The sequence below is a fragment of the Caloenas nicobarica genome, chromosome 34 (genome assembly GCF_036013445.1).
Source record: "Caloenas nicobarica isolate bCalNic1 chromosome 34, bCalNic1.hap1, whole genome shotgun sequence".
NCBI classification, from domain to species: Eukaryota; Metazoa; Chordata; class Aves; order Columbiformes; family Columbidae; genus Caloenas; species Caloenas nicobarica.
In genome coordinates, this window is record NC_088278.1 from 688,188 (window position 1) to 758,302 (window position 70,115).

Below are 70,115 nucleotides of genomic sequence, written 5' to 3' on the forward strand. Positions count from 1 at the left end.
AGCCAATGGGATCAGCTGAGCTCAACAAATCAATGTCTGAGCATCAGTAGGTTCCAGAGTGAACACGCACAATAAACAGCCAATGGCATCAGCTGGAGCAGACAAATCAATGTCTGACCATCAGTAGGTTCCAGAGTGAACGCGCACAGTAAACAGCCAATGGCATCAGCTGGAGCGAACAAATCGATGTCGGAGCATCAGTAGGTTCCAGAGTGAACGCGCACAATAAACGGCCCCATCTCATCCTTTGGCTACGTAAGACATTGCTCAGTCATCATTAGGGCCCAGAGTGAACAGACACAACAAACGGCCAAATTGTGCTTCTTGGAAGGACCGAGATCAACGGTCGACCATCAGTAGGGACCAGAGTGAACAGGCGCAATAAACAGATTAATTTAGAAATCAGGGTGAGGAAAATCACCAGTCAGGAATCAGTAGGGACCAGAGTGAACGCAGCAGAAATGGCCCAATGTCATTTGTTGGACTTGACGAGATCAACTGGATACCGGTACTGGGGGTCCATACTGGTACTGGGGGTCCGTACTGGTACTGGGGGTCCGTACTGGTACTGGGGGGTCTATACTGGTACTGGGGGTCCATACTGGTACTGGGGGTCCATACTGGTACTGGGGGTCCGTACTGGTACTGGGGGGTCTATACTGGTACTGGGGGTCCATACTGGTACTGGGGGTCTATACCGGTACTGGGGGTCCATACTGGTACTGGGGGTCTATACTGGTATTGGGGGTCCATACTGGTACTGGGGGGTCCATACTGGTACTGGGGGGTCTATACTGGTACTGGGGGTTCTATACCGGTACTGGGGGTCCATACTGGTACTGGGGGGTCCATACTGGTACTGGGTGTCCATACTGGTGCTGGGGGTCTATACTGGTACTGGGGGTCTATACTGGTACTGGGGGGTCCATACTGGTACTGGGGGTCCATACTGGTAATGGGGGTCCATACTGGTAATGGGGGGTCCGTACTGGTACTGGGGGTCTATACTGGTAATGGGGGGTCCATACTGGTACTGGGGGTCCATACTGGTACTGGGGGGTCCATACTGGTACTGGGGGGTCCATACTGGTATTGATGGGTCCATACTGGTACTGGGGGTCTATACTGGTTCTGGGGGTCCATACTGGTACTGGGGGTCCGTACTGGTACTGGGGGTCCATACTGGTACTGGGGGTCCATACTGGTACTGGGGGGTCTATACTGGTACTGGGGGGTCTATACTGGTACTGGGGGTCTATACTGGTACTGGGGGTCCATACTGGTACTGGGGGGTCCATACTGGTACTGGGGGTCCATACTGGTACTGGGGGGTCCATACTGGTACTGGGGGGTCCATACTGGTACTGGGGGTCTATACTGGTACTGGGGGGTCTATACTGGTACTGGGGGTCCATACTGGTACTGGGGGGTCTATACTGGTACTGGGGGTCCATACTGGTACTGGGGGCCCATACTGGTACTGGGGGTCTATACTGGTACTGGGGGGTCCATACTGGTACTGGGGGTCCATACTGGTACTGGGGGGTCCATACTGGTACTGGGACCCCCACACCCGCAAGGGCTAATTAACCCCCCCAGACACTAATTAACCACCTGCAAAGGCTAATTAAGCCCCTCAGGGTGTCTAATTAACCCCCTCAAGGGCTAACTATGCCCCCCCCCCCCCAAGAGTTAATTAAGCCCCCCGGGGTTAATTAATGCCCTGCTAATTGCCCCCAAAGGACGGAGCCGCCTTTTGTTCTCCTTGTTTTTAATTAAAAACCCTCATTTCAGTCCCACCCCCCCCCCCAAAAAAAACCCAAAACCGCCTGAAATTGCCCCAAAACGCGCCAGGGATGATGATGATGGCACGGATGATGTCATCGGTGACGTCACTTCTGCTTGGGAGGGGGGCTGGGGAGGAGGGGCAGATCAGTCACGTGACCCCCCCCCCCCCAGTCCCTCCCAGTAATTCCCAGTAACTCCCAGTTCCCCCCATTCTCCTCCCAGTTCCCTCCCAGTCTGTCCCAGTTCCCCCCAGTTCCTCCCAGTCCCTCCCAGTAACTGCCAGTCCCTCCCAGTCTCTCCCAGTTCCCTCCCAGTCTCTCCCAGTTCCCTCCCAGTCTATCCCAGTTCCCCCAGTTTGTTACCAGTACACCTCCACCACCAGGGTGTGGTCTCTCCCAGTCCCTCCCACTCTATCCCAGTCCCCTCCCAGTCCCTTCCCAGTCCCCTCCCAGTCTATGCCGGTCCCTCCCAGTCCCCTCCCAGTGCTCCCAGTTACCGGTACACCCCCGACAACCTGTGCGTGGTCCCTCCCAGTCTATCCCAGTCCCTCCCAATCCCCTCCCAGTTCCCCCCAGTCCCCTCCCATTCTATCCCAGTCCCTCCCAGTAGCTCCCAATCCCTCCCAGTCTATCCCAGTTCCCTCCAGTCCCTCCCAGTTCCCCCCATCCCCTCCCAGTGCTCCCAGTTACCGGTACACCCCGACCACCAGCGCGTGGTCCCTCCCAGTTCCCCCCAATCCCCTCCCAGTCTCTCCCAGTGCTCCCATCCCCTCCCAGTTCCCCCCGGTCCCTTCCAGTTCCCTCCCAGTGCCCCCCAATCCCCTATCCCCTCCCAGTCCCTCCCAGTTCCCCCCAATCCCCTCCCAGTCCCCTCCTAGTCCCTCCCAGTCCCCTCCCAGTTCCCCCCAGACCCCTCCCAGTCTATCCCAGTCCCCCCCAATCCCCTCCCAGTCCATCCCAGTTCCCTCCCAGTTTCCCCCAGTCCCCTCCCAGTCCCTCCCAGTTCCCCCCAGTCCCCTCCCAGTGCCCCCCAATCCCCTCCCAGTTTCCCCCAATCCCCTCCCAGTCCATCCCAGTTCCCTCCCAGTTTCCCCCAGTCCCCTCCCAGTCTATCCCAGTCCCTCCCATCCCCTCCCAGTTCCCCCCAGTCCCCTCCCAGCCTCTCCCATCCCCTCCCAGTCTATCCCAATCCCTCCCAGTTCCCCCCAATCCCCTCCCAGTCCCTCCCAGTGGCTCCCAGTTCCCCCCAGTCCCCTCCCAGTGCCCCCCAATCCCCTCCCAGTTCCCCCCAGTCCCTCCCAGTGTTCCCAGTGCTCCCAGTTACCGGTACACCCCGACCACCAGCGCGTGGTCCCTCTCGTAGGGCTCCAGCGTGAGCTGCTCCTGCGGCCGCATCCGCTCCGAGGCCATTTTCCGAACCTCCCCCGCGAACACCGACTCGGCGGGGGCGGTCGAGTCGATGCAGTTGGCCTGGGAAACGGGGACGGGTCACGGGAGGGACTGGGAGGGACTGGGAGGGGACTGGGATAGACTGGGATGGACTGGGAGGGAATGGGAGGGACTGGGAGGGGATTGGGATCGACTGGGAGGGACTGGGAGGGGACTGGGAGGGGACTGGGATAGACTGGGAGGGGACTGGGAGGGGACTGGGGGAAACTGGGAGGGAACTGGGATGGACTGGGAGGGGATTGGGGGGAACTGGGAGGGGACTGGGAGGGACTGGGAGGGGACTGGGGGGAACTGGGAGGGGACTGGGAGGGGATTGGGAGGGACTGGGAAAGACTAGGAGGGGACTGGGATAGACTGGGAGGGGACTGGGAGGGGACTGGGATAGACTGGGAGGGACTGGGAGGGACTGGGAGGGGATTGGGACACACTGGGAAAGACTAGGAGGGGACTGGGATAGACTGGGAGGGGACTGGGAGGGGACTGGGAGGGACTGGGAGGGGATTGGGAGGGGATTGGGAGGGGATTGGGAGGGGATTGGGAAAGACTAGGAGGGGACTGGGATAGACTGGGAGGGGACTGGGATAGACTAGGAGGGACTGGGAGGGGACTGGGAGGGACTGGGAGGGGACTGGGAGGGGACTGGGAGGGGACTGGGATAGACTGGGAGGGGACTGGGATAGACTGGGAGGGACTGGGAGGGGATTGGGACACACTGGGAAAGACTAGGAGGGGACTGGGATAGACTGGGAGGGGACTGGGATAGACTGGGAGGGACTGGGAGGGGACTGGGAGGGGACTGGGAGGGGACTGGGACGGACTGGGAGGGGACTGGGACAGACTGGGAGGGGACTGGGAGGGGACTGGGACACACTGAGAGGGGACTGGGATAGACTGGGATAGACTGGGAGGGGATTGGGATAGACTGGGACGGACTGGGAGGGGACTGGGACAGACTGGGATAGACTGGGAGGGGATTGGGAGGGGACTGGGACGGGACTGGGACAGACTGGGACAGACTGGGAGGGGACTGGGACGGGACTGGGAGGGGATCGGGAGGGGACTGGGAAAGACTGGGAGGGGACTGGGAGGCGGACTGCTCATCTGTACTGGTGTGTACTGATCTGTACTGGTATGTGTTGGTCTGTACTGGTCTTTACTGGTCCATACTGGTGTGTACTGGTCTGTATTCATCTGTACTGGTCCGTCCTGGTCTGTACTGGTTCGTGCTGCTGTGTATTGATCTGTACTGGTCTGTACTGGTCTGCATTAATCTGTACTGGTCTGTACTGGTCCGTCCTGGTCTGTAGTGATCTGTACTGGTCTGTATTGATCTGTACTGGTCTGTATTGATCTGTACTGGTCTGTACTGGTCCGTCCTGGTCCGTATTGATCTGTACTGGTCTGTCCTGGTCTATATTGATCTGTACTGGTCTATATTGATCTATACTGGTGTGTATTGATCTATACTGGTCTGTATTGATCTGTACTTACTGATCTGTACTGGTCTGTACTGGTCTGTACTGGTCTGTCCCGCTGTGCATTGATCTGTACTGGTCCGTACTGGTCTGTATTGATCTGTACTGGTCTGTACTGATCTGTCCCGCTGTGCATTGATCTGTACTGGTCCGTACTGGTCTGTATTGATCTGTACTGGTCCGTCCTGGTCTGTAGTGATCTGTACTGGTCTGTATTGATCTGTACTGGTCTGTATTGGTCTGCATTGATCTGTACTGGTCTGTACTGGTCCGCACTGGTCTGTATTGATCTGTACTGGTCTGTACTGATCTGTCCCGCTGTGCATTGATCTGTACTGGTCCGTACTGGTCTGTATTGATCTGTACTGGTCCGTACTGGTCTGTATTGATCTGTACTGGTCTGTCCCGCTGTGCATTGATCTGTACTGGTCCGTACTGGTCTGTATTGGTCTGTACTGGTCCATACTGGTCTGTACTGGTCTGTATTGATCTGTACTGGTCTGTCCCGCTGTGCATTGATCTGTACTGGTCCGTACTGGTCTGTATTGATCTGTACTGGTCTGTCCCGCTGTGCATTGATCTGTACTGGTCCGTACTGGTCTGTATTGATCTGTACTGGTCCGTACTGGTCTGTACTGGTCCGTACTGGTCCGCACTGGTCCGTCCTGCTGTGTATTGATCTGTACTGGTCTGTACTGGTCTGTATTGATCTGTACTGGTCTGTCTCGCTATGCATTGATCTGTACTGGTCCGTACTGGTCTGTATTGATCTGTACTGGTCTATACTGGTCCGCACTGGTGTGTATTGATCTGTACTGGTCTGTATTGATCTGTACTGGTCTGTCCTGCTGTGCATTGATCTGTATTGGTCTGTATTGATCTGTACTGGTCTGTACTGGTCCATGCTGCTGTGTATTGATCTGTACTGGTCTGTACTGGTTCATGCTGCTGTGTATTGATCTGTACTGGTCCGCACTGGTCTGCATTGATCTGTATTGGTCCGTACTGGTCTGTACTGGTCTGCACTGGTCTGCACTGGTGTGTATTGATCTGTACTGGTCTGTCCCACTGTGCATTGATCTGTATTGGTCTGCATTGATCTGTACTGGTCTGTACTGGTCTGCACTGGTCTGTATTGATCTGTACTGGTCTGTACTGGTCTGTCCCGCTGTGCATTGATCTGTACTGGTCCGTACTGGTCTGTGTTGGTCTGTACTGGTCCGTACTGGTCTATACTGGTCTGTATTGATCTGTACTGGTCTGTCCCGCTGTGCATTGATCTGTACTGGTCTGTACTGGTCCGCACTGGTCTGTATTGATCTGTACTGGTCTGTATTGATCTGTACTGGTCTGTATTGATCTGTACTGGTCCGCACTGGTCTCTATTGATCTGTATTGGTCTGCATTGATCTGTATTGGTCTGCATTGATCTGTACTGGTCTGTACTGGTCCGTACTGGTCCGCACTGGTGCGCCCCGGCGCGCTACCTTGATGGAGATGACGAAGTGCCCGCCGTTGCGCAGGAAGTTGTGGGCGTTGAGGGCGACGATGCGCGTCTGGTCGGGCTGGGCCACGTCCGCGAAGATCACGTCGACCATCCCTGCGCAGAACCGGCCCCACGGCCCCGAGTCCGGCAGCCGCCGCCGGCACGCGGGAGCCGCCCCGGATGCCGAAAAACACCCCAAAAACCCCAACCGGGAGCCCGAAAATGCCAAAAAACGCCCCAAAAACCCCACCGGGGAGCCCAAAAACGCCCAAAAACGCCCCAAAAACCCCACCGGGGAGCCCAAAAACGCCCAAAAATGCCCCAAAAACCCAACGGGGAGCCCGAAAACGCCCAAAAAACACCTCAAAAACCCCAACGGGGAGCCCAAAAACGCCAAAAAACGCCCCAAAAACCCCAACGGGGAGCCCAAAAACGCCAAAAAACGCCCCAAAAACGCCACCGGGGAGCCCGAAAATGCCCAAGAAACGCCCCAAAAACCCCAACGGGGAGCCCGAAAACGCCAAAAAACGCCACAAAAACCCCAACGGGGAGCCCAAAAATGCCCAAAAAACGCCCCAAAAACCCCACCGGAGAGCCCAAAAACGCCAAAAAACGCCCCAAAAACCCCAACGGGGAGCCCAAAACCGCCCCAAAAACCCCAACGGAGAGTCCAAAAACGCCAAAAAATGCCCCAAAAACCCCAACGGAGAGTCCAAAAACGCCAAAAAATGCCCCAAAAACGCCACCAGGGAACCCAAAACCACCTCAAAACGCCCCAAAACCTCTTGGAGATGCCTCAGGAGCTTCTCAGCAACATCCAAAGAACCTTGAGGAACCTCAAAACCTTCTCCCGGATCCTCCTGAGTCCCCAAAATTCATCTCTGGGACCCCAAAACTCAACTCCGGGACCCCAAAACTCAACTCCGGGACCCCAAATTTCTCCATCGGGTCCCTCAAAACCCCCCTGAGATCCCCCAAAACCCCCCTGAGATGCCTCCAAAGCTCAAAACCCCCTTGAAGAGCCTCAAAACCTTCTCCAGGACCTTCCTGAGACCCCAAAACTCATCTCTGGGACCCCAAAACTCAACTCTGGGACCCCAAAACTCAACTCTGGGACCCCAAAATTCTCCATCGGGTCCCTCAAAACCCCCCTGAGATGCCTCCAAACCTCAAAACCCCCTTGAAGAACCTCAAAACCTTCTCCAGGACCTTCCTGAGACCCCAAAAATTCATCTCTGGACCCCAAAACTCAACTCCGGGACCCCAAATTTCTCCATCGGGTCCCTCAAAACCCCCCTGAGATCCCCCAAAACCCCCCTGAGATGCCTCCAAACCTTAAAACCCCCTTGAAGAGCCTCAAAACCTTCTCCAGGACTTTCCTGAGACCCCAAAAATTCATCTCTGGGACCCCAAAACTCATCTCCGGGACCCCAAAATTCTCCATCGGGTCCCTCAAAACCCCCCTGAGATGCCTCCAAACCTCAAAACCCCCTTGAAGAGCCTCAAAACCTTCTCCAGGACCTTCCTGAGACCCCAAAAATTCATCTCTGGGACCCCAAAACTCAACTCTGGGACCCCAAAACTCATCTCCAGGACCCCAAAATTCTCCATCGGGTCCCTCAAAACCTCCCTGAGATGCCTCCAAACCTTAAAACCCCCTTGAAGAGCCTCAAAACCTTCTCCAGGACCTTCCTGAGACACCAAAAATTCATCTCTGGGACCCCAAAACTCAACTCCGGGACCCCAAAACTCAACTCTGGGACCCCAAAATTCTCCATCGGGTCCCTCAAAACCCCCCTGAGATCCCCCAAAACCCCCCTGAGATGCCTCCAAACCTCAAAACCCCCTTGAAGAGCCTCAAAACCTTCTCCAGGACCTTCCTGAGACCCCAAAAATTCATCTCTGGGACCCCAAAACTCAACTCCGGGACCCCAAAACTCATCTCCGGGACCCCAAAATTCTCCATCGGGTCCCCCAAAACCCCCCTGAGATGCCTCCAAACCTCAAAACCCCCTTGAAGAGCCTCAAAACCTTCTCCAGGACCTTCCTGAGACCCCAAAACTCAACTCTGGGACCCCAAAACTCATCTCCGGGACCCCAAATTTCTCCATCAGGCCCCTCAAAACCCCCTTGAGATCCCCAAAAACGCCCCCAAAACCCCCCTGAGATGCCTCCAAACCTCAAAACCCCCTTGAGAAGCCCCAAGGTCGGTGTCCCCAGTGTCCCCATTGTCCCCCAGTGTCCCCAGTGTCCCCTCACCGACGAGCATCCGGTACTTGTGGGGGTGCCGCGCGTCCTCGATCACGGGGATCACGTTGGTTCGTTTCTTGGCCACGTTGATGAGGTCGCGCCCCGAGCGGTGGGAAAACTCCACAGCGTAGACCAGGCCCTCCTGGGGACGGCGGGGACGTCACCGCGGGGTCCCCAAACCCCATGGGGACGTCCCCAAGGGGCTCCCGGTGTCACCCCCGTGTCCCCAAACCCGATGTGATGTCCCCAAAGAACCTCGAAGACCTTCTCAAGAACATGAAGGTGCCACCTCCCAGTTGTCCCCAAGCTCTTGGTGACCCCATCCCTGTGTCCCCAAACCCCAAAGCCCCACAGGAATGTCCCCAAGGGACTCCCAGTGTCACCCCCATGTCCCCAAACCCCATGGGGACGTCCCCAAGGGGCTCCCGGTGTCACCCCCGTGTCCCCAAACCCGATGTGATGTCTCCAAAGAACCTCAAGGACCTTCTCAAGAACATGAAGGTGTCACCTCCAAGGTGTCCCCAAGCTCTTGGTGACCCCATCCCCATATCCCCAAACCCCATGGGGACGTCCCCAAGGGGCTCCCGGTGTCACCCCCGGGTCCCCAAACCCGATGTGATGTCCCCAAAGAACCTCGAGGACCTTCTCAAGAACATGAAGGTGCCACCTCCAAGGTGTCCCCAAGCTCTTAGTGACCCCATCCCTGTGTCCCCAAACCCCAAAGCCCCACAGGGATGTCCCCAAGGGACTCCCAGTGTCACCCCCATGTCCCCAAACCCCATGGGGACGTCCCCAAGGGGCTCCCGGTGTCACCCCCGAGTCCCCAAACCCGATGTGATGTCCCCAAACAACCTCAAGGACCTTCTCAAGAACATGAAGGTGTCACTTCCAAGGTGTCCCCAAGGGCTCGGTGACCCCAGCCCCATGTCCCCAAACCCCATGGGGACGTTCCCAAGGGGCTCCCGGTGTCACCCCCGTGTCCCCAAACCCCATGGGGACGTCCCCAAGGGGCTCCCGGTGTCACCCCCGGGTCCCCAAACCCGATGTGATGTCCCCAAAGAACCTCGAGGACCTTCTCAAGAACATGAAGGTGCCACCTCCAAGGTGTCCCCAAGCTCTTGGTGACCCCATCCCCATGTCCCCAAACCCCATGGGGACGTCCCTAAGGGCTCCCGGTGTCACCCCCGTGTCCCCAAACCCTACGGAATTGTCCCCAAACCCCCCGCGACACCCTCAAGAGCATGGAGGTGCCACCTCCCCATCGTCCCCGAGGGGGCGGTGACCCCGTTGTCCCCACTCACCGGCCCCACGATGTCGGCCACGTGTGACACCGTTGTCCCCGAGGCCGCCCCCAGGTACAGGACTTTGGACCCGGGTCCCATGTGGATCTGGTCGATCCCGCCCAGGATGGCGGCGGCGAGTTTGGACCTGAACGGGTTCCAGGCGCGATACTCGACCTTGGTGTCACCTTCCTGGGGACGGGGACATCGGGGACACGTCACTCGACGTCACATGGGCTCCCAGGACCTCCCAGTGTCACCCAGTGCCACCAGTCCCATATCCCAGTGCTCCCAGTATGGGATCCGAGAAGGTTTTCACGGGGCCTTCAAGGTTGGTGACACCTCCTGGGGACATTTCGGTGTCCCGGGGACACTTACGGACATGTCACCAACTAACAGGAACAGCCTATGGACTCTCTGAACCTCCCAGTGCCACCAGTCCCGTATCCCAGTGCTCCCAGTATGACATCTGAGAAGGTTTTCATGGGGCCTTCAAGGTTGGTGACACCTCCTGGGGACATCTCAGTGCCCTGGGGACACCTGGGGACATGTCACCAACCAACAGGAACACCCTATGGACTCTCTGAACCTCCCAGTGCCACCCAGTGGCACCAGTCCCGTATCCCAGTGCTCCCAGTATGAAATCTGAGAAGGTTTTCGTGGGGCCTTCAAGGTTGGTGACACCTCCTGGGGACATTTCGGTGCCCTGGGGACACTTGGGGACATGTCACCAACCATCTTTGACATCCCATGGATGCCCTGAACCTCCCAGTGTCACCCAGTGGCACCCGTCCCGTATCCCAGTGCTCCCAGTATGAAATCTGAGAAGGTTTTCGTGGGGACTTCAAGGTTGGTGACACCTCCTGGGGACATCTCGGTGTCCCGGGGACACTTGGGGACACGTCACCAACCAACAGGAACACCTTATGGGCTCCCTGAACCTCCCAGTGCCACCCAGCGGCACCAGTTCTACAGCCCAGTGCTCCCAGTATGTGACCTGAGAAGGTCCCACTGGTGTCCCCAACCCCGGTGGCCCCTCCTGGGGACACTCCCACCCTCCCAGTGCCACCAGTGCCGCCTCCCAGTGCTCCCAGTTAGCCCCGAGCTGCTCTCCCAGTCCGCACCAGTCACCCCCAGTGCCCTCCCAGTCCCTTCCCAGTGACTCCCAGTTGCATCTTAACCTTTCCCAGTTCTTCCCAGTCACTCCCAGTTGCCCCCAGTTACTTCCAGTTGCCCGTTAACCTCCTCCACCCCCCTCCCAGCTTCTCCAGTCCCTCCCAGTTCCCCACCAGTCCCTCCCAGTGACTCCCAGTCCCTCCCAGTTCCCCACCAGTCCCTCCCAGTGACTCCCAGTTCCCCCCAGTCACCTCTCAGTCCCTCCCAGTTCCCCCCCAGTCCCCTCCCAGTGACTCCCAGTCCCTCCCAGTTCCCCCCCAGTCCCTCCCAGTTCCCTCCCAGTGACTCCCAGTCCCTCCCAGTTCCCCCCCAGTCCCTCCCAGTGACTCCCAGTTCCCCCCCAGTCCCCTCCCAGTGACTCCCAGTCCCTCCCAGTTCTCCCCCAGTCCCCTCCCAGTGACTCCCAGTCCCTCCCAGTTCCCCACCAGTCCCTCCCAGTGACTCCCAGTTCCCCCCCAGTCCCCTCCCAGTGACTCCCAGTCCCTCCCAGTTCCCCACCAGACCCTCCCAGTGACTCCCAGTTCCCCCCAGTCCCCTCCCAGTGACTCCCAGTCCCTCCCAGTTCCCCACCAGTCCCTCCTGCTACAAACCAGTATAAACCAGTATAAACCAGTACCTCCACGCTGATCCTCTTCTCCCCGTACACCGACTCCCCGGGCACCAGGTTCCGCGTCACGAGCGCGTCCTCGCGGCCCCGCACGATGAACACGCCTGACCAGTACGGACCAGTTCAAACCAATTACCTCCCAACCACCTCCCAGTCAGCCCCCAGTTGTCCACCTCCCACCCCAGTTCAATCCCAGTGCCTCCCAGTTAAAGCCCTGACCCCTCCCAGTGCCTCCCAGTTAAAGCCCTGACCCCTCCCAGTGCCTGCCACTTACCCCCAGTTCATCCCAGTTCCCTCCTGGATACCCCAGTTCCCACCCCAGTTCAATCCCAGTTACCCCCAGTGCCTCCCAGTTCATCCCAGTTACCCCAGTTCCCACCCCACTTCAATCCCACCTCCTCCCAGTGCTTCCCAGTTACCCCAATTCCCAACCCAGTCCAATCCCAGTTACACCCAGTGCCTCCCAGTTACCCCTAGTGCCTCCCACTTGATCCCAGTTCCCCCCCAGTTCATCCCAGTTATCCCCAGTGCCTCCCAGTTCATCCCAGTTACCCCCAGTGCCTCCCGTTTACCTCCCAGTTCATCCCAGTTCCTCCCAGCTCCCCCCCAGTTCCCTTCCCAGTGCCTCCCAGTTTCCTTCAGCTCATCCCAGTTACCCCAGTGCCTCCCAGTTCCCCCCAGTTCCCTTTCCAGTGCCTCCCAGTTCCCCCTGTCTCTCCCAGTTCCCCCCCAGTCCCTCCCAGCTCCCCCAGTTTCCTTCCCAGTGCCTTCCAGTTCCCCCCCAGTGCCTCCCAGTTCCCTTCCCAGTGCCTCCCAGTTCCCCCCAGTTCCCTTCCCAGTGCCTCCCAGTTCCCCCCAGTTCCCTTCCCAGTGCCTCCCAGTTCCCTTCCCAGTTCCCTTCCCAGTGCCTCCCAGTTCCCCCCAGTACCTCCCAGTTCCCTTCCCAATGCCTCCCAGTTCCCCCCCAATGCCTCCCAGTCCCTTCCAGTTCCCTTCCCAGTGCCTCCCAGTTCCCCCCAGTTCCCTTCCCAGTGCCTCCCAGTTCCCCCCAGTTCCCCCCCAGTTTCCCTCCTAGCACCTCCCAGTTCCCCCCCAGTGCCTCCCAGTCATTGCTGAGTATATCCCAGTGCCCCCCCAGTGCCCCCCAGTTTCCTTCCCAGTGCCTTCCAGTTCCCCCCAGTGCCTCCCAATTCCCTCCCAGTCCATCCCAGTTCCCTTCCCAGTGCCTCCCAGTTTCCTTCCCAGTCCCTCCCAGTTCCCCGTCTCTCCCAGTTCCCCCCCAAGTCCCTCCCAGCTCCCCCAGTTTCCTTCCCAGTGCCTTCCAGTTCCCCCCAGTTCCCCCCCAGTGCCTTCCAGTTCTCCCCCAGTCCATCCCAGTTCCCCCCCAGTGCTTCCCAGTGCCTTCCAGTTCCCCCCAGTTTCCTTCCCAGTCCCTTCCAGTACCCCCTGTCTCTCCCAGTTTGCCCCCAGTCCCTCCCAGTTCCCCCCCAGTTCTCCCCAGTTTCCTTCCCAGTGCCTCCCAGTTCCCCCCCAGTTCTCCCCAGTTTCCTTCCCAGTGCCTCCCAGTTCCGCCCCCAGTTCCCTTCCCAGTGCCTCCCAGTTCCCTTCCCAGTGCCTCCCAGTTACCTTCCCAGTCCCTCCCAGTTCCCTTCCCAGTCCCTCCCAGTTCCCTTCCCAGTCCCTCCCAGTACATCTCAGTTCCCCCCCAGTCACTCCCAATTCCCTTCCCAGTCCCACCCAGTTCCCTTCCCGGTCCCTCCCAGTTCCCCCCCAGTCCCTCCCAGTTCCCCCCCAGTCCCTCCCAGTTCCCTTCCCAGTCCCTCCCAGTTCTCTCCGCAGTCACTCCCAGTTCATCTTAGTTCCCCCCCAGTCCCTCCCAGTTCCCTTCCCAGTCCCTCCCAGTTCCCTTCCCAGTCCCTCCCAGTTCATCTTAGTTCCCCCCCAGTCCCTCCCAGTTCCCTTCCCAGTCCCTCCCAGTTCCCTTCCCAGTCCCTCCCAGTTCTCTCCCCAGTCACTCCCAGTTCCCTTCCCAGTCCCTCCCAGTTCCCTTCCCAGTCCCTCCCAGTTCTCTCCGCAGTCACTCCCAGTTCATCTTAGTTCCCCCCCAGTCCCTCCCCGTTCCCTTCCCAGTCCCTCCCAGTTCCCTTCCCAGTCCCTCCCAGTTCCCTTCCCAGTCCCTCCCAGTTCATCTTAGTTCCCCCCCAGTCCCTCCCCGTTCCCTTCCCAGTCCCACCCAGTTCCCTTCCCAGTCCCTCCCAGTTCTCTCCCCAGTCACTCCCAGTTCCCTTCCCAGTCCCTCCCCGTTCTCTCCCCAGTCCCTCCCAGTTCTCTCCCCAGTCCCTCCCAGTTCTCTCCCCAGTCCCTCCCAGTTCTCTCCCCAGTCCCTCCCAGTTCTCTCCCCAGTCACTCCCAGTTCATCTTAGTTCCCACCCAGTCCCTCCCAGTTCCCTTCCCAGTCCCTCCAAGTTCTCTCCCAGTCCCTCCCAGTCCCTCCCAGTTCTCTCCCAGTTCTCTCCCAGTCCCTCCCAGATCCCCCCCAGTCCCTCCCAGATCCCTTCCTGGTCCCTCCCAGTTCCCCCCCAGTCCCTCCCAGTTCCCCCCCAGTCCCTCCCAGTTCCCCCCCAGTCCCTCCCAGATCCCTTGCCAGTCCCACCCAGTTCCCTTGCCAGTCCCTCCAAGTTCTCTCCCAGTCCCTCCCAGTTCCCTTCCCAATCCCTCCCAGTCCCTCCCAGTCCCCACCCCAGTCCCTCCCAGTTCTCTCCCCAGTCCCTCCCAGTTCTCTCCCCAGTCCCTCCCAGTTCTCTCCCCAGTCCCTCCCAGTCCCCATCCCAGTCCCTCCCAGTCCCCATCCCAGTTCCCCCCCAGTCCCCCCCCAGTTCTCTCCCAGTCCCTCCCAGTTCCCTTCCCAGTCCCTCCCAGTCCCCACCCCAGTCCCTCCCAGTTCTCTCCCCAGTCCCTCCCAGTCCCCATCCCAGTCCCTCCCAGTCCCCATCCCAGTTCCCCCCCAGTCCCCCCCCAGTTCCCTCCCAGTCCCTCCCAGTCCAACCAGTGCTCCCAGTACCCTGGTGCCGATGCGGCTCCACCGTCACTTTCCGTCCCCCCTTGAAGCCGCCGCGACCCCCCCGGCCCCGGGGGGCGGAGCCTCGGTGGGCGGGGCCTCCGCGGGCGGGGCCTCCTCGGCCACGCCCCCCGGCCACGCCCCCCCGGCCCCGGGAGCCACCTGGGGGGGAACTGGGGTTACTGGGAGGGACTGGGAAGGGACCGGGGTGGGAACTGGGGGGGGACTTGGGGGGGACTGGGATTACTGGGAGGGACTGGGGGGGAACTGGGGTTACTGGGAGGGACTGGGAAGAGACTGGGAAGGGACTGGGAAGGGACTGGGGGGGGAACTGGGGTTACTGGGAGGGACTGGGAAGGGACTGGGAGGGGACTGGGGGCAGAACAGGGGTTACTGGGGGGACTGGGAGGGATTGGGAGAGACTGGGAGGGGAGAGTGCGGTTACTGGGAGGGACTGGGGGAGGGACTGGGGTTACTGGGAGGGGACTGGGAGGGAACTGGGGTTACTGGGAGGGACTGGGAAGGGACTGGGGGGGGAACTGGGGTTACTGGGAGGGACTGGGAAGGGACTGGGGGGGGACTGGGGGCAGAACTGGGGTTACTGGGAGGGACTGGGAGGGATTGGGAGAGACTGGGAGGGGAGAGTGCGGTTACTGGGAGGGACTGGGGGAGGGACTGGGGTTACTGGGAGGGGACTGGGAGGGAACTGGGGTTACTGGGAGGGGACTGGGAAGGGACTGGGAAGGGACTGGGAAGGGACTGGGAAGGGACTGGGGGGGAACTAGGGTTACTGGGACGGACTGGGAGGGGACTGGGAAGGGACCGGGGTGGGAACTGGGGGGGGACTGGGATTACTGGGAGGGACTGGGGGGGAACTGGGAGGGACTGGGAGGGGACTGGGAGGGGACCGGGGTGGGAACTGGGGGGGGACTGGGATTACTGGGAGGGACTGGGGGGGAACTGGGAGGGACTGGGGGGGAACTGGGAGGGGACTGGGGTTACTGGGAGGGACTGGGAGGGACGAGGCGGGGGGACTGCAGTTACTGGGAGGGACTGGGGGAGGGACTGGGGTTACTGGAAGGGGACTGGGAGGGACTGGGGGGGAACTGGGGTTACTGGGAGGGGACTGGGAGGGACTGGGGGGGAACTGGGGTTACTGGGAGGGACTGGGAGGGAAATGGGGGGGACTGGGGTTACTGGGAGGGACTGGGGGGGAACTGGGGTTACTGGGAGGGACTGGGAGGGAAATGGGGGGGACTGGGGTTACTGGGAGGGGACTGGGAGGGACTGGGGGGAACTCGGAGGGACTGGGAGGGTGACTGGCAGGGAAATGGGGGGGAACTGGGTTTACTGGGAGGGACTGGGGGGGGACGGGGGTTACTGGGAGGGACTGGGAGGGACTGGGGGGGAAATGAGGGGGAACTGGGGTTACTGGGGGGGAACTGGGAGGGAACTGGGGGGGGACTGGGGGGGGACTGGGGGGGGACTGGGGGGGGGAACTGGGGTTACTGGGACGGACTGGGAGGGGACTGGGAAGGGACCGGGGTGGGAACTGGGGGGGGACTAGGGGGGGACTGGGATTACTGGGAGGGACTAGGGGGGAACTGGGAGGACTGGGAGGGGACTGGGAGGGGACCGGGGTGGGAACTGGGCGGGGACTGGGGGGGGACTGGGATTACTGGGAGGGACTGGGGGGGAACTGGGAGGGACTGGGGGGGAACTGGGAGGGACTGGGGGGGAACTGGGAGGGGGGACTGCAGTTACTGGGAGGGACTGGGGGAGGGACTGGGGTTACTGGAAGGGGACTGGGAGGGACTGGGGGGGAACTGGGGTTACTGGGAGGGGACTGGGAGGGACTGGGGGGGAACTGGGGTTACTGGGAGGGACTGGGAGGGAAATGGGGGGGACTGGGGTTACTGGGAGGGAACTGCGAGGGAAATTGGGGGGACTGGGGTTACTGGGAGGGACTGGGGGGGACTGGGGTTACTGGGAGGGACTGGGAAGGGGAATGGGAGTAACTGGTCATACTGGGAGGGGTTGCTGGTCATACTGGGAGGGGCTACTGGTCATACTGGGAGGGGCTACTGGTCATACTGGGAGCCCACTCACCTCGGCCGCCCCGGAAGCCGCCGCGTCCCCCACGCGGGCTGAACCCTGTGAACTGGTGTGAACTGGGAGCACTGGGGCAAACTGGGACAGGCCCAGTAACCCCAGTAACCCCCTCCCCGCCTCCCAGTAACCCCAGTAACCCCCCCCCGCCTCCCAGTAACTCCCAGTTCCCTCCCAGTACACCCCCAATAGACCACGAACTAAACCCCAGTAACCCCCGGTTACCTCCCAGTAACTCCCAGTAGCTGCCCAGTTACAGCCCCTGGGCTCCAAGTTATCCCCCTAACCACCCAGTATATCCCAGTCCCTCCCAGTAAGCCCCAGTTCCCTCCCAGTAACTCCCAGTAAACCCCCAATAAACCACAAACTGAACCCCAGTAAGTCCCAGTGTCCTCCCAGTAACTCCCAGTAACTCCCCAGTTACAGCCTCTGCGCTCCCAGTTACGTCCCAGTATATCCAGTCTCTCCCAGTTACTCCCAGTAACCTCCCACTAGCTTCCCAGTAACCTCCCAGTAACCCCCAGTAACCTCCCAGTAACCTCCCAGTTACCCCCAGTAACCTTCCAGTAACTCCCAGTAACCTTCCAGTTACACCCAGTAACCCCCCAGTTACCCCCAGTAACCTCCCAGTGACCCCCAATAACCTTCCAGTAGCTCCCAGTTACCTCCCAGTTACCCCCAGTAACCTTCCAGTAGCTCCCAGTAACCTTCCAGTAGCTCCCAGTTACCCCCAGTAACCTCCCAGTGACCCCCAGTAACCCCCAGTAGCTCCCAGTTACCTCCCAGTTACCCCCAGTAACCTTCCAGTAGCTCCCAGTAACCTTCCAGTTACCCCCAGTAACCCCCCAGTTCCACCCAGTAGCTCCCAGTGACCCCCGGTAACCTTCCAGTAGCTCCCAGTTACCACCCAGTAACACCCAGTTACCCCCAGTAGCTCCCAGTTACCCCCAGTAGCTCCCAGTAACCTCCCAGTTACCCCCAGTAACCTTCCAGTAGCTCCCAGTAACCTCCCAGTTACCCCCAGTAACCTTCCAGTAGCTCCCAGTAACCTTCCAGTTACCCCCAGTAACCCCCCAGTAGCTCCCAGTTACCTCCCAGTTACCCCCAGTAACCCCCCAGTTCCACCCAGTAGCTCCCAGTGACCCCCAGTAACCTTCCAGTAACCTTCCAGTAGCTCCCAGTAACCTCCCAGTTACCCCCAGTAACCCCCCAGTAGCTCCCAGTTACCTCCCAGTTACCTTCCAGTAGCTCCCAGTTACCCCCAGTAGCTCCCAGTTACCCCCAGTAACCTCCCAGTACACCCCAAAAACCCCCAGTAACCTTCCAGTAGCTCCCAGTTACCCCCAGTAGCTCCCAGTTACCCCCAGTAACCTCCCAGTAGCTCCCAGTAACCCCCAGTAACCCCCAGTAGCTCCCAGTAACCTCCCAGTAGCTCCCAGTCACCTCCCAGTTACCCCCCAGTCACCTCCCAGTAACCCCCAGCAACCTCCCAGTACACCCCAAAAACCCCCAGTCCCTCCCAATCCCATCCCAGTATCTCCCAGTATCTCCCAGTATAACCCAGTGCCCCCAATCCCACCCCAGTTCCCCTCCCAATCCCTCCCAGTTCCCCTCCCAGTGCCCCCCAGTCCCTCCCAGTGCCTCCCAGTGCCCCCCAGTCCCTCCCAGTGCCTCCCAGTTCACCCAGTTCACCCAGTTCCCACCAGGCCTCATCCCGCCCTTCAGTCCACGCCGCTCCACACGCGTCGCTCTTCACCGGAACCGGAAGCGCCACCTCCTGCCCCCGCCCTTCCCTTGGCACCGCCCCTTTGCCCTCACCGCCCCGCCCCCGACCGGGCGGAAGTGCCCGCGGGAGAGAGGCCGCGGCTCCCGCAGGGTCCTAGAGCCCGCCGGATGAGGGGGGGATTTGGGGTTAGAAATGGGCGTTTTGGGGTTCCTGGGGGGGATTTAGGGACAGAAATAGTGGGTTTGGGGTCCTGAGGAGAGTTTTAGCCCATTTTTGCGGCATTTCAAGGCATTTGGGGGCCATTTCGAGGGGTTTGGGCTCAATTTTGGGGCCATTTCCGTTTATTTTGGGGCCAATTTCCTTTATTTTGGGGCCATTTCACCTCATTTTGGGGCCATTTCCATTTATTTTGGGGCCATTTTCCTTTATTTTGGGGCCATTTTCGTTTATTTTGGGGCCATTTTCATTTATTTTGGGGCCATTTTCGTTTATTTTGGGGCCATTTCACCTCATTTTGGGGTCATTTCCATTTATTTTGGGGCCGTTTTCCTTTATTTTGGGGCCATTTTCGTTTATTTTGGGGCCATTTTCGTTTATTTTGGGACCATTTTCATTTATTTTGGGGCCGTTTCAGCTCATTTTAGGGCGATTTCGGCTTATTTTGGGGCCATTTCAGCTCATTTTGGGCCATTTTCCTTAATTTTGGGGCCATTTCAGCCCATTTTGGGGCCTTTTTCCGTTTATTTTGGGGCCATTTCCGTTTATTTTGGGACCATTTTCATTTATTTTGGGGCCGTTTCAGCTCATTTTGGGGCAATTTCGGCTTATTTTGGGGCCATTTCAGCTCATTTTGGGCCATTTTCGTTTATTTTGGGCTAATTTCCTTTATTTTGGGGCCATTTCCGCTCATTTTGGGGCCATTTCCATTTATTTTGGGGCCATTTCAGCCCATTTTAGGCCATTTTCATTTATTTTGGGGGCATTTCCATTTATTTTGGGGCCATTTTCATTTATTTTGGGCCAATTTCCTTTATTTTGGGGCCATTTCAGCTCATTTTGGGGCCTTTTTCCTTTATTTTGGGGCCATTTTCGTTTATTTTGGGGCCATTTCCGCTCATTTTGGGGCCATTTTCCTTTATTTTGGGGCCATTTTCCTTTATTTTGGGGCCATTTCCATTCATTTTGGGGCCGTTTCCATTTATTTTGGGGCCATTTCAGCCCATTTTAGGCCATTTTCATTTATTTTGGGCCAATTTCCTTTATTTTGGGGGCATTTCAGCTCATTTTTGGGCCATTTCCATTTATTTTGGGGCCATTTCCATTTATTTTGGGGCCATTTTCCTTTTTTGGGGGGGCATTTCCATTTATTTTGGGGCCTTTTTCCTTTATTTTGGGGCCATTTTCGTTTATTTTGGGACCATTTTCATTTATTTTGGGGCCATTTCAGCTCATTTTGGGCCATTTTCGTTTATTTTGGGCTAATTTCCTTTATTTTGGGGCCATTTCCACTCATTTTGGGGCCATTTCCATTTATTTTGGGGCCATTTTCCTTTATTTTGGGGCCATTTCAATTTATTTTGGGGCCATTTCAGCCCATTTTAGGCCATTTTCATTTATTTTGGGGCCATTTTCATTTATTTTGGGCCAATTTCCTTTATTTTGGGGCCATTTCAGCTCATTTTGGGGCCTTTTTCGTTTATTTTGGGGCCATTTCCGTTTATTTTGGGGCCATTTCCATTTATTTTGGGGCCAATTTCCTTTATTTTGGGGCCATTTCAGCTCATTTTGGGGCCTTTTTCGTTTATTTTGGGGCCATTTCCATTTATTTTGGGGCCATTTTCATTTATTTTGGGGCCATTTTGAGGCATTTTGGGGCATTTTTGAGCCACCTCGGTTTATTTCGGGTCCCTTTCCTGTGCATTTCGGGGTATTTCGAGGCGGTTTCAAAACCTTTCGGGGCATTTCAGGGTATTTTGGGGCCAGCCCGGCGCACTTTTAGCCCATTTTACGTGCGCTTCAGCGCGTTTTTTGTTATTTCGGGCCATTTCGGGCCTATTTTGGGGCCCGGTCCTCCCGCCGCCATTTCCCGCCGGGGGCGACGCTCCGTCCTCCCTCCACCGTCTCTATGGCACCTCGCGGTCCTCCGAGCGCGGGCCCCGCCCTCCGCCCGGGCCGCTCTGCCCATCCCATCTCCATGGTTCCCCCCCGTTTGGTTGCCTAGGGCCGTGAGGCGGGGCGGTGGCGTCATTTCCGGCGTCGCGCTTGCGCTTCCGCCGTGTCTCGGTGGTTCTGGCGGTGAAAGTCACTTGGAGGGGAGACGGTGCGGGGGGAACTGGGATGGACTGGGAGGCACTGGGGGGAACTGGGAGGCACTGGGATGGACTGGGAGGCACTGGGGGGAACTGGGAGGGCCTGGGATGGGCTGGGGGGGGCACTGGGAACGTTGTGAGGGCGCTGGGAGGGGGAACTGGGGGTTACTGGGAGCACTGGGAGGGGACTGGGAGCTACTGGGAGGGAACTGGGAGCACTGGGAGTCACTGGGAGGCACTGGGAGCTACTGGGAGGGAACTGGGGGAGTTATTGGGGGTTACTGGGAGGTTACTGGGAGCACTGGGCGGTTACTGGGAGGGAACTGGGAGTTACTGGGGGGTCAATGGGTGAGTGACTGGGGGAACTGGGAGGTCAGTGGGGGAGCTACTGGGGGTTACTGGGAGCACTGGGAGTCACTGGGGGGTCAATGGGGGAGTTACTGGGAGGAGTTACTGGGAGAATAGGGAGGTTACTGGGAGCACTGGGAGGGCACTGGGAGCACTGGGAGGGAACTGGGAGGAGTTACTGGGAGCACTGGGAAGGGGTTACTGGGAGCACTGGGAGGGAACTGGGAGCACTGGGAGGTTACTGGGAGGTTACTGGGAGCACTGGGAGGGAACTGGGAGGAGTTACTGGGAGCACTGGGAGGAGTTACTGGGAGCACGGGGAGCACTGGGAGGAGTTACTGGGAGCACTGGGAGGGAACTGGGAGCACTGGGAGGTTACTGGGAGGAGTTACTGGGAGCACTGGGAGTTACTGGGAGCACTGGGAGTTACTGGGAGCACCGGGGGGTCAATGGGGGAGTTACTGGGAGCACTGGGAGGGCACTGGGGGTTACTGGGAGCACTGGGAGGGAACTGGGAGCACTGGGAGGAGTTACTGGGAGCACTGGGAGGGCACTGGGAGCACTGGGCGTTACTGGGGGGTCAATGGGGGAGTTACTGGGAGCACTGGGAGGGCACTGGGGGTTACTGGGAGCACTGGGAGGGAACTGGGAGCACTGGGAGTTACTGGGAGTCACTGGGGGGTCAATGGGGGAGTTACTGGGAGCACTGGGAGGGCACTGGGAGGAGTTACTGGGAGCACTGGGAGGAGTTACTGGGAGCACTGGGAGGGAACTGGGAGCACTGGGAGGAGTTACTGGGAGCACTGGGAGGAGTTACTGGGAGCACTGGGAGGAGTTACTGGGAGCACTGGGAGGAGTTACTGGGAGCACTGGGAGGGAACTGGGAGCACTGGGAGGTTACTGGGAGGAGTTACTGGGAGCACTGGGAGTTACTGGGAGCACCGGGGGGTCAATGGGGGAGTTACTGGGAGCACTGGGAGGGCACTGGGGGTTACTGGGAGCACTGGGAGGTTACTGGGAGCACTGGGAGTTACTGGGGGGTCAATGGGGGAGTTACTGGGAGCACTGGGAGGAGTTACTGGGAGGAGTTACTGGGAGCACTGGGGGAACTGGGACTTCCTGGGAGGTTCGTTAACCCCGTTAAACCCCCCAACTGTGTCGTTATTATAGAAATTAATTACTATTGGAGCCAACTATTTAATAGGGCGGCATTAATTAGCATTGGGGGCTCTTAATTAGTCAGGGGGGCTTAATTAGCCCCATTAATCAGTGCTTGGGGGGTTCCCCCTGCTAATTATTGGGGAGACTAATTAGTGCCGGCTAATGAGAAGCAATTAATATTAATAGTGCAGCTCTATTTTTAATTAATTAGCTTAATTAACCCCATTAATTAGCGTTTGGGGGTTGTCCTGTTGTTCTTCTGGGTTGTTGCTATTGATCGTTTTAATTAATATTAGGGGCTAATAATTAATGCGGCGCTATTAATTAATATTAGTGATTTTAAATAAGTGCTAAGAGCTTTTAATTAGTCTTGGTGGGGCTTAATTAGCGCCGTTAATTAATATTTTGGGGTCATTGCGATGTTTTTATGGTCGTTATTATTAGTTGTATTTATTAGTATTAGAAATTAATAATTAAGAAGAGGCTACTAATTAATATTAGGGGTTGTAAGTGACTAGGAGGAGCTGTTAATTAGTTGGGAGGCGCTTAATTAGCGCTGTTAATTAGTTTTTGGGGGTTGCCATGTTGGTAGTTGCGTATTGTTATTATTGATCGTATTTATTAATATTAGTAATTAATAATTAACGTGAGAATATTAGCGCTGGAGGCTTTAAATAAGGGAGACTTTTAATTAGTGTCGGGGGGCTAATTAGCTCCATTAATTAGTAGTGTGGGGGCGTGCTGTGCGGTGGTTGTGCTTTATTATATTCGTTAATATTAATGAGTTTTTAATTATTATTAATGATTAATAGAGTGGGGTATTAATTAAGACTGGAGGCTTTAATTAAGTAGGCAAGGCTGTTGATTAGTCTCGGGCTTAATTAGCGCTGTTGGTTAGTCTCGGCAGGCTTAATTAGTGCTGTTGACGAGGCTTAATTAGCGCTTAATTAGCAACTAATTAGCGCTACCCCTCCCTTTACCCACCTCGCTCCCCCCTTTTCCCGTCGTTAAGCGGCCGCTAATTAATCCCTGGGTGCGATTAATTGCGAGCGGGAGGTAACGAAGCGGGGGGGGGGGTTGGGGGTGACCCCCTGGGGGTGCTGGCGGCTTAATTAAGGCGGTGGTTAATTAGCGATGGCGGAGGACGTGCAGGCCAGGCTGGCGCGGTACAAGACGGCGCCGTTCGACAGCCGCTTCCCCAACCAGAACCAGACCCGGAACTGCTGGCAGAACTACCTGGGTGAGCCCGGACGCCTGGGTCCCTCGGGGCATTCCTGGGTCCCTCGGGGCATTCCTGGGTCCCTCCCGGACGCCTGGGTCCCTTGGGGCATTCCTGGGTCCCTCGGGGCATTCCTGGGTCCCTCCCGGACGCCTGGGTCCCTTGGGGCATTCCTGGGTCCCTCCGGGACCCCGGGGTCCCTCCTGAATTCCTGGGTCCCTCCCGGACGCCTGGGTCCCTCGGGGCATTCCTGGGTCCCTCGGGGCATTCCTGGGTCCCTTGGGGCACTCCTGGGTCCCTTCCGGACGCCTGGGTCCCTTGGGGCATTCCTGGGTCCCTTGGGGCATTCCTGGGTCCCTCCCAGACACCGGGGTCCCTTGGGGCACTCCTGAGTCCCTAGGGGCACTCCTGGGTCCCCCCCGGACTTGTGGGTCCCTTGGGGCATTCCTGGGTCCCTCCCGGACTCCTGGGTCCCTCCCGAACTCCTGGGTCCCTTGGGGCACTCCTGGGTCCCTCCCAGACACCTGGGTCCCTCGGGGCACTCCTGGGTCCCTCGGGGCACTCCTGGGTCCCTCCCGAACTCCTGGGTCCCTCGGGGCATTCCTGGGTCCCTCCCGGACACCTGGGTCCCTTGGGGCATTCCTAGGTCCCTCCCGGACGCCTGGCTCCCTTGGGGCATTCCTGGGTCCCTTGGGGTACTCCTGGGTCCCTCCCGGACGCCTGGGTCCCTCCTGAATTCCTGGGGCCTTCCCGGACTCCTGGGTCCCTCGGGGCATTCCTGGGTCCCTCGGGGCATTCCTGGGTCCCTCGGGGCATTCCTGGGTCCCTCCCGGACTTGTGGGTCCCTTGGGGCACTCCTGGGTCCCTCTCAAACTCCTGGGTCCCTTGGGGCACTCCTGGGTCCCTCCCAGACGCCTGGGTCCCTCAGGGCATTCCTGGGTCCCTTGGGGCATTCCTGGGTCCCTCCCGGACGCCTGGGTCCCTTGGGGCATTCCTGGGTCCCTCCCGGACACCCGGCTCCCTTGGGGCATTCCTGGGCCCCTTGGGGCATTCCTGAGTCCTTCCTGGACTCTTGAGTCCCTTGGGGCACTCCTGGGTCCCTTGGGGCATTCCTGGGTCCCTTGGGGCATTCCTGGGTCCCTCCCGAACTCCTGGGTCCCTTGGGGCATTCCTGGGTCCCTCCCGGACTCCTGGGTCCCTTGGGGCACTCCTGGGTCCCTTCCGGATGCCTGGGTCCCTTGGGGCACTCCTGGGTCCCTCCCAAACTCCTGGGTCCCCCCCGGACTTGTGGGTCCCTTGGGGCATTCCTGGGTCCCTTGGGGCACTCCTGGGTCCCTCCCGGACTCCTGGGCCCCTTGGGGCATTCCTGGGTCCTTCCTGGACGCCTGGCTCCCTTGGGGCATTCCTGGGCCCCTTGGGGCATTCCTGGGTCCTTCCTGGACTCCTGGGTCCCTTGGGGCACTCCTGGGTCCCTCCCGAACTCCTGGGTCCCTCGGGGCATTCCTGGGTCCCTCCCGGACTCCTGGGTCCCTCCCGGACGCCTGGGTCTCTTGGGGCACTCCTGGGTCCCTCCCGGACGCCTGGGTCCCTTGGGGCACTCCTGGGTCCTTCCTGGACTCTTGAGTCCCTTGGGGCACTCCTGGGTCCCTCCCGGACTCCTGGGTCCCTTGGGGCATTCCTGGGTCCCTCCCGGACTCCTGGGTCCCTTGGGGCACTCCTGGGTCCCTCCTGAATTCCTGGGGCCCTCCCGAACTCCTAGGTCCCTTGGGGCATTCCTGGGTCCCTCCCGAACTCCTGGGTCCCTTGGGGCACTCCTGGGTCCCTCCCGAACTCCTGGGTCCCTTGGGGCACTCCTGGGTCCCTCCCGGACTCCTGGGTCCCTTGGGGCACTCCTGGGTCCTTCCTGGGTCCCTTGGGGCACTCCTGGGTCCCTCCCAAACTCCTGGGTCCCTTGGGGCACTCCTGGGTCCCTCCCAAACTCCTGGGTCCCTTGGGGCACTCCTGGGTCCCTCCCGAACTCCTGGGTTCCTTGGGGCATTCCTGGGTCCCCCCTGGATGCCTGGGTCTCTTGGGGCACTCCTGGGTCCCCCCCCCGAACTCCTGGTCCCTTGGGGCATTCTTGGGTACTCCCCGGACACCTGCGTCCCTTGGGGCACTCCTGGGTCCCCCCCCCAAACTCCTGGTTCCCTCCCGGACTCCTGGGTCCCTTGGGGCACTCCTGGGTCCCCCTGAACTCCTGGGTCCGTTGGGGCACTCCTGGGTTCCCCCGGGACTCTTGGGTCCCTTGGGGCACTCCTGGTTCCCTCCCGGACTCCTGGGTCCCTTGGGGCACTCCTGGGTCCCCCCCGAACTCCTGGGTCCCTTGGGGCATTCCTGGGTCCCTTGGGGCACTCCTGGGTCCCTCCCAGACACCTGGGTCCCTCGGGGCACTCCTGGGTCCCTCGGGGCACTCCTGGGTCCCTCCCGAACTCCTGGGTCCCTCGGGGCATTCCTGGGTCCCTCCCGGACACCTGGGTCCCTTGGGGCATTCCTAGGTCCCTCCCGGACGCCTGGCTCCCTTGGGGCATTCCTGGGTCCCTTGGGGTACTCCTGGGTCCCTCCCGGACGCCTGGGTCCCTCCTGAATTCCTGGGGCCTTCCCGGACTCCTGGGTCCCTCGGGGCATTCCTGGGTCCCTCGGGGCATTCCTGGGTCCCTTGGGGCATTCCTGGGTCCCTCCCGGACTTGTGGGTCCCTTGGGGCACTCCTGGGTCCCTCCCAGACTCCTGGGTCCCTCTCAAACTCCTGGGTCCCTTGGGGCACTCCTGGGTCCCTCCCAGACGCCTGGGTCCCTCAGGGCATTCCTGGGTCCCTTGGGGCATTCCTGGGTCCCTCCCGGACGCCTGGGTCCCTTGGGGCATTCCTGGGTCCCTCCCGGACACCCGGCTCCCTTGGGGCATTCCTGGGCCCCTTGGGGCATTCCTGAGTCCTTCCTGGACTCTTGAGTCCCTTGGGGCACTCCTGGGTCCCTTGGGGCATTCCTGGGTCCCTTGGGGCATTCCTGGGTCCCTCCCGAACTCCTGGGTCCCTTGGGGCATTCCTGGGTCCCTCCCGGACTCCTGGGTCCCTTGGGGCACTCCTGGGTCCCTTCCGGATGCCTGGGTCCCTTGGGGCACTCCTGGGTCCCTCCCAAACTCCTGGGTCCCCCCCGGACTTGTGGGTCCCTTGGGGCATTCCTGGGTCCCTTGGGGCACTCCTGGGTCCCTCCCGGACTCCTGGGCCCCTTGGGGCATTCCTGGGTCCTTCCTGGACGCCTGGCTCCCTTGGGGCATTCCTGGGCCCCTTGGGGCATTCCTGGGTCCTTCCTGGACTCCTGGGTCCCTTGGGGCACTCCTGGGTCCCTCCCGAACTCCTGGGTCCCTCGGGGCATTCCTGGGTCCCTCCCGGACTCCTGGGTCCCTCCCGGACGCCTGGGTCTCTTGGGGCACTCCTGGGTCCCTCCCGGACGCCTGGGTCCCTTGGGGCACTCCTGGGTCCTTCCTGGACTCTTGAGTCCCTTGGGGCACTCCTGGGTCCCTCCCGGACTCCTGGGTCCCTTGGGGCATTCCTGGGTCCCTCCCGGACTCCTGGGTCCCTTGGGGCACTCCTGGGTCCCTCCTGAATTCCTGGGGCCCTCCCGAACTCCTAGGTCCCTTGGGGCATTCCTGGGTCCCTCCCGAACTCCTGGGTCCCTCCCGAACTCCTGGGTCCCTTGGGGCACTCCTGGGTCCCTTGGGGCACTCCTGGGTCCCTCCCGGACTCCTGGGTCCCTTGGGGCACTCCTGGGTCCTTCCTGGACTCTTGGGGCACTCCTGGGTCCCTCCCAAACTCCTGGGTCCCTTGGGGCACTCCTGGGTCCCTCCCGAACTCCTGGGTTCCTTGGGGCATTCCTGGGTCCCCCCTGGATGCCTGGGTCTCTTGGGGCACTCCTGGGTCCCCCCCCCGAACTCCTGGTCCCTTGGGGCATTCTTGGGTACTCCCCGGACACCTGGGTCCCTTGGGGCACTCCTGGGTCCCCCCCCCAAACTCCTGGTTCCCTCCCGGACTCCTGGGTCCCTTGGGGCACTCCTGGGTCCCCCTGAACTCCTGGGTCCGTTGGGGCACTCCTGGGTTCCCCCGGGACTCTTGGGTCCCTTGGGGCACTCCTGGTTCCCTCCCGGACTCCTGGGTCCCTTGGGGCACTCCTGGGTCCCCCCCGAACTCCTGGGTCCCTTGGGGCATTCCTGGGTCCCTTGGGGCACTCCTGGGTCCCCCTCAAACTCCTGGGTCCCTTGGGGCATTCCTGGGTCCCTCCCGGACTCCTGGGTCCCTCCCATCGCCCATTGGTGCCCCATTGGTGCCCATTGACGTTTGTTGTCCCCCCCTGTCCCCCTATATCCCCCTGTCCCCATATCCCCCCATCCCCTGTCCCCCCGTCCCCCTCTCCCCATGTCCCCGTGTCCCCCCTGTCCCCCTGATCCCCATATCCTCATGTCCCCATGTCCCCCCGTCCCCCCTGTCCCCTGTCCCCCCGTCCCCATATCCCCCCGTCCCCATATCCCCCTGTCCCCCCATCCCCATGTCCCCATATCCTCCTGTCCCCATATTTCCTTGTCCCCCCGTCCCCCCCCATCCCCCTGTCCCCCTGTCCCCATCCCCATGTCCCCTTGTCCCCCCGTCCCCCTGTCCCCCCTGTCCCCTGTCCCCATATCCCCCTGTCCTCCCTGTCCCCCGTCCCCCATCCCCACATCCCCCTGTCCCCATATCCTCATGTCCCCCTGTCCCCATATCCCCCCTGTCCCTGTCCCCCCCTGTCCCCATATCCTCCTGTCCCCATATTTCCTTGTCCCCCCATCCCCATGTCCCCCCGTCCCCCCCTGTCCCCATCCCCATGTCCCCCCGTCCCCTGTCCCCGTCCCGCCCTGTCCCCGTCCCCATATCCCCCTGTCCTCCCTGTCCCCCGTCCCCCATCCCCACATCCCCCTGTCCCCATATCCTCATGTCCCCCCTGTCCCCATATCCCCCCTGTCCCTGTTCCCCCGTCCCCATATTCTCCTGTCCCCATATTTCCTTGTCCCCGTGTCCCCATGTCCCCCTGTCCCCATGTCCCCCCGTCCCCTGTCCCCTGTCCCTGTCCCCATGTCCCCCCGTCCCCTGTCCCTGTCCCCGTCCCCATGTCCCCCCGTCCCCTGTCCCCATCCCCGTCCCCATGTCCTCCCCTGTCCCCGTCCCCTGTCCCCTCTCCCCATCTCCCCCCGTCCCCCTGTCCCCCCGTCCCCCTGTCCCCCCGTCCCCATGTCCCCCCGTCCCCGTCCCCCCGTCCCCGTCCCCGTCCCCATGTCCCCCCGTCCCCGTCCCCCCGTCCCCCTGTCCCCATCCCCCTGTCCCCGTCCCCGTCCCCCCCTGTCCCCGCCCCATCCCCATGTCCCCATATCCCCCTGTCCCCATCCCCATATCCCCCTGTCCCCATCCCCATGTCCCCCCGTCCCCGTCCCCATGTCCCCCCGTCCCCATCCCCATGTCCCCCCGTCCCCGTCCCCATGTCCCCCCGTCCCCGTCCCCATGTCCCCCTGTCCCCATCCCCATGTCCCCCTGTCCCCATCCCCATGTCCCCCCGTCCCCATGTCCCCCTGTCCCCATCCCCATGTCCCCCTGTCCCCATCCCCATGTCCCCCTGTCCCCGTCCCCATCCCCATGTCCCCCCATCCCCATGTCCCCCTGTCCCCATCCCCCCGTCCCCGTCCCGGTCCCCAGACTTCCACCGCTGCCAGCGCTCCTTGGCCGCCCGCGGGGCCGACTCGTCCCCGTGCCAGTGGTACCTGCGGGTCTACAAGTCCCTGTGTCCGACCTCCTGGGTGAGACCTGGGCCCCACGCGGCCCCACATGTCCCCTCTGTCACCCCTGTGTCCCCACGTCACCCCCTGTGTCCCCTCTGTCCCCCCCGTGTCCCCTCTGTCCCCCCCCTGTGTCCCCTCTGTCCCCCCTGTGTCCCCATGTCACCCCTGTGTCCCCTCTGTCCCCCCCTGTGTCCCCACGTCACCCCCCGTGTCCCCTCTGTCCCCCCCCGTGTCCCCCCATTGTCCCCGTGCCCCCCGTGACGCCCCGACGTCCCCCACAATGTCCCCGTGTCCCCTGTGCTGTCACCATCGCCTGCGACATCCCCTGCTCCCCACATCCCTTTGGTGTCCCCACATTGTCCCCCGCATTGTCCCCACGTCCCCTGTGTGTCCCCCCCATAGTGTCCCCATGTCCCCCTGCAATGTCCCCCCATAGTGTCCCCCCCGTTGTCCCCATGTCCCCCCCATTGTCCCCATGTCCCCCATAGTGTCCCCCCCGTTGTCCCCGTGTCCCCCGCAATGTCCCCATGTCCCCCGCAATGTCCCCCATAGTGTCCCTATGTCCCCCCGCATTGTCCCCATGTCCCCCATAGTGTCCCCCCCATTGTCCCCGTGTCCCCCCGTTGTCCCCGTGTCCCCCACATTGTCCCCATGTCCCCCTGCAATGTCCCCCATAGTGTCCCTGTGTCCCCCATAGTGTCCCCCCATTGTCCCCACGTCCCCCATAGTGTCCCCACGTCCCCTGTGTCCCCCGCAATGTCCCCATGTCCCCCTGCAATGTCCCCCCATAGTGTCCCCATGTCCCCCCATTGTCCCCACGTCCCCTGTGTGTGTCCCCCCCCCACATTGTCCCCACGTCCCCCCTGATTGTCCCCCCGTGTCCCCGCAGGTGACAACATGGGACGAGTCCCGCGCCGAGGGGACGTTCCCCGGCAAGATCTGAACGTCCCCGCGGGGTTGGGGACGCGGGGACGCGCGGTGACACGTGGGGACACGGGGGGGCCGCGGCCGCGGCGCCCGCTGGCACCGGCAATAAAGAGTTAAACTGGACCTGGTGGCACCTGGGGTGACAGTTTGTGAGGGGGACCGGACGCCTGGGTCCCCTATTTGTGTCCCCCCCCGGACGCCTGGGTCCCCTATTTGGGTCCCCCCCCGGACGCCTGGGTCCCCTGTTTGGGTCTCCCCCGCACGACTGGGTCCCCTATATAGATCCCCCCGGACGCCTGGGTCCCCTGTTTGGGTCCCCCCGGACGCCTGGGTCCCCTATTTGGGTCCCCCCCCCGCACGCCTGGGTCCCCTATTTGGGTCCCCCCCCGGACGCCTGGGTCCCCTATTTGGGTCCCCCCTGGACGCCTGGGTCCCCTATATAGATCCCCCCCGGATGCCTGGGTCCCCTGTTTGGGTCCCCCCCCGGACGCCTGGGTCCCCTATTTGGGTCCCCCCCCGGACGCCTGGGTCTCCTCTTTGGGTCCTCCCCGGACGCCTGGGTCCCCTATATAGATTCCCCCCGGACGCCTGGGTCCCCTATTTGGGTTCCCCCCTGGACGCCTGGGTCCCCTATTTGGGTCCCCCCCGGACGCCTGGGTCCCATGATTGGGGTGCCCCCGGACGCCTGGGTCCCCTATTTGGTTCCCCCCCAGACGCCTGGGTCCCCTATTTGGGTCCCCCCCCGGATGCCTGGGTCTCCTATTTGGGTCCTCCCCGGACGCCTGGGTCCCCTATATAGATTCCCCCCGGACGCCTGGGTCCCCTATATAGATCCACCCTGGACGCCTGGGTCCCCTATATAGATCCCCCCTGGACGCCTGGGTCCCTTATTTGCGTTCCCCCCGGACGCCTGGGTCCCCTATTTGGGTCCCCCCCGGACGCCTGGGTCCCCTATATAGATCCCCCCTGGACACCTGGGTCCCCTATTTGCGTTCCCCCCGGACGCCTGGGTCCCCTATTTGGGACCCCCCTGGATGCCTGGGTCCCCTATATAGATTCCCCCCGGACGCCTGGGTCCCCTATATAGATCCACCCCGGACGCCTGGGTCCCCTATTTGGGTCCCCCCCCGGACGCCTGGGTCCCCTATATAGATCCCCCCCGGACGCCTGGGTCCCCTATTTGGGTCCCCCCAGGACGCCTGGGTCCCCTATATAGATCCCCCCCGGACGCCTGGGTCCCCTATTTGGGTCCCCCCCCGGATGCCTGGGTCCCCTCTATAGATCCCCCCCGGACGCCTGGGTCCCCTGTTTGGGTCCCTCTGGGACGACTGGGTCCCCTATATAGATCCCCCCCGGACGCCTGGGTCCCCTATTTGGGTCCCCCCTGGACGCCTGGGTCCCCTATACAGATCCACCCTGAACGCCTGGGTCCCCTATTTGCGTCCCCCCCCGGACGCCTGGGTCCCCTGTTTGGGTCCCCCCTGGACACCTGGGTCCCCTATTTGGTTCCCCCCCCGGACGCCTGGGTCCCCTATTTGGTTCCCCCCCCGGACGCCTGGGTCCCCTATTTGGGTCCCCCCTGGACGCCTGGGTCCCCTATATAGATCCACCCTGGACGCCTGGTCCCCTATTTGGGTCCCCCCCGGACGCCTGGGTCCCCTATATAGATCCCCCCCAGACACCTGGGTCCCCTATTTGGGTCCCCCCCGGACGCCTAGGTCCCCTATATAGATCCCCCCCGGACACCTGGGTCCCCTCTATAGATCCCCCCCGGACGCCTGGGTCCCCTATTTGGGACCCCCCCGGACGCCTGGGTCCCCTATTTGGGTCCCCCCCCGGACGCCTGGGTCCCCTATTTGGGGTCCCCCCGGACACATGCGTCCCCTATTTGGGTCCCCCCCGGACACATGCGTCCCCTATTTGGGTCCCCCCCGGACGCCTGGGTCCCCTATTTGGGTCCCCCCCGGACACCTGGGTCCCCTATTTGGGTCCCCCCCGGACGCCTGGGTCCCCTATATAGATCCCCCCCGGACACCTGGGTCCCCTATTTGGGTCCCCCCCCGGACACCTGGGTCCCCTATTTGGGTCCCCCCCCGGACACCTGGGTCCCCTATTTGGGACCCCCCCGGACACCTGGGTCCCCTATTTGGGTCCCCCCCCGGACGCCTGGGTCCTCTGTTTGGGTCCCCCCCGGACGCCTGGGTCCCCTATTTGGGTCCCCCCCCCCGGACGCCTGGGTCCCCTATTTGGGTTCCCCCCCAGACGCCTGGGTCCACTATATAGATTCCCCCCGGACGCCTGGGTCCCCTATATAGATCCACCCTGGACGCCTGGGTCCCCTATTTGCGTCCCCCCCCGGACGCCTGGGTCTCCTATTTGGGTCCCCCCCGGACGCCTGGATCCCCTATATAGATCCCCCCCGGACGCCTGGGTCCCCTATTTGCGTCCCCCCCCGGACGCCTGGGTCCCCTATTTGGGTCCTCCCCGGACGCCTGGGTCCCCTATTTGCGTCCCCCCCCGGACGCCTGGGTCCCCTATTTGGGTCCTCCCCGGACGCCTGGGTCCCCTATATAGATCCACCCTGGATGCCTGGGTCCCCTATTTGGGTCCCTCCTGGACACCTGGGTCCCATATATAGATCCCTCCCGGACGCCTGGGTCCCCTATTTGGGTCAGCCCCGGATACCTGGGTCCCCTATATAGATCCCCCCCGGACGCCTGGGTCCCCACCCAAACTCCTGGGTTCCCTCCCGAACTCCTGGGTTCCCTCCCGAACTCCTGGGTCCCTCCCGAACTCCTGGGTTCCCCCCGAACTCCTGGGTCCCCTCCCGAACTCCGAATAAGGTCTCCCCGGAGCTTCTCCGGCTCGCGGATCCTTTTTGCGCCGCGACCGAGCGGCCAGACAACGAAAACCGATTTCACAAGAAAATACAAACCCAACCCTCTAGGAGCCGCGTCCCGGCACGTCCCCGCGACGCACGCGGGACGAGGTTATTTCTGCGACGCACGCGGGACGAGGTTATTTCTGCGGCGGCCGCGACGCTGGCGGCAGCGGGAAGGGATCTCGCGGCCCTTATAGAAATGGGGCGGCGGAGTTTCGATGGGTGCGGATGCGGGCGGGGGGGGGTCGTGCCCGGGGGTCGGGGACAGAGGGACCGAGGGCGAGCGGGACAGACGGACGGGGTCGGAGGCGAGGGAAGAACCGGGGGGCCGATCCGGGGGGCGGATTCCAAGCCGAAGAGCCCCGGCTCTGCGCGCTCGGTGGTACCGAGGGGAACGGGCGCCTCAAAAATCAACCCGGGGACCCCAAACAGCCTTGTGTGAGCCACGTGGGGCTGTGGGGAGGGGACCCAGGAGTTTGGGAGGGACCCAGGAGTTCAGGGACCCAGGAGTTCGGGGGGAACCCGGGAGTTCGGGGGGGAACCAGGAGTTCGGGGAACCAGGAGTTCGGGGGGAACTCAGGAGTTCGGGGGGAACCCAAGAGTTCAGGAGGGACCCAGGAGTTCGGGAGGGGACCCAGGAGTTCTGAGGGACCCAGGAGTTCGGGAGGGGACCCAGGAGTTCTGAGGGACCCAGGAGTTCGGGAGGGACCCAGGAGTTCGGGAGGGACCCAGGTGTTTGGGAACCCAGGAGTTCGGGAGGGACCCAGGAGTTCGGGAGGGACCCAGGAGTTCGGGAGGGACCCAGGAGTTCGGGAAGGGACCCAGGAGTTCGGGGAGGGACCCAGGAGTTCAAGAGGGACCCAGGAGTTCGGGGGGAACCCAGGAGTTCGGGAGGGACCCAGGAGTTCGGGAGGGACCCAGGAGTTCGGGGGGAACCCAGGAGTTCGGGGGGAACCCAGGAGTTCGGGAGGGACCCAGGAGTTCGGGAGGGACCCAGGAGTTCGGGAGGGGACTCAGGAGTTCGGGGGGAACCCAGGAGTTCAGGGACCCAGGAGTTCGGGGGGAACCCAGGAGTTCAGGAGGGACCCAGGAGTTCGGGAGAGATGGAGGACTTTGGGTGGGGACCCAGGAGTTCGGGGGGAACCCAGGAGTTCAGGAGGGACCCAGGAGTTCGGGGGGAACCCAGGAGTTCGGGAGGGACCCAGGAGTTCGGGAGGGACCCAGGAGTTCAAGAGGGACCCAGGAGTTCGGGAGGGACCCAGGAGTTCGGGGGGAACTCAGGAGTACAGGAGCGACCCAGGAGTCGGGGGGAACCCAGGAGTTCGGGAGGGACCCAGGAGTTCGGCAGGGGACCCAGGAGTTCTGAGGGACCCAGGAGTTCAGGAGGGACGGAGGACTTTGGGTGGGGACCCAGGAGTTCGGGGACCCAGGAGTTCAGGGGGGGACCAAGGAGTTCAAGAGGGACCCAGGAGCTCAGGAGGGACCCAGGAGTTCGGGAGGGGACCCAGGAGTTTGGGTGGGGACCCAGGCGTCCAGGAGGGACCCAGGAGTTCGGGAGGGACCCAGGAGTTCGGGAGGGACCCAGGAGTTCGGGAGGGACCCAGGAGTCCGGGGCGCTCTCCGGACCGTGCTGTCCCGGGGCCGTTTGTTCATTTGCTCAGTAATTAACGAGCGAGGGACTGACCCGCAGCCGGACTCCTGGGTCCTCTGCGGGGGGGGTGGGGGGCGGCGGGAGAGTCCCCGGACGCCTGGGTCCTTCTTGGGTGATGCCCGGATGCCTGGGTCCCTGGGTGCAGGAGGGGCTTTGGGGCGGGGGTCACTGGGGTGTCACTCGCAGATGCCTGGGTCCCCCCCCGCCCGGACGCCTGGGTCCCTCAGTGCTCCATGGGGCTCTGCCCAGCCCTGCCCCCCCCCCCATCCCCCGGACGCCTGGGTCCATGGGTCCCCCATTGTTCTGCAGAACAAAAGGCTCCACCCGGCGCTGCCCCAATTATCCTGTGCAGGGGAGCAGAGGGACCTGCTGGGCCCGGCCCGGACGCCTGGGTCCTCGCGGGGGGGAGGGGAGAGGGAAGGGGGGTGGAGGAGAACGTGGCTGGAGGAGAACACGGACAATGAAGAACATGGATGGTGGTGAACAAGGATGGTGGACCATGGGCGGGGAGAACATGGATGGATGAAGGATGGACGGAGAAGAATGTGGGTGGATGGGTGATGGATGGATGGATGATGGATGGGTGATGGATGGATGGATGATGGATGGGTGGATGATGGATGGGTGATGGATGGATGGATGATGGATGGATGATGGATGGATGATGGATGGATGGTGGATGGATGGGTGATGGATGGGTGGATGATGGATGGGTGATGGATGGGTGATGGATGGGTGGGTGGATGATGGATGGGTGATGGATGGATGGGTGATGGATGGATGGATGATGGATGGTGGATGGATGGTGGGTGGATGGTGGGTGGATGATGGATGGGTGGATGATGGATGGGTGGATGATGGATGGATGGATGATGGATGGGTGATGGATGGGTGATGGATGGGTGGATGATGGATGGTGGGTGGATGGTGGATGGGTGATGGATGGATGGATGATGGATGGATGGATGATGGATGGATGATGGATGGGTGATGGATGGATGGGTGATGGATGGATGATGGATGGATGGATGATGGATGGGTGATGGATGTGTGGATGATGGATGGGTGATGGATGGAGGATGGATGGATGGATGATGGATGGATGATGGATGGAGGATGGATGGAGGATGGATGGATGGGTGATGGATGGATGGATGATGGATGGGTGATGGATGGAGGATGGATGGATGGATGATGGATGGATGATGGATGGAGGATGGATGGAGGATGGATGGATGGGTGATGGATGGAGGATGGATTGATGGATGGAGGATGGATGGAGGATGGATGGAGGATGGATTGATGGATGGAGGATGGATGGATGGAGGATGGATGGAGGATGGATGGATGATGGATGGATGGATGGAGGATGGATGGAGGATGGATGGCGGATGGATGGATGATGGATGGATGGAGGATGGATGGGTGGATGATGGATGGAGGATGGATGGAGGATGGATGGATGGATGGCGGATGGATGGCGGATGGATGGCGGATGGATGGCGGATGGATGGCGGATGGATGGCGGATGGATGGAGGATGGATGGAGGATGGATGGGTGGATGATGGATGGATGGAGGATGGATGGAGGATGGATGGGTGATGGATGGATGATGGATGGAGGATGGATGGATGGAGGATGGATGGATGGAGGATGGATGGAGGATGGATGGGTGATGGATGGGTGGATGATGGATGGAGGATGGATGGATGGAGGATGGATGGGTGATGGATGGGTGGATGATGGATGGATGATGGATGGATGATGGATGGATGATGGATGGATGAATGATGGATGGATGATGGATGGATGATGGATGGATGATGGATGGGTGGATGATGGATGGGTGGATGATGGATGGATGGAGGATGGATGGAGGATGGATGGGTGATGGATGGGTGGACGATGGATGGAGGATGGATGGATGGAGGATGGATATGTGATGGATGGGTGGATGATGGATGGGTGGATGATGGATGGATGATGGATGGATGGATGATGGGTGGATGGATGATGGATGGGTGGATGGATGGATGGGTGGATGATGGGTGGATGATGGATGGATGGTGGATGGATGATGGATGGATGAATGATGGATGGATGATGGATGGGTGATGGATGGATGATGGATGGATGGAGAAGAACATGGATGGAGATGGATGGAGGAACAATGGAGGACGAGGGGATGGAGGGATCAAGAAATGGGAGAAGAAGGTTGGATGGATGGATGGATGCAGAAGAACATGGGTGAAGAACATGGATGGCTGGAGAAAGATGAGTGGAGAACATGGACAGATGGAGAAGAAGAGGGATGGAGAAGGATGGATGGAGATGGATGAAGGGATGGATGGAGAAGAACATGGACGGGTGGAGAACATGGACAGGGGGAGAAGGATCAACGGATGGAGAAGAACGTGGATGAAACGATGAAGACGGATGGAGAACATTGATGGATGGAGAAGAAGATGGATGGAGAAAGGTGGACGGATGGACGGACAGATGGATGGATGGATGGACGGACGGATGGATGGACGGACAGATGGATGGACGGACGGATGGATGGAGAAGATAGACGGAAGGACGGACGGATGGACGGGCCCACGGATGCAGAGACCGTTGGCTCAACACACAGACGGTGGGAGAGACGGACGGACAGACGGACGGATGGGGGATGGAGACGATGGAGAGACGAGGGGGGATGGATGGACAGAAGGACACAACCCTGCGCAGACACACGGACCCAGATCTTATCTCCACCCCCACCTCGCCCGGGGGGTGGAGCTCGTGCCCCATTGGCCGACGCCGCCCCACGGCCCCTATAAAAACCCGGAGCCCTCGGAGGAGCCAGCGCCCCACGGCCCCGGCAAGGTGAGTCCCGGACGCCTGGGTCCCCTTCGGGGCTGGGGGGTTATGGGGGCTCCCGGACGCCTGGGTTCCCTTCGGGGGTGGGGGGTTATGGGGGCTCCCGGACGCCTGGGTTCCCTTCGGGGCTGGGGGGTTATGGGGGCTCCCGGACGCCTGGGTCCCCTTTCTGGGCTGGGGGGTTTATGGGTCTGAGTGTGGGTCCCGGACGCCTGGGTCCCCTTTGGGGCTGGGGGGTTATGGGGGCTCCCGGACGCCTGGGTCCCCTTAGGGGCTGGGGGGTTATGGGGGCTCCCGGACGCCTGGGTCCCCTTTCTGGGCTGGGGGGTTTATGGGTCTGAGTGTGGGTCCCGGACGCCTGGGTCCCCTTTGGGGCTGGGGGGTTATGGGGGGCCCGGACGCCTGGGTTCCCTTTGGGGCTGGGGGGTTATGGGGGCTCCCGGACGCCTGGGTCCCCTTAGGGGCTGGGGGGCTATGGGGGCTCCCGGACGCCTGGGTTCCCTTCGGGGCTGGGGGGTTATGGGGGCTCCCGGACGCCTGGGTCCCCTTCGGGGCTGGGGGGTTATGGGGGTTCCCGGACGCCTGGGTTCCCTTTGGGGCTGGGGGGTTATGGGGGCTCCCGGACACCTGGGTCCCCTTTGGGGCTGGGGGGTTATGGGGGCTCCCGGACACCTGGGTCCCCTTTGGGGCTGGGGGGTTATGGGGGTTCCCGGACACCTGGGTTCCCTTTTCTGGGCTGGGGGGTTATGGGGGCTCCCGGACGCCTGGGTCCCCTTTGGGGCTGGGGGGTTATGGGGGCTCCCGGACGCCTGGGTCCCCTTTCTGGGCTGGGGGATTTATGGGTCTGAGTGTGGGTCCCGGACGCCTGGGTCCCCTTTGGGGCTGGGGGGTTATGGGGCTCCTGGACGCCTGGGTTCCCTTCGGGGCTGGGGGGTTATGGGGGCTCCCGGACGCCTGGGTTCCCTTTCTGGGCTGCGGGGGTTATGGGGGCTCCCGGACGCCTGGGTCCCCTTTGGGGCTGGGGGGTTATGGGGGCTCCCGGACGCCTGGGTTCCCTTCGGGGCTGGGGGGTTTTGGGGGCTCCCGGACGCCTGGGTTCCCTTTGGGCCTGGGGGGTTATGGGGGCTCCCGGACGCCTGGGTCCCCTTTGGGCCTGGGGGGTTATGGGGGCTCCCGGACGCCTGGGTCCCCTTTCTGGGCTGGGGGGTTTATGGGTCTGAGTGTGGGTCCCGGACGCCTGGGTCCCCTTTGGGGCTGGGGGGTTATGGGGCTCCCGGACGCCTGGGTTCCCTTTGGGGCTAGGGGGTTATGGGGACTCCCGGACGCCTGGGTTCCCTTTGGGGCTGGGGGGTTATGGGGGTTCCCGGACACCTGGGTTCCCTTTGGGGCTGGGGGGTTATGGGGGTTCCCGGACACCTGGGTTCCCTTTGGGGCTAGGGGGTTATGGGGGCTCCCGGACGCCTGGGTTCCCTTTGGGGCTGGGGGGTTATGGGGGCTCCCGGACGCCTGGGTCCCCTTTGGGGCTGGGGGGTTATGGGGGCTCCCGGACGCCTGGGTTCCCTTTGGGGCTGGGGGGTTATGGGGGCTCCCGGACGCCTGGGTTCCCTTTGGTGCTGGGGGATTATGGGGGCTCCCGGACGCCTGGGTCCCCTTTGGGGCTGGGGGGTTATGGGGGCTCCCGGACGCCTGGGTTCCCTTTGGGGCTGGGGGGTTTATGGGTCAGGGTGTGGGTCCCAGACACCTGGGTCATCTTTCTGGTCTGGGCGACTTATGGGTCAGAGTGTGTGGGTCCCGGACGCCTGGGTCCCCTTTCTGGGCTGGGGGGTTATGGGTCTGGGTGTGGTCCCGGACGCCTGGGTCCCCTTTTCTGGGCTGGGGGGTTATGGGGGCTCCCGGACGCCTGGGTTCCCTTTCCAGGCTGGGGGGTTTATGGATCAGGGTGTGGGTCCCGGACGCCTGGGTCCCCTTTTCTGGGCTGGGGGGTTTATGGGTCTGGGTGTGGGTCCCGGACGCCTGGGTCCCCTTTGGGGCTGGGGGGTTATGGGGGCTCCCGGACACCTGGGTCCCCTTTGGGGATGGGGGGTTATGGGGCTCCCGGACGCCTGAGTTCCCTTTGGGGCTGGGGGGTTATGGGGGTTACCGGACACCTGGGTCCCCTTTGGGGCTGGGGGGTTATGGGGGCCCCCAGACACCTGGGTCCCCTTTCTGGGCTGGGGGGTTATGGGTCTGGGTGTGGTCCCGGACGCCTGGGTCCCCTTTTCTGGGCTGGGGGGTTATGGGGGCTCCCGGACGCCTGGGTTCCCTTTCCAGGCTGGGGGGTTTATGGGTCAGGGTGTGGGTCCCGGACGCCTGGGTCCCCTTTTCTGGGCTGGGGGGTTTATGGATCAGGGTGTGGGTCCCGGACGCCTGGGTCCCTTTCTGGTCTGGGGGGTTTATGGGTCTGGGTGTGGGTCCCGGACGCCTGGGTCCCCGTTGGGGCTGGGGGGTTATGGGGGTTCCCGGATGCCTGGGTTCCCTTTCCAAGCTGGGGGGTTTATGGGTCAGGGTGTGGGTCCCGGACGCCTGGGTCCCCTTTGGGGCTGGGGAGTTATGGGGGCTCCCGGACGCCTGGGTTCCCTTTCCAGGCTGGGGGGTTTATGGGTCTGGGTGTGGGTCCCGGACGCCTGGGTCCCTTTCCGGGCTATGGGGTTTATGGGTCTGGGTGTGGGTCCCGGACGCCTGGGTCCCTTTTCTGGTCCGGGGGTCTATGGGCTGGGCGGGTCCCGGATGCCTGGGTCCTTTTTCTGGACTGGGGGATTTATGGGTCAGGGTGTGGGTCCCGGACGCCTGGGTCCCCTTCCTCACCCCCCATGTGTGGGGCAGATGGGGCCCTCACAGACGCTGCTGCTCTGGCTTTGCTTCCTCCTCCCATGCGGTGAGTCTCGTTTTGCCCAAAACCCTCCGTTTTCCACCCAAATCCTGCCCCAGCCCCCGCTCCACCTTCGCCCCCACCCTCCTTGGCCACCGCTGACCCCAAAATCGACGTTTCCAGCCTCAAAACCACCCACGTTTTCCTTCCACCTCTTACTTCCAGTCTCTGGTCCCAGACTGGGAGTTTCTCGCACCAAATCGGGTGTTTCTAGACCCAAATCCACGCGTATTTTCTTTCCCCCACTCCCTTTCCAGCCCCAGATTTCATGGTTCCATCCCCAAAACCTCTCACCTCTTCCTTCCGCTTCTCCACCTCCCGTCCCAAATTGGGCATTTCTAGCCCCAAATCCAACCACCTTTTTGTTCCCCGTCTCCTTTTCCATCTCCAGCCCCAGATCTGGAGTTTCTGGCCCCAAATTTGGTGGTTTCCACTCCCCCCAAAAACCTCCCGTCTTTTCCATCCACCTCTTTCTCATCTCCGACCCCCAAATCTGACTTTTCCAGACCCAAAACCTCCCGGTCTTTTTGTTCCACTTCTCCCTTTCGATCCCCGTCCCCGAATTCGGCGTTTTCAGCCCCAAAAAGCCGTTGCAGCCACCCCCGGGTTTTGCGCCCCAGGTGCCGACCCAGCGGCCAAGAGCTGCCGAGGGGTGGGATGCGGAGACGGGACCACGTGCGGCACGGGGGACGGGTGGCCCAAGTGTGTCCCCAAGCCCTCGTGTGACAACGTCCGTTGTGGACAAGGAACCCAATGCAAGATGATGGACGGGTGGCCCAAGTGTGTCCCCAAACCATCATGTAAGAACTTCCATTGTGGAGAAGGAACCCAATGCAAGATGACGGACGGGTGGCCCAAGTGTGTCCCCAAGCCCTCGTGTGACAACGTCCGTTGTGAGCAAGGAACCCAATGCAAGATGACGGACGGGTGGCCCAAATGTGTCCCCAAACCGTCATGTAAGAACGTCCGTTGTGGACACGGAACCCAATGCAAGATGATGGACGGGTGGCCCAAGTGTGTCCCCAAGCCCTCGTGTGACAACGTCCGTTGTGGACAAGGAACGACGTGCAACATGGTGGACGGGTGGCCCAAGTGTGTCTCCAAACCGTCATGTAAGAACTTCCATTGTGGAGAAGGAACCCAATGCAAGATGATGGACGGGTGGCCCAAGTGTGTCCCCAAGCCCTCGTGTGACAACGTCCGTTGTGGAGAAGGAACCCAATGCAAGATGATGGACGGGTGGCCCAAATGTGTCCCCAAGCCCTCGTGTGACAACGTCCGTTGTGGACACGGAACCCAATGCAAGATGACGGACGGGTGGCCCAAATGTGTCCCCAACCCCTCGTGTGACAACGTCCGTTGTGGACACGGAACCCAATGCAAGATGACGGATGGGTGGCCCAAATGTGTCCCCAACCCCTCGTGTGACAACGTCCGTTGTGGACACGGAACCCAATGCAAGATGACGGATGGGTGGCCCAAATGTGTCCCCAAGCCCTCGTGTGACAACGTCCGTTGTGGAGAAGGAACCCAATGCAAGATGACGGACGGGTGGCCCAAGTGTGTCCCCAAACCATCATGTGACAACGTCCGTTGTGGACAAGGAACGACGTGCAACATGGTGGACGGGTGGCCCAAGTGTGTCCCCAAACCGTCATGTAGGAACTTCCATTGTGAGCAAGGAACCCAATGCAAGATGATGGACGGGTGGCCCAAATGTGTCCCCAAGCCCTCGTGTGACAACGTCCGTTGTGAGCAAGGAACCCAATGCAAGATGATGGACGGGTGGCCCAAATGTGTCCCCAAGCCCTTGTGTGACAACGTCCGTTGTGAGCAAGGAACCCAATGCAAGATGACGGACGGGTGGCCCAAGTGTGTCCCCAAACCATCATGTGACAATGTCCGTTGTGAGCAAGGAACCCAATGCAAGATGACGGACGGGTGGCCCAAGTGTGTCCCCAAACCGTCATGTAAGAACGTCCGTTGTGGACAAGGAACCCAATGCAAGATGGTGGACGGGTGGCCCAAGTGTGTCCCCAAGCCCTCGTGTGACAATGTCCGTTGTGGACAAGGAACGACGTGCAACATGGTGGACGGGTGGCCCAAGTGTGTCCCCAAGCCCTCGTGTGACAACGTCCGTTGTGGACACGGAACCCAATGCAAGATGATGGACGGGTGGCCCAAGTGTGTCCCCAAGCCCTCGTGTGACAACGTCCGTTGTGGAGAAGGAACCCAATGCAAATTGATGGACGGGTGGCCCAAGTGTGTCCCCAAGCCCTCGTGTGACAACGTCCGTTGTGGACACGGAACCCAATGCAAGATGACGGACGGGTGGCCCAAGTGTGTCCCCAAGCCCTCGTGTGACAACGTCCGTTGTGGAGAAGGAACCCAATGCAAGATGATGGACGGGTGGCCCAAGTGTGTCCCCAAGCCCTCGTGTGACAACGTCCGTTGTGGACACGGAACCCAATGCAAGATGACGGACGGGTGGCCCAAGTGTGTCCCCAAGCCCTCGTGTGACAACGTCCGTTGTGGAGAAGGAACCCAATGCAAGATGATGGACGGGTGGCCCAAATGTGTCCCCAAGCCCTCGTGTGACAATGTCCGTTGTGGACAAGGAACCCAATGCAAGATGATGGACGGGTGGCCCAAGTGTGTCCCCAAGCCCTCGTGTGACAACGTCCGTTGTGAGCAAGGAACCCAATGCAGGATGACGGACGGGTGGCCCAAGTGTGTCCCCAACCCCTCGTGTGAGAACGTCCGTTGTGGACACGGAACCCAATGCAAGATGATGGACGGGTGGCCCAAGTGTGTCCCCAAACCATCATGTAAGAACGTCCGTTGTGGAGAAGGAACCCAATGCAAGATGACGGACGGGTGGCCCAAGTGTGTCCCAAAACCGTCATGTAAGAACGTCCGTTGTGGACACGGCACCCAATGCAAGATGGCCGCCGGGGGGCCCAGGTGTGTGGGGCAGCGGCTCCTCCGCAGGGCCGTGTCCCCCTCTCTGTCTCTCCGGGTGTCCCCCCCGTGTGCCCTGCCCTGTCCCCAAGGGGCCACGTGCCAGCTGCTCTCTGGTTGGCCTCGCTGCGTCCCCGCGGTGACGCTCCAGACAGGATCCCCCTGCGGTGCCGCCCGCTGTCCCCAGGGGACCACGTGTCACGTCGTTGACTCTTGGCCACGGTGTCTCCAAGCCAAGACACCCCCAACCCAACGGTGCCGGCACGGCCGGTGTCCCGGGGGAACCACCTGCAAGGTGGTGGACGGGTGGCCCAAATGTGTCCCCAACCCCTCGTGTGACAACGTCCGTTGTGAGCAAGGAACCCAATGCAAGATGACGGACGGGTGGCCCAAGTGTGTCCCCAAGCCCTCGTGTGACAACGTCCGTTGTGGAGAAGGAACTCAATGCAAGATGGCAGCCGGGGGACCCACATGTGTGGGGCCCGTCCCGTCCTGCGGGGACACCCGTTGTCCCCATGGCGCTGTCTGCAGGATGGTCCGTGATTGGCCCAAGTGTGTTCAGGACCCGCCCACCTGCAGCGGGTTCCGCTGCCCCCGTGGCACCGAGTGCGTCCTGGCGCGTGGTTGGCCACGGTGTGTCCAATCCAAGGTGTCCCTGAGGGCACCTTCATGTAGTGACGTCCACTGTCCCAAGGGGACCATGTGCCAGTTGACCAATGGCCAACAACAGTGTGTCCATCATCAACCGTCCTGCAGTGACACCCAGTGCCAGAAGGGAACCACGTGTCAGATCATCGATGGTTGGCCACGGTGTGTCCAATCCAAGATGTCCCCAAGGGCATCTTCATGTAGTGACGTCCACTGTCCCAAGGGGACCACGTGTCAGTTGACCAATGGCCAACCACAGTGTGTCCATCACCAACCGTCCTGCCAGGACATCCAATGTGAGAAGGGAACCACGTGTCAGATCATCGATGGTTGGCCACGGTGTGTCCAATCCAAGATGTCCCCAAGGCCACCATCTTGCAGGGACATCCAGTGTCCCAAAGGGACCACGTGCCAGTTGACCAATGGCCAACCACTGTGTGTCCATCATCAACCGTCCTGCACTGACACCCAGTGCCAGAAGGGAACCACGTGTCAGATCATCGATGGTTGGCCACGGTGTGTCCAAACCAAGATGTCCCCAAGGCCACCATCTTGCAGGGACATCCAGTGTCCCAAAGGAACCACATGCAAGATGCTGGATGGTCAACCACGGTGTGTCCATCACCGACCATCCTGCCTGGGCATCCAATGCGAGAAGGGAACCACGTGTCAGATCATTGATGGTTGGCCACGGTGTGTCCAATCCAAGATGTCCCCAAGGGCACCTTCATGTAGTGACGTCCACTGTCCCAAAGGGACCACGTGCCAGTTGACCAATGGCCAACCACAGTGTGTCCATCACCAACCGTCCTGCACTGACACCCAGTGCCAGAAGGGAACCACGTGTCAGATCATCGATGGTTGGCCACGGTGTGTCCAATCCAAGATGTCCCCAAGGGCATCTTCATGTAGTGACGTCCACTGTCCCAAGGGGACCACGTGTCAGTTGACCAATGGCCAACCACAGTGTGTCCATCACCAACCGTCCTGCCAGGACATCCAATGTGAGAAGGGAACCACGTGTCAGATCATCGATGGTTGGCCACGGTGTGTCCAATCCAAGATGTCCCCAAGGCCACCATCTTGCAGGGACATCCAGTGTCCCAAAGGGACCACGTGCCAGTTGACCAATGGCCAACCACTGTGTGTCCATCATCAACCGTCCTGCACTGACACCCAGTGCCAGAAGGGAACCACGTGTCAGATCATCGATGGTTGGCCACGGTGTGTCCAAACCAAGATGTCCCCAAGGCCACCATCTTGCAGGGACATCCAGTGTCCCAAAGGAACCACATGCAAGATGCTGGATGGTCAACCACGGTGTGTCCATCACCGACCATCCTGCCTGGGCATCCAATGCGAGAAGGGAACCACGTGTCAGATCATTGATGGTTGGCCACGGTGTGTCCAATCCAAGATGTCCCCAAGGGCACCTTCATGTAGTGACGTCCACTGTCCCAAAGGGACCACGTGCCAGTTGACCAATGGCCAACCACAGTGTGTCCATCACCAACCGTCCTGCACTGACACCCAGTGCCAGAAGGGAACCACGTGTCAGATCATCGACGGTTGGCCACGGTGTGTCCAATCCAAGATGTCCCCAAGGGCACCTTCATGTAGTGACGTCCACTGTCCCAAAGGGACCACGTGCCAGTTGACCAATGGCCAACCACAGTGTGTCCATCATCAACCATCCTGCAGTGACACCCAGTGCCAGAAGGGAACCACGTGTCAGATCATCGATGGCTGGCCACGGTGTGTCCAAACCAAGATGTCCACAAGGCCACCATCTTGCAGGGACATCCAGTGTCCCAAAGGAACCACATGCAAGATGCTGGATGGCCAACCACGGTGTGTCCATCACCAACCGTCCTGCCTGGGCATCCAATGCGAGAAGGGAACCACGTGTCAGATCATTGATGGTTGGCCACGGTGTGTCCAATCCAAGATGTCCCTGAGGGCACCTTCATGCAGGGACATCCACTGTCCCAAGGGGACCACGTGCCAGTTGACCAATGGCCAACCACAGTGTGTCCATCACCAGCCATTCTGCCAGGACATCCAATGCGAGAAGGGAACCATGTGTCAGATCATCGACGGTTGGCCACGGTGTGTCCAATCCAAGATGTCCCTGAGGGCACCTTCATGCAGTGACATCCACTGTCCCAAGGGGACCACGTGCCAGTTGACCAATGGCCAACCACAGTGTGTCCATCACCAACCGTCCTGCCAGGACATCCAATGTGAGAAGGGAACCACGTGTCAGATCATCGATGGTTGGCCACGCTGTGTCCAATCCAAGATGTCCCTGAGGGCACCTTCATGCAGTGACATCCACTGTCCCAAGGGGACCACGTGCCAGTTGACCAATGGCCAACCATGGTGTGTCCATCACCAACCGTCCTGCCAGGACGTCCAATGCGAGAAGGGAACCACATGTCAGATCATCGATGGTTGGCCACAGTGTGTCCAATCCAAGATGTCCCCAAGGCCACCATCTTGCAGGGACATCCAGTGTCCCAAAGGAACCACATGCAAGATGCTGGATGGTCAACCACAGTGTGTTCACAACGAACCTTCCTGCAGTGACATCCGGTGCCAGGAGGGAACCACGTGTCACATGGTCGATGGGTGGCCCAGATGTGTCCAAGACAAGACCTCCATCAGGAGACCTTCCTGCAGTGACGTCCACTGTCCCCAAGGGACCACATGCCAGATGCTCCGCGGGTGGCCTCAATGTGTTCGTAACCAACCATCCTGTGATGACACCCAGTGCCAGGAGGGAACCACCTGTCAGATCATCGATGGTTGGCCACGGTGTGTCCAATCCAAGACGTCCTTGCGGGCACCTTCATGTAGTGACATCCATTGTGTCAAGGGGACCACGTGCAAGCTGATGGATGGTCAACCGCAGTGTGTCCACAACCTGCCCTCCTGCCGTGATGTCCAGTGCCAGAAGGAAACCACGTGTCACATGGTGGATGGTTGGCCACGGTGTGTCCAAGTCAAGACATTCTCAAGGCCGCCATCTTGCCAGGATGTCCACTGTCCCAAAGAGACCAAGTGCAAGATGGTGGATGGTCAACCGCAGTGTGTCCACAACGATCCTTCCTGCACTGACACCCAGTGCCAGGAGGGAACCACCTGTCAGATCATCGATGGTTGGCCACGGTGTGTCCAATCCAAGATGTCTATTAAGAGACCATCCTGCAGGGACATCCATTGTCCCAAAGGGACCACATGCAACCTGATCGACGGCCAACCACGGTGTGTCCATAACCAGCCGTCCTGCAGTGACACCCGGTGCCAGAAGGGGACCACGTGTCAAGTTGTAGACAGGTGGCCACGGTGTGTCCAAGTCAAGGCAGTCCTCAGGACACCAACTTGTAGAGATGTCCAATGTCCCAAAGGGGCCACGTGCTGGGTGCTCCAGGGGTGGCCTCGGTGTGTCCGTCACCAACCATCCTGCAGTGATGTCCAGTGTCCCCAAGGGACCACATGCAAGCTGACCAATGGGTGGCCCCACTGTGTCCGAGATGGTCCCTCCTGCCGTGACACCCAGTGCCAGAAGGGAACCACCTGTCACTTGGTCAATGGGTGGCCCAGATGTGTCCAATCCAAGACCTCCATCAGGAGACCTTCCTGCAGTGACATCCGTTGTTCCAAGGGGACCACGTGCCGGCTGCTCCAGGGGTGGCCTCAGTGTATCCAAGATGGTCCATCCTGCAATGACGTCCAATGTGAGAAGGGAACCACATGTCAGATCATCGATGGTTGGCCACGATGTGCCCAGGCTAAGACCTCCATCAGGAGACCTTCTTGCAGGCACAGCCAGTGTCCCAAAGGGTCCATGTGTCACATGGTGGATGAGTGGCCCCGGTGTGTCCAAACCAAGGGTTTCCTCAGGAGACCTTCTTGTAGCAACATCCAGTGTCCACAAGGGACCACGTGCAAGATGGTGGATGGTCAACCACGGTGTGTCCACAGCCCCCCGTCCTGCCAGGACACCAAATGTGAGAAGGGAACCACGTGTCACATAGTGGATGGTTGGCCATGGTGTGTCCAATCCAAGACCTCCATCAGGAGACCATCCTGCAATGAACTTCACTGTCCCCAAGGGACCAAATGTCAGATGCTCCAGGGGTGGCCTCAGTGTGTCCATCACCAACCATCCTGCGATGACACCCGGTGCCAGAAGGGAACCACGTGTCACATGGTCAATGGGTGGCCACGATGTGTCCAAACCAAGACATTTTCAAGGCAGCCGTCTTGCCAGGATGTTCACTGTCCACAAGGGACCACGTGCAAGATGATGGTTGGTCAACCACAATGTGTCCACAACTCCCCATCCTGCCAGGACATCCAATGTGAGAAGGGGACCAAGTGTCAGATAATCGATGATTGGCCACGGTGTGTCCAAGCCAAGACCTCCATCAGACCTTCTTGCAATGACGTTCAATGTCCCAAAGGGACCACGTGCCGGATGCTCCAGGGGTGGCCTCAGTGTGTCCATCACCAACCGTCCTGCCAGGACGTCCAATGCCAGGAGGGAACCACGTGTCAGATCATTGATGGTTGGCCACGGTGTGTCCAAACCAAGACGTCCATTAAAAGACCATCTTGCAATGACCTCTGGTGTCCCAAAGGGACCACGTGCGCAATGACCAGTGGGTGGCCCCAGTGTGTCCACAAGCAACCATCCTGCCAGGACATCCAATGTGAGAAGGGAACCACGTGTCACATGGTGGATGGTTGGCCACGGTGTGTCCAATCCAAGACGTCCATCAGGAGACCTTCTTGTAGCGACATCCAGTGTCCCAAAGGGACCACGTGCAAGATGGTGGATGGTCAACTACTGTGTGTCCACAATGAACCTTCCTGCAGTGACATCCAGTGCCAGGAGGGAACCTCGTGTCAGATCATCGATGGTTGGCCACGGTGTGTCCAAACCAAGATTTCGCTGAGGGCACCTTCATGCAGTGACGTCCACTGTCCCAAGGGGACCACGTGCCAGTTGACCAATGGCCAACCACAGTGTGTCCATCACCAACCGTCCTGCCAGGACATCCAATGTGAGAAGGGAACCACATGTCAGATCATCGATGGCTGGCCACGGTGTGTCCAATCCAAGATGTCCCCAAGGCCACCATCTTGCAGGGACATCCAGTGTCCCAAAGGAACCACATGCAAGATGCTGGATGGTCAACCACAGTGTGTCCATCACCAACCATCCTGCCAGGACATCCAATGCGAGAAGGGAACCACATGTCAGATCATTGATGGTTGGCCACGGTGTGTCCAGACTAGGACCTCCATCAGGAGACCTTCTTGTAGCAACATCCAGTGTCCCCAAGGGACCACGTGCCGGATGCTCCAGGAGTGGCCTCGGTGTGTCCATCAGCAACCGTCCTGCCACGACATCCGGTGCGAGAAGGGAACCACATGTCACATGGAGGATGGTTGGCCACGGTGCGTCCAATCCAAGACGTCCCCAAGGGCACTGACTTGCAGTGACCTCCAGTGTCCCAAAGGGACCATGTGCAACTTGATCAACGGCCAACAACAGTGTGTCCACCACCAACCATCCTGCCACGATGTCCAATGCCAGAAGGGAACCACATGTCACATGGTTGATGGGTGGCCCAGATGTGTCCGCTCCAAGACATCCATTAAGAGACATTCTTGTAGCAACGTCCATTGTCCCAAAGGGACCACGTGTCAGATGCTCCAGGGGTGGCCTCAGTGTGTCCATCACCAACCGTCCTGCCAGGACATCCAATGCCAGGAGGGAATCATGTGTCAGATCATTGATGGTTGGCCACGGTGTGTCCAATCCAAGATGTCCCTGAGGGCACCTTCATGTAGTGACGTCCACTGTCCCAAGGGGACCATGTGCCAGTTGACCAATGGCCAACCACAGTGTGACCATCACCAACCATCCTGCAGTGACACCCAGTGCGAGAAGGGAACCACGTGTCAGATCATCGATGGCTGGCCACGGTGTGTCCAAACCAAGATGTCCCCAAGGCCACCATCTTGCAGGGACATCCAGTGTCCCAAAGGAACCACATGCAAGATGCTGGATGGTCAACCACAGTGTGTCCATCACCAACCATCCTGCCAGGACATCCAATGCGAGAAGGGAACCACGTGTCAGATCATCGATGGTTGGCCACGGTGTGTCCAGTCCAAGATGTCCCTGAGGGCACCTTCATGCAGTGACATCCACTGTCCCAAGGGGACCACGTGCAACTTGACCAATGGCCAACCACAGTGTGTCCATCAGCAACCGTCCTGCCAGGACATCCAATGTGAGAAGGGGACCAAGTGTCAGATCATCGATGATTGGCCACGGTGTGTCCAATCCAAGATGTCCCCAAGGCCACCATCTTGCAATGACATTCAATGTCCCAAAGGAACCACATGCAAGATGCTGGATGGCCAACCACGGTGTGTCCATCACCAGCCATCCTGCCTGGGCATCCAATGCGAGAAGGGAACCACGTGTCAGATCATCGATGGTTGGCCACGGTGTGTCCAATCCAAGACCTCCATGAGGAGACCAACTTGTGGAGACATCCACTGTCCCCAAGGGACCATGTGCACAATGACCAATGGGTGGCCCCAGTGTGTCCATCAGCAACCATCCTGCAGTGACACTCAGTGCCAGAAGGGAACCACGTGTCAGATCATCGACGGGTGGCCACGGTGTGTCCAAGTCAAGACGTTCTCAGGGCCACATTCTTGCAGTGACCACCAGTGTCTCCATGGGACCACGTGCAAGATGGTGGATGGTCAACCACGGTGTGTCCATCACCAACCGTCCTGCAGTGCCATCCAATGCCAGAAGGGAACCATGTGTCACATGGTCAGTGGGTGGCCACGGTGTGTCCAGATCAAGATGTCCCCAAGGAGAGCGACTTGCAGGGACATCCAGTGTCCCAAGGGAACCATGTGCACAATGACCAATGGGTGGCCCCGGTGTGCCCATCACCACCCGTCCTGTGATGACATCCAATGTGCGAAGGGAACCACGTGTCAGATCATCGATGGTTGGCCACGGTGTGTTCGAGTCAAGATGTCCCTGAGGGCACCTTCGTGTAGCGACCTCCAGTGTTCCAAGGGAACCACTTGCCAGGTGATCAACAGCCAACCACGATGTGTCCAAAGCCAACTGTCCTGCCATGATGTCCAGTGTCCCAAAGGGACCACGTGCAAGACGGTGGATGGTCAACCACAGTGTGTCCACAATGAACCTTCCTGCCACGATGTCCAGTGCGAGAAGGGAACCACGTGTCAGATCATTGATGGTTGGCCACGGTGTGTCCAAGTCAAGACCTCCATGAGGAGACCAACTTGTGGAGACATCCACTGTCCCAAGGGGACCACGTGCACAATGACCAATGGGTGGCCCCAGTGTGTCCACAACCCCCCATCCTGCCAGGGCACCCGATGTGAGAAGGGAACCACGTGTCAGATCATCGATGGTTGGCCACGGTGTGTCCAATCCAAGATGTCCCTGAGGGCACCTTCGTGTAGTGACGTCCACTGTCCCAAGGGGACCACGTGCCAGTTGATGGATGGTCAACCAGAGTGTGTCCATCACCGACCATCCTGCCAGGACACCCAGTGCCAGAAGGGAACCACGTGTCAGATCATCGATGGTTGGCCACGGTGTGTCCAATCCAAGATGTCCCCGAGGACAGTGACCTGCAGGGGCATCCGGTGTCCCCGCCAGGTGCCCACGTGCCGCGTGGTCCATGGGTGGCCCCGGTGTGTGCGGGTGACGCGGGACGTGCCCGTCCCCTCCTGTGCCGGGGTCACCTGCGGACCCAGGACCGTGTGTCGCCTGGTGGACAAGTGGCCCAAATGTGTCCCCAAGGAGCTGTTGTGTGACCAGATGCATTGTCCGCCCGGAACCTCATGCCACGTGGTGGAAACGTCCCCGAGATGTGTCCCCAACAAGTTGTCGTGCAACGATGTCCCTTGTCCAAAGGGGACGATGTGCCAGATGGTGGAAAACACCCCAAGATGTGTCCCCAACAACCCGTCCTGCCATGACCTGAATTGTCCAGAGGGGACAATGTGCCAGGTGGTGGAAACGTCCCCAAGATGTGTCCCCAACAAGTTGTCGTGCAACGATGTCCCTTGTCCAAAGGAGACGACGTGTCGGATGGTGGAAAACGCCCCCAGATGTGTCCCCAGCAACCCGTCCTGCCATGACCTGAATTGTCCAGAGGGGACAATGTGCCAGATGGTGGAAACGTCCCCGAGATGTGTCCCCAACAACCCGTCGTGCAACGATGTCCCTTGTCCAAAGGAGACGACATGTCGGATGGTGGAAAACACCTCCAGATGTGTCCCCAACAACCCGTCCTGCCATGACCTGAATTGTCCACCTGGAACCACGTGCCAGGTGGTGGAAACGTCCCCGAGATGTGTCCCCAACAAGTTGTCGTGCAACGATGTCCCTTGTCCAAAGGAGACGACGTGTCGGATGGTGGAAAATGCCCCAAGATGTGTCCCCAACAACCCGTCCTGCCATGACCTGAATTGTCCAGAGGGGACAATGTGCCAGATGGTGGAAACGTCCCCGAGATGTGTCCCCAACAACCCGTCGTGCAACGATGTCCCTTGTCCAAAGGAGACGACATGTCGGATGGTGGAAAACGCCCCAAGATGTGTCCCCAACAACTCATCGTGCAACGCCGTCCCTTGCCCAAAGGGGACAATGTGCCAGGTGGTGGAGACGTCCCCAAGATGTGTCCCCGTGTCCCGTCCCCCCCTCGTGTGCCACGTCCTGAGCCGCTGGCGCTACCGCAGCTTCGAGGCCCAGACCCACGGGCTGGCCGGGCCCTGCGCCCACACGCTGGTCACCACCTGCGGTGGCCCCGTGTCCCCCCTGCGGGTGACCGTGGGTGGGCAGGTGGGCACCGGACCCGGCGCCACCTTCGGCCACGTGACGCTGCGCGGGGACGGCTACGAGGTGACGCTGGTGCGAGGAGAGGAGACCACGGCCAGGGTGAGGAGGGGACCCAGGCGTCCGAGTGTCCCATGGATGTCCCCAACCCCATTACCGGGAGGGGACCCAGGTGTCCGGGGCTCCTCCCCACCCCCATAACCAGGTGTCCCCTGGGTGTTCCCATCCCCGTAACCAGGAGGGGACCCAGGCGTCCGAGTGTCCCATGAATGTCCCCAACCCCATTACCGGGAGGGGACCCAGGCGTCCGGGGCTCCTCCCCACCCCCATAACCAGGTGTCCCCTGGGTGTTCCCATCCCCGTAACCAGGAGGGGACCCAGGCGTTCAAGTGTCCCATGGATGTCCCCAACCCCATTACCGGGAGGGGACCCAGGCATCCGGGGCTCCTCCCCACCCCATACCCAGGTGTCCCAGGGGTGTCCCATGTGTGTCCCCACCCTCATGACTGGGTGTCCCATGGGTGTCTCCCCCCATGATTTGGTGTCCCCCCCACCGTGATTGGGTGTCCCATGGGTGTCCCCCAAATAACCAGGTGTCCCATGGGTGTCCCCCCTCGTAACCAGGTGTTCCATGGGTGTCCCCTCCTTCATGACCGGGTGTCCCGTGGGTGTCCCATGAGTGTCCCCCCACCGTGACCACGTGGTCCCCCCGCAGGTGTCCGGGCGCCAGGTGCCACTGCCGCTGCGCTGGGGCCGGGTGCGGGTGGAGCGGCGGGGGGGCCAGCGGCGGGTGACGACGGCGGCCGGTGTGCGGGTGGCCCTGGGCGGGGACGGGGCCGTGACGGTGACGGCGCCGGCGACGCTGTGGGGACAACTGTGCGGGATCTGCCAGCGGGGAAGGGCGTGCGGTGAGTGGGGGCGGGGACACGGGGCGGGGTGAGAACGGGGCGGGGATGGAGATGGGGGAGGTGGGATGGAGGGTGGGGTGAAGATAGATGGAGAATGTGGATGGATGGATGGATGGAGAACATGGATGGATGGATGGATGGATGGAGAACATGAATGGATGGATGGATGGATGGATGGAGAACATGGATGGAGATGGATGGATGGATGGATGGACGGATGGATAGATGGATGGAGAACATGGATGGATGGATGGAGAACATGGATGGAGATGGATGGATGGAAGGATGGATGGACGGACGGATGGATTGAGAACATGAATGGATGGATGGATGGAGAACATGGATGGAGATGGATGGATGGACAGATGGACGGATGGATTCAGAACATGAATGGATGGTTGGATGGAGAATATGGATGGAGATGGATGGATGAAAGGATGGACGGATGGACGGATGGATTGAGAACATGAATGGATGGATGGATGGAGAACATGAATGGATGGATGGATGGAGAACATGGATGGAGATGGATGGATGGACAGACGGACGGATGGATTGAGAACATGAATGGATGGATGGATGGAGAACATGGATGGAGATGGATGGATGAAAGGATGGACGGACGGACGGACGGATTGAGAACATGAATGGATGGATGGATGGAGAACATGGATGGAGATGGATGGATGAAAGGATGGACGGACGGACGGATGGATTGAGAACATGAATGGATGGATGGATGGAGAACATGGATGGAGATGGATGGAGGGATGGACGGATGGATGGATGGAGAACATGAATGGATGGATGGATGGAGAACATGGATGGAGATGGATGGATGGACAGACGGATGGATAGATGGATGGATGGATGGAGAACATGAATGGATGGATGGATGGAGAACATGGATGGAGATGGATGGATGGACAGACGGACGGATGGATTGAGAACATGAATGGATGGATGGATGGAGAACATGGATGGAGATGGATGAATGGATGGATGGACGGACGGGCAGATGGATGGATGGTTGGATGAATGGATGGATGGATAAGAATGTGGACAGAGATGGACGGATGGATGGATGGACAGATGGTTGGATGGATGGATGGATAGATGGATAAGAACGTGGACAGAGATGGATGGATGGAGGGATGGAGGGATGGAGAAATGGGTGAAGGATGGAGGAACGGATGGAGAAGAACATGGATGGATGGAGAAGAACACAGGTGGATGGATCAGGAAGGATGGATGAATGGAGAAAGAAGGACAAAGAGATGGATGGATGAAGAACATGGATGGAGATGGATGGATGGATGGAGGGATGGATGGGTGGAGAAGAACATGGATGATGAAGAACATGGATCGAGTGGTGGGAGGAGGACGACGGGCTGGAGAAGCGGGTGGAGGTGGCTGGAGGGAGGGAGGGAGGGACACGTGGGTGAGGTGGTGTGGGGGGACGGACAGAGGGGACGATGGGATGGAGGGTGGGAGAATGGGAGGGACCAAGGGCCGATGGGAGGGCCAGAGGGTGATGGGACAACACAACGGGATGACGGGACAGACGGTGGGAAAACGCGAGGGACCGAGGGAGGATGGGAGGGACAAAGGAATGATGGGGCAACCCAACGGGAGGATGGGGCAACCCAACGGGATGACGGGGCAACCCAACGGGATGACGGGGCAACCCAGCGGGATGACGGGGCAACCCAACGGGATGATGGGACAACCCAACGGGAGGATGGGGCAACCCAACGGGAGGATGGGGCAACCCAACGGGAGGATGGGGCAACCCAACGGGATGACGGGGCAACCCAACGGGAGGATGGGGCAACCCAGCGGGATGACGGGGCAACCCAACGGGATGATGGGACAACCCAACGAGAGGATGGGGCAACCCAACGGGAGGATGGGGCAACCCAATGGGATGACGGGGAAACCCAACGGGATGATGGGGAAACCCAACGGGATGATGGGACAACCCAACGGGATGATGGGGCAACCCACAACCCAACGGGATGACGGGGCAACCCAACGGGATGATGGGACAACCCAACGGGAGGATGGGGCAACCCAACGGGAGGATGGGGCAACCCAACGGGAGGATGGGGCAACCCAATGGGATGACGGGGAAACCCAACGGGATGATGGGGCAACCCAACGGGATGATGGGGCAACCCAACGGGATGATGGGACAACCCAACGGGATGACGGGGCAACCCACAACCCAACGGGATGACGGGGCAACCCAACGGGATGACGGGGCAACCCAACGGGATGATGGGGAAACCCAACGGGATGACGGGGCAACCCAACGGGATGACGGGGCAACCCAACGGGATGACGGGACAACCCAACAGGATGATGATGGGACAACCAACTGTCCCCACCACTCTTGTCTCCACAGCCCCGTCCTGCTTGGCCACGCCCCCCCAGGAGCCATGTGACCCCACCCACAGCCCCACCCACAGCCCCACCCACAGCCCCACCCACAGCCCCTCCACCTGCTCGGCCCTGGGCCGGGGTCACCTCCGCACCTTCGACCGGCTGCACCGCGACTTCAACGTCAGCTGCCGCCCCCTGCTGGTGGGGCCGTGCGGGGGCGACAACGGGGACGGTGACAACGGCGGCGGGGACGGGTCCCTGCGCGTCCTCCTGCGCGGCGGCCCCGGCGGCGTCCGCGGCGTCCAGGTCGTGCTGGGACGGACCCGCGTGGACATGGAGGGCGGGACGGGGACGGTGACGGTGAGAGGGGCCGGGGCAATTTCCCCTCATTTTAATCCTCAATCCCTCCAATTTAACCTGATTTCCCCCCAATTTAACCCAATTTCCCCCCAATTTGACCTGAAGTCCCCCCAATTTAGCCTGAATTCCCACAAATTTCCCCCGATTTCCCCCCAATTTCCCCTGATTCCCCCCAATTTAACGCAATTTCTCCCATTTTAGTCTTCCTTTCCCCCATTTCCCTGCAATTTAACCTGAATTCCCCCCAATTTCCCCCGATTTCTCCCCAATTTCCCGATTTCCCCGTTTAACCCGGTTTCCTCCCAATTTGACCCGAATTCTCTCCAATTTAACCTGATTTCCCCCCAATTTAACCCAATTTCCCACAAATTTAACCCAATTTCCCCCCAAATTTAACCTGATTCTCCCCAATTTAATGCTATTTCCCCCCATTTTAATCCTCATTCCCCCCGATTTCTCCCCAACTTACCCCAATTCCGCATAATTTAACCCAATTTCCCCCCACTTTAATCCTTATTCCGCCCAATTTAACCTGATTTCCCCGCAATTTAAACCAATTTTCCCCCAATTTCCCCTGATTCCCCCCAATTTAACGCAATTTCTCCCATTTTAATCTCCCTTTCCCCCATTTCCCCCGCAATTTAACCTGAATTCCCCCCCAATTTCCCCCGACTTCTCCCCAATTTCCCCCGATTTCTCCCCAATTTCCCCCGATTTCTCCCCAATTTCCCCCGATTTCTCCCCAATTTCCCCTGATTTCTCCCAATTTAACGCAATTTCTCCCATTTTAATCTCCCTTTCCCCCATTTCCCCCGCAATTTAACCTGAATTGCCCCCCAATTTCCCCCGACTTCTCCCCAATTTCCCCCAATTTAACGCAATTTCTCCCATTTTAATCTCCCTTTCCCCCATTTCCCCTGCAATTTAACCCGAATTCCCCCCCAATTTCCCCCGGTTTCTCCCCAATTTCCCCCGATTTCTCCCCAATTTCCCCCGACACCCCTCAATTATTTCCCCCGATTCCCCCGACTCACCCCAATCCCCCCCAGGTGAACGGCGCCCCCGCTCGGCTCCCGCTGTCCCTGGGGTCCCCCCCGCTGTCCCTGTCCCTGGAGGGGGACGCGCTGATGCTCCGAACCCCCCGGGGGGTCACGGTGACGTTCGACGGGCGCCACGGGCGGGTGAGCGTGCGCGTCCCCCCGGGGGTTTTGGGGACCCCCTCGCATTGGTGTGGCCTGTGCGGGGACGGCGACGGGGACCCGCGGAACGACGCGGGGTTTGGGGGAGAGGCGTGCGAGGGGGACTCCGGGGGGTGCCCCACGGCCGAGGGGCGGGGTGGGGAATGTGGGGTGCTGCTGAGTCAGAGCGGGCCGTTCCGCCTGTGTCACCGCGTCGTTCACCCTGGAACCTACTACCGGGACTGCGTGGCCGACCGGTGTCATCGCAGCGGCGCCTGCAGGGTCCTTGCCGGCTACGCCGCCTCCTGCAGGGAGAGCGGGGGGACTGTGCTGCCCTGGAGGACACCCCGAGTCTGCCGTGAGTCACCCCCGGGGGACACGGGGGGACACATAGGGGACCCAGGCGTCCGGGTTGTGGGGGGACACGGGGACACGTAGGGGACCCAGGCATCCGGGTTGTGGGGGGACACATAGGGCATCCAGGGACCCAGGAGTCCGGGTAGGGGGTCACAGGGACACATAGGGGACCCAGGCGTCCGGGTTGTGGGGGGACACGGGGACACATAGGGGACCCAGGCGTCCGGGTTGTGGGGGGACACAGGGACACATAGGGGACCCAGGAGTCCGGGTTGTGGGGGGACACAGGGACACATAGGGGACCCAGGCGTCCGGGTTGTGGGGGGACACAGGGACACGTAGGGGACCCAGGAGTCCGGGTTGTGGGGGGACACATAGGGCATCCAGGGACCCAGGAGTCCGGGTGGGGGGACAAAGACTCGTGGAGGACCCAGGAGTCCAGGTAGGGGGTCACAGGGACACATAGGGGACCCAGGCGTCCGGGTTGTGGGGGGACACGGGGACACAAAGGGGACCCAGGCGTCCGGGTTGTGGGGGGGCACAGGGACACATAGGGGACCCAGGCGTCCGGGTTGTGGGGGGACACAGGGACACACAGGGGACCCAGGTGTCCGGGTTGTGGGAGGACACAGGGACACGTAGGGGACCCAGGAGTCCGGGTTGTAGGGGGACACAGGGACACATAGGGGACCCAGGCGTCCGGGTTGTGGGGGGACACGGGGACACGTAGGGGACCCAGGCATCCGGGTTGTGGGGGGACACGGGGACACATAGGGGACCCAGGCGTCCGGGTTGTGGGGGGACACAGGGACACGTAGGGGACCCAGGAGTCCGGGTTGTGGGGGGACACGGGGACACACAGGGGACCCAGGCATCCGGGGTGGGGCGAAGGGGCATATCGGGGTCTGGGCGGGGGGGGGGGACAGTGACACCCTGAGGGGGACCCAGAGATCCCCGGGGGTGACACAGGGACACGAGAGGGGACACGGACACTTGGGGGGGACCCAGAGACCCTGGGAGGGGCCCTGGGGGGGACACGGGAACCTGGAGGGGGACATGAACACTTAGGGAGGAGCCGGTGACCCAAGGGGGACACGACCACCCCGGGGTGACCCCAACGTCCCCCTCTGTCCCCTTCCCCAGCAGCCGAGTGTCCCCCAGGCACCCGCTCCAGCCCCAGCGTCCCCGGCTGCGTGTCCCCCCCGTCCCCGGGTGACACGGCGGGGGACACGGCGGGGACCTGCTGGGCCGTGGGGACGCGTCACTTCGTCACCTTCGCGGGGGCGGCGGTGGCCGCGGGGGGCGGCTGTTCGGTGGGGGTGGCGCGGAGCTGCGGCCACCACCCCGCCGGGGGACAGTTCGACGTCGCCGTCAGCGGGGGCGGCGCCAGGAGCGTCGTTGTCACCGTGGGGCGGCGGCGGCTGCGGATGAGGGACGGGGAGCTGGAGGTGAGACGGGGAGAACGTGGGTGGGGAAGAACAGGGATGGGTGGAGAACCTGGGTGGATGGAGAATGAGGATGGATGGATGGAGAACATGGATGGAGAACGTGGATGGATGGATGGAGAACGTGGATGGATGGAGAACGTGGATGGATGGATGGAGAACATGGATGGAGAACGTGGATGGATGGGTGGATGGATGGATGGATGGATGGAGAACATGGATGGATGGAGAATGAGGATGGCTGGATGGAGAACATGGATGGATGGAGAATGAGGATGGATGGATGGAGAACATGGATGGAGAACGTGGATGGATGGGTGGATGGATGGAGAACGTGGATGGATGGATGGAGAACGTGGATGGATGGAGAACGTGGATGGATGGATGGATGGAGAACATGGATGAATGGAGAACGTGGATGGATGGATGGAGAACATGGATGAATGGAGAATGAGGATGGATGGATGGAGAACATGGATGGAGAACGTGGATGGATGGGTGGATGGATGGATGGATGGATGGATGGAGAACATGGATGGATGGAGAATGAGGATGGATGGATGGAGAACATGGATGGATGGAGAATGAGGATGGATGGATGGAGAACATGGATGGAGAACGTGGATGGATGGGTGGATGGATGGAGAACGTGGATGGATGGATGGAGAACGTGGATGGATGGAGAACGTGGATGGATGGATGGAGAACATGGATGGAGAACGTGGATGGATGGGTGGATGGATGGATGGATGGATGGAGAACATGGATGGATGGAGAATGAGGATGGATGGATGGAGAACATGGATGGAGAACGTGGATGGATGGGTGGATGGATGGAGAACGTGGATGGATGGATGGAGAACATGGATGAATGGAGAACGTGGATGGATGGGTGGAGAACGGGCATGGATGGAGAACCTGGATGGATGGATGGATGGATGGATGGGTGGATGGATGGATGGATGGGTGGATGGACTGGAGAATATGGATGGATGGAGAACCTGGATGGATGGATGGAGAATATGGATGGAGAATGTGGATGGATGGATGGATGGATGGATGGATGGATGGATGGACGGGTGGATGGATGGAGAATATGGATTGACAGAGAACCTGGATGGATGGATAGAGAACGTGGATGGATGGATGGAGAACATGGATGGATGGAGAACGTGGATGGGTGGATGGAGAATATGGATAGATTGAGCACGTGGATGGAGGATGGATGGATGGAGAACATGGATGGATGGAGAACGTGGATGGATGGATGGAGAACATGGATGGAGAACGTGGATGGATGGATGGGTGGACGGATGGAGAATATGGATGGATGGAGAACCTGGATGGATGGATCGAGAACGTGGATGGATGGATGGAGAACGTGGATGGATGGAGAACGTAGATGGGTGGATGGAGAACATGGATGGAGAACATGGATGGATGGATGGGTGGACGGATGGAGAATATGGATGGATGGAGAACCTGGATGGATGGATCGAGAACGTGGATGGATGGATGGATGGATGGAGAACGTGGATGGATGGAGAATATGAATGGATGGATGGATGGAGAACGTGGATGGAGAATGTGGATGGATGGATGGATGGATGGATGGAGAACGTGGAGGGATGGAGAACATGGATGGGTGGATGGAAGAACACGGATGGATGGAAAATATGGATGGATGGATGGAGAATGCGGATGGACAAGATTGGATGGAGAAGAACGTGGACAGAGAGGGATGGATGGATGGATGGATGGACGGATGGAGAATATGAATGGATGGAAGGAAAACGTGGATGGAGAAGGTTGGATGGAGAAGAAGATGGATGGAGAAGGGTGGAGGGTTGGACAAGATGGGTGGAGAAGAACATGGACAGAGAGGGAAGGACAGATTGATGGATGGATGGATGGTTGGACGGATGGATGGATGGAAGTTCCCTCTGTCCCCCTTGTATTCCCGTGTTTGCTCTGTCCTCTCCCACCCCCTCGTCTCCACGCCCCCTCCCGTCCCCATGTCCCCTCTATCCACCATCCTCCCCGTGTCTCCCTGTGTCCCTCCTGTCCCCTCTTGTCCCCTCTGTCCCTCCCCATCCCCTCCTGTCCCCACGTCCCCTCTTGTCCCCTCCATCCTCATCATCCCCTCTTGCTCCCCCTGTCCCCCTGTATCCCCGTGTCCCACTCTGTCCCCATGTCCCCCATGTCCCCCTGTCCCCGCAGGTGGCCGGTGTCCCTGTCCCTGTCCCCTTCTGCCTCCCCGACGCCACCGCCTGTGTGTCCCCCCGCGGCGCCACCTCCCTCGTCCTCGTCACCCCCTTCGGCCTCCGTGTCACCGCCGGCCCCGGCGCTGCCGTCGCCGTCACCGTGTCCCCCCAGCTCCGCAACGTCACCTGCGGCCTCTGCGCCGGCCACGGCGTCCCCCGCGGTGAGTTGGGGACACCAGGGACACAGTCGGGGGACCCAGGAGTTCGGGAAGGGACCCAGGAGTTCGGGAAGGGACCCAGGAGTTTGGGAGAGACACAGGCATCCGGGGGGACCCAGGAGTTCAGGAGGGGACCCAGGAGTTCAGGGAGGAACCCAGGAGTTCGGGAGGGGACCCAGGAGTTCAGGACGGACCCAGGAGTTCAGGAGGGACCCAGGAGTTCGGGAGGGACCCAGGAGTTCAGGGAGGGACCCAGGAGTTCGGGAGGGGACCCAGGAGTTCAGGACGGACCCAGGAGTTTGGGGAGGGACCCAGGAGTTCAGGGAGGGACCCAGGAGCTCGGGGAGGGACCCAGGAATTCAGGACAGACCCAGGAGTTCGGGAGGGACCCAGGAGTTCTGGAGGGACACCCAAAAAGGGACCCAGGCGTCCGGCTGCGGCTCAGCCACCCCTTGGTGACCTGTGTCCATCCCTGTGGCATCTGAGGGGACGTGGCCACTCATGATGTCCCCAGGTGGCCCTGGTGGCCTTGGTGTCACCACAATGTTCTCTGTCCCCCTACGCTGTCCCCAAGTGTCCCCGGTGTCCTCGTGAGGTCCCCAAGTGTCCCTGGTGACCTCTGTGTCACTGTGGTGGCATCTGAGGGGACGTGTTCCTCTATGATGTCCCCAAATGTCCCCTGTGGTCTCTGTGTCACCACAATTCTTTCTGTCTCCCTGTGATGTCCCCTCATGTTCCCGGTGGCCTCGGTGTCCCCGTGACATCCTCTGTCCCCGCCATGTCCCCCGTGACGTGTCCCCATGTCCCCAACACCCTTCGTGTCCCCTCCAGCGCCCCGATGTCCCAAGGCCACTCGGTGCCTTCCCGGTGACACGTGTGTCCCCAAGGCTGGAGCACAACGACAACAGCGGGACCTGCTGAGGGGTGAGGGGACACGGGGACAACGGGGGACAAAGGGAGACATCGGGGATGTGGGGGGATATGGGGACATGGGCATATGTGGACGTGGGGTCAGGGGGACAGGGGGACGGGGATATGGGGACAGGGGGACATGGGGGCGGGGATATGGGGACAGGGGGACATGGGGACATGGGGACAGGGGGACGTGGGGACATGGGGACAGGGGGACATGGGGACAGGGGGACATGGGGACATGGGAACAGGGGGACATGGGGACAGGGGGACGTGGGGACATGGGGACAGGGGGACAGGGGGACATGGGGACAGGGGGACATGGGGACATGGGGACGTGGGGACAGGGGGACAGGGGGACATGGGGACAGGGGGACGTGGGGACATGGGGACAGGGGGACAGGGGGATGTGGGGACATGGGAACAGGGGGACATGGGGATATGGGGACAGGGGGATATGGGGACATGGGGACAGGGGGACATGGGGACAGGGGGACAGGGGGACATGGGGACAGGGGGACATGGGGACACATTGGGGATGTGGAGACAATGGGGTGACAATGGCACATTTGGGAAACAAGGGGAACATGTGGGGACACAGGGGTGAGGGGGACCCGGGGGGGACACGGGGACCTTGGGGCCGCTGAGGTGCCATCCCCGTGTCCCCAGGTCCCCTTGTCCCCCTCCGCGGTGTTGCCCAGTCCCTGGTGCCGGCCGTGGGCCCGATCCTGGGGGGGGCCCTGGAGCTGCCCCCCCTCCCCGGGCTCCCCCTGCTCCCCTAGGGGACCCAGGCGTCCGGGGGGGGGACCCAGGCGTCCGGGGGGCGGGGGGGGACCCAGGCATCCGGGTGTCCCCCACCCCATTTAATTAATGAATAAAGAGCTTTCGAATCCGACGTACGCGCGCCTCCAAGTGCCCCTTTCTCTCCCCGCTCCCCAGGGGACCCAGGAGTCCTGGGGGACCCAGGTGTCCGGGAGGGACCCAGATAGGGGACCCAGGCATCCGGGGTGGATCTACATTGTGATGTCACTGTCACTATAATCAATGAGCACACGGGTGACAGTAGAGCTGTGATGTCACTGTCACTACAACCAATGAGCACACAGCAATTGCAGTAGAGCTGTGATGTCACCGTCACTACAACCAATGGGCACACGGGTGACAGTGGGGCTGTGACATCACCGTCACTACAACCAATGGGCACACGGGTGACAGTGGGGCTGTGACGTCACCGTCACTACAACCAATGAGCACACGGGTGACAGTGGGGCTGTGATGTCACCGTCACTACAACCAATGGGCACACACCAATTGCAGTAGAGCTGTGATGTCACCGTCACTACAACCAATGAGCACACACCAATTGCAGTAGAGCTGTGATGTCACCGTCACTACAACCAATGGGCACACGGGTGACAGTGGGGCTGTGACGTCACCGTCACTACAACCAATGGGCACACGGGTGACAGTGGGGCTGTGACGTCACCGTCACTACAACCAATGGGCACACGGGTGACAGTGGGGCTGTGACGTCACCGTCACTACAACCAATGGGCACACAGGTGACAGTGGGGCTGTGACGTCACCGTCACTACAACCAATGGGCACACGGGTGACAGTGGGGCTGTGACGCCGCGTTTGTGTCGTAGCGCGCGGGGGTCTCGCGCTCCTCTGCAGGTTTCCCAAAAGACGACCATTACTATCAAGCACGGATCGGCGTTCTCGGTGCGCACGCCCTCTTTGCCCACCACGGGCACGTCTTAGGCGGCGATTTCCGACGTCCAGATTTTCCACTATTTTCGTCTGCCCTTCCTGCCTTTTTGTCTGTTGCTAAAGGGCGTTTTGCGGCAGCGAAAGCACCAGCAAGCACCCCAGCCTTCCTCTGTTCCCCCGTTCTCTGCCACGTTTCTAACATCTCAGCACCCTTCGGTGAAGTTACCACCACGCGTTCTCAAAACCCAACTGCTCCAACATCCTGCCTCTCACATCGGCGCCCAGATCTGGTTGAGCCTCTAAAGCCCAATGCAACCGATCTCCAAATGTAGAAAATAACTCCGAGTTTTCCCCTTGGCGTACCGAAACATAGTTTCAGTGTCTTCCCTCTTCTGGTGCCGTTTGTAGAGCTTTGGACGCTTGTTCTTGCGATTGTTGTAACGCTGCGGTGAAAAGTTGTGACCGCGCTTGAGCGTCTGAAAAACGCCCGCTACCCATTCACATTGGAGACGTCGCCCGGTCTAGGGGACCATTCCAATTTTGCAGTTCAGCCTGTTCGCATAAATCCTGCCGTTTTGGGAAAAAAAAATAACAACCGTGGTGAAGGTGACAGCAAACCGCGCACACGCATTCGTACGTCATAAGGAGCTAACGCGTATCCTGTAAATATATGCTGCAAGATAGCTTGAGTATATTGTGACTTTTTGAACCGTATTGAACTACTGGAGTTTTGGCCTCTTTTGCGACTTTGCGATCAAACGATCCCCATCGAGCCGGAGCGTTCCCGCTAGAACACGAAAAGCCGTGGGGGAAGGTAAAATTAAAACATCGTAAATGATTCCCCGCCATTTACCACGAAGGCGGCTCTTTTCTTTAAGGGGTGATTTAGGAATGAAGGTAGAACGGGGTAAGAGGAAAGGCTTAGAGGGCTTAGATTGGTGAGAAGCGTCCAAGGACACGGGTGCTGCTGGTGCCTGTCTCACCGCGCTTTCCAGCAGAGTCAACCTATCGGCAACTTTTCGCAGCCGTTGGGCCATGGATGGGGCCGGTTCTCCTCGCTCTTCTGGGGATCCGGGTGTAGAAGCGGGTAAGGGTGGAAAAATCTTCCCAATGGTCACTTGATGGCGGCATTTCTCTAGAAATCTGCTTCGGGCGCACTAGGGGCCAAGCGGCTTCCGCTCCCTCGGTAGGTTCGGTGCAATGAAGACTTCGATGAAAATGTTGAGCTTCATTCGGGAGCATAGAAATAGGGGGTGCAGAAGGGATTACACCAGGAAGGCTGAGACCAAAAGTACTCTGGGCAGGGTCGTGCTTTTCTAATTTTCTTTCTTTTCTTTTTTTCTTTTCTCTTTTCTTCCCTTTTCCTTTATTCCTTTCCTTTTCTTTTTCCTTTCCTTTTTCCTTTCCTTTCCTTTCCTTTCCTTGCCTTGCCTTGCCTTGCCTTGCCTTGCCTTACCTTGCCTTGCCTTGACTTGCCTTTCCTTGCCTTTCCTTTCCTTTCCTTTCCTTTCCTTTCCTTTCCTTTCCTTTCCTTTCCTTTCCTTTCCTTTCCACACCTTTCCTTTCCACACCTTTCCTTTCCTTTCCTTTCCACACCTTTCCTTTCCTTTCCTTTCCACACCTTTCCTTTCCTTTCCTTTCTTTTCCTTTCCTTTCCTTTCCTTTCCTTTCCTTTCCTTTCCTTTCCTTTCCTTTCCTTTCCTTTCCTTTCCTTTCCTTTCCTTTCCTTTCCTTTCCTTTCCTTTCCTTTCCCTTCCTTTCCTTTCCCTTCCCTTCCTTTTCTTTTCTTTTCTTTTCTTTTCCTTTCCTTGTTTTTCTTTTCTTTTCTTTTTTCTTTTCTTTTCTTTTCTTTTCTTTTCTTTTCTTTTCTTTTCTTTTCTTTTCTTTTCTTTTCTTTTCTTTTTTCTTTTCTTTCCTTTCCTTCCCTTTCCTTTCCTTTCCTTTCCTTTCCTTTCCTTTCCTTTCCTTGCCTTGCCTTCCCTTGCCTTCCCTTGCCTTGCCTTGCCTTGCCTTGCCTTGCCTTCCCTTTCCTTCCCTTGCGTTTCCTTTCCTTTCCTTTCCTTTCCTTTCCTTTCCTTTCCTTTCCTTTCCTTTCCTTTCCTTTCCTTTCCTTTCCTTTCCTTGCCTTGCCTTGCCTTGCCTTGCCTTGCCTTGCCTTCCCTTGCCTTCCCTTGCCTTGCCTTGCCTTGCCTTGCCTTGCCTTGCCTTGCCTTGCCTTCCCTTGCCTTCCCTTCCCTTCCCTTCCCTTCCCTTCCCTTCCCTTCCCTTCCCTTCCCTTCCCTTCCCTTCCCTTCCCTTCCCTTCCCTTCCCTTCCCTTCCCTTCCCTTCCCTTCCCTTTCCTTTCCTTTCCTTTCTTTCCTTTCCATTGTCACCAGGACAAGGAGTTAATGCAGCAAAACCAGAAGCCACAGCTTTACTACCGGCTTCCACTTCTTGAGCCGTATTCCTAACTAACTTCCACAAGGTAGCAAAACCTTTAACTTTTTCTGACGCGAGGGTACGAGCGGACCTCAACGACACGACCAATATGATCATCATGAGCCAATTTATTATTAGTCACACGGAAGTATTTATACCCCTTCAACACAATTATGCACTATATCTATGCTACAACAGGATTTCGTAGTACATCTATGTTTCTGTTTGAACAAGGAAGAGCGTTACTCAGTTATTGTTATCGATCACGAGAAACCAGAATCTTATCTTTTTGCCAGAAGCAAGCGGTGGCGGTCTTATCCATTTGGCAGAAGCGGATGGTTCAGGACGCGACTTGCAGTCACACAGCCGCGGTTTTACGGAACCGGGCGCTTTCTGCGTGAGGGGGTTTCTCTCCTCCTGCTGTTTTCTACATGCCCGGCTTACAATACGCGATGACCACCTTTGAAACAGCGGGTCGTTCACATTCGGTTGACCAAAGCCCTGCAAGAACTCACCACCAACATTTCCCCCTTTTCGTTTTTGAACAACCCAGGCCAAATTCACCATGTTCTTAACTGCCTTGCGCACTATTTGTATAATACAGGGTACCGTGCTCAAGAGTACCGGGATCATTAGGAGCGCAACGCCTATCGATTTAATCAAATCGAGTAACCATCCTCCGATACCCCGGTTTTTAAAGAGTGAATCCAACCAACCGCCGCTAACAGCAATCTTTTGAAAGTTGTTTCGCAGATCTCGTAATTTTTTGCGAATGGACTCGGAGCGATCAGATAGGTTCCCGCAGGACATTCCCTCAAAATCTTCGCGCTCGTGTCCTTGAGCAAGTAATAAAAAATCAACTGCGGTCCGACTTTGCACTGCAGCATGCCTTATACTATCAACATCATTGACTAATTCATCTAACATTTCAGCTGTAAGATTAAATTGCTTTTCCCCCCAAAAGAGGTTTCAGGGGATATATGTAAAACGAATGCCGTCTATGAATGCCTACTTGTTTTATCCAATTTGTATTTCAAAGGTATTCACAAAAGATGCTTTCTCACTTTGGCCGGCGGCTCCCTTCACCACCTACGTAATTGTTACTTATTGGCAATATTCCAAAAATTCCACTTGCTTTTGTTCTTTCTCTGGCTTCATTACGAATGCAGCTGAAGCCGTTTATTACTTGGTGCGATACTCCTTAGGTATCTTTTTGCTCCGTCCACGCGCTTACAGGCTGTAATTGCTTAATAGCTACTGTTCCCGCGCCGCAAACTAACGAGGGATTGGATCTTCACAGTTAGGGCGAGCTCTAACGTTCGGCATTACTCCAATGCAAAATTGTCGACTCGCTGATTCTTGATTTCTTCACCGGACACACTTTATCTTGTTCTCCCTCAAGGCTGCGGAGGAGTCACGTAAGGCACGTAGGCTGTTTTGCTCTTGTTCACATAGGCTTCACAGGCCTGTTCGGTTCAGTTCCATATAATGTCCATTCTTTTCAAGAAAATCCCTCGAATCTCCCAGAATTCCCCTATTTTTGTTTTTGCGCAAACCAAACATCCGCAAAGGCTTTGGATACCATGCGTTCGAGGAATTTTATCAAACGAGGCACCATTAACAACATAGCAACCATCACAAACGTTATTATTAATCCATGTAAAAGTAGATTTCTCAGCCATCCTAATTCCCGCAAAAACCCACATGTGCAGACTGAGACCTGAAAACCAAGTTTTTGGGTCTAATCACTTTATGCTATTAGATAATGTTAAGCATTATATCTTACAGTGCGAATTCTTAAATTATGCACTTGTTTTTCAGGGCACTGGCTAAATCCTCAATCAGGCCTTGTACATTAGCTGAGATTGTTCTTTGGAAGTGTTGTTTTACTTGATTTTGCTCATAAGCACCATAATTCAATTTCAATGGTATTACATATATTTAGCACTCTTGACAACATAAAATACAGGTTCAGATATCAGTTAAGGAGATTATTTGAATACAATAACATAAGAATAATGACGATCCACAACGTGCACGTAGTCACTCACAAGAAACAAAACTAGAGGCGTCTCACTTTAGGGTACTCACAATAAACAATCACTTGCCTAAATTAGGCAAGGGCTCATTCAAGGATATATCTAGTAAATAATCGCCCACCCAAATGAGGCGGTGAGGCGCTCTCAATCCCAGGAAGTCTCCTTAGACGGCGTTCCTGTCTAAGGGAAGGACTCTAGTTCACAGACCCGCAGCTCCGAGAAGATCACTCAAGGGGCGTCTTCGGCGGGAACCCCGTTTCCTAGTCTAGGCAGATGTGGCTGTGGGCATTACAACACAGCTCTGGGCACGTCTTGTTGAGGACCCTGTCAATTGACCGAGGGTCTGTCATGGTTTGATCGGGGGGAGACAATCAAGAACCGCGGCAGATGTATTTTCCTTAACCCTCTTCCCCCGCTTCCCGTTTTCCGCCCCGCCTCTCCTCCCCCTTTTTCACTAAGGACAGGCGGTTTTGAGAGGAAAGGAAAAGAAGAACAGAGAGAAGAAAGCTGGAAAATTGGAAAACGTTTTACTAACGCTACTAAATAAACATAGAGAAAAATAAAGCAGAATAAATATTATAGAACGAGTCTTGCAATTCCCAGCAGCTGCTCCGGCAGGATCCTTCAGCCAACCGGAATTAGATTCAGTCTGGCACGAGGCCTCAGCTTGCAGGGACGGCAGAAAAGAAAGCAGAGACGAAGCAAAGCAGCAGAAGACCCAGCAGAAGAGACAGAGAGTCCTTCTGGTCTCCGCCTTTTATACCCAGGAAGTCGTGGATGGGATGGAATACTCCAATTGGTCGATTCATGGTCATCTGACTCAGACCACCTCCTCTCGTTGCTCCTCCCAATGACCCAGGACATTCCACCCCTTATAACATACGATTCACGGCATATTTAAACTTCATCAACACAATCTAATTAATACAATCTATCAATGCGATC

The 70,115-nt window shown here is 59.4% G+C and overlaps 3 protein-coding genes across 9 annotated transcripts in view; 1 reads left to right on the top strand and 2 right to left on the bottom strand.

The window, feature by feature from the left end:
• Positions 1–1,795: 1,795 nt before the first annotated feature.
• Positions 1,796–18,449, bottom strand: FBL (fibrillarin). Of its 2 annotated transcripts, XM_065654645.1 has the most exons (9): positions 18,381–18,449; positions 16,678–16,722; positions 14,572–14,730; positions 11,520–11,614; positions 9,749–9,919; positions 8,457–8,589; positions 6,199–6,311; positions 3,112–3,257; positions 1,797–1,914 (listed from the first exon to the last, which is right to left on the bottom strand). In XM_065654645.1, the coding sequence occupies exons 1-9, from the start codon at positions 18,388–18,390 to the stop codon at positions 1,893–1,895; spliced, it is 894 nt and encodes a 297-aa protein (XP_065510717.1). In that variant the 5' UTR covers positions 18,391–18,449; the 3' UTR covers positions 1,797–1,892. The 2 variants fall into 2 exon arrangements, with proteins under 2 accessions (XP_065510718.1, XP_065510717.1); XM_065654646.1 differs by lacking the exon at positions 14,572–14,730 and having other exon boundaries at positions 1,796–1,914.
• A 2,178-nt stretch (positions 18,450–20,627) lies between these two features.
• On the top strand, positions 20,628–30,323 carry LOC136000724 (cytochrome c oxidase subunit 6B1). Its single transcript, XM_065654675.1, has 4 exons — positions 20,628–20,723; positions 23,354–23,461; positions 29,191–29,291; positions 30,163–30,323. The coding sequence occupies exons 2-4, from the start codon at positions 23,356–23,358 to the stop codon at positions 30,214–30,216; spliced, it is 261 nt and encodes an 86-aa protein (XP_065510747.1). The 5' UTR covers positions 20,628–20,723; positions 23,354–23,355; the 3' UTR covers positions 30,217–30,323.
• A 39,348-nt stretch (positions 30,324–69,671) lies between these two features.
• LOC136000710 (fas-binding factor 1-like) overlaps positions 69,672–70,115 on the bottom strand; it is a 10,716-nt gene continuing 10,272 nt past the window's right edge. For all 6 annotated transcript variants that reach the window (XM_065654652.1, XM_065654651.1, XM_065654653.1 and 3 more), the window contains one exon: positions 69,672–70,115. This exon is cut by the window's right edge. The gene's annotated coding sequence lies outside the window, so the exon portion shown is untranslated.

Coding starts and splice junctions, on each gene's coding strand:
- FBL (XM_065654645.1), bottom strand. Junction 8,590..9,748: donor TGGCCGACATCGTGGGGCCG/GTGAGTGGGGAC, acceptor CGCCGTCCCCAG/GAGGGCCTGGTCTACGCTGT. Junction 3,258..6,198: donor ACTTCGTCATCTCCATCAAG/GTAGCGCGCCGG, acceptor CCCGTTTCCCAG/GCCAACTGCATCGACTCGAC.
- LOC136000724 (XM_065654675.1), top strand. CDS start 23,356: ATGGCGGAGGACGTGCAGGCCAGGCTGGCGCGGTACAAGACGGCGCCG. Junction 23,462..29,190: donor CTGCTGGCAGAACTACCTGG/GTGAGCCCGGAC, acceptor CCCGGTCCCCAG/ACTTCCACCGCTGCCAGCGC. Junction 29,292..30,162: donor CCCTGTGTCCGACCTCCTGG/GTGAGACCTGGG, acceptor GTGTCCCCGCAG/GTGACAACATGGGACGAGTC.